The sequence below is a fragment of the Oncorhynchus nerka genome, linkage group LG7 (assembly GCF_034236695.1).
Source record: "Oncorhynchus nerka isolate Pitt River linkage group LG7, Oner_Uvic_2.0, whole genome shotgun sequence".
Taxonomy (NCBI): Eukaryota; Metazoa; Chordata; class Actinopteri; order Salmoniformes; family Salmonidae; genus Oncorhynchus; species Oncorhynchus nerka.
Genome location: NC_088402.1, coordinates 49,737,341 through 49,809,429, shown reverse-complemented (window position 1 = coordinate 49,809,429; position 72,089 = coordinate 49,737,341). Strand labels below are relative to the sequence as shown.

Genomic DNA, 72,089 nt, shown 5'->3' with positions numbered 1-72,089 from the left:
TTCCACTGGGATTCTCTGCCTCTAACCCTATTACAGGGGCTGAGTCACTGGCTTACTGGTGCTCATTCATGCCGTCCCTAGGAGGGGTGCGTCACTTGAGTGGGTTGAGTCACTGATGTGATCTTCTTGTCTGGGTTGGCGCCCCCCCTTGGGTTGTGCCTTGGCGGAGATCTTTGTGGGCTATACTCGGCCTTGTCTCAGGATGGTAAGTTGGTGGTTGAAGATATCCCTCTAGTGGTGTGGGGGCTGTGCTTTGGCAAAGTGGGTGTTTTTTTTTTCCTTCCTGTTTGGCCCTGTCCGGGGGTATCATCGGATGGGGCCACAGTGCCTCCTGACCCCTCCTGTCTCAGCCTCCAGTATTTATGCTGCAGTAGTTTATGTGTCAGGGGGCTAGGGTCAGTTTGTTATATCTGGAGTACTTCTCCTGTCTTATCCGGTGTCCTGTGTGAATTTAAGTATGCTCTCTCTAATTCTCTCTTTCTCTCTTTCTTTCTCTTTCTCGGAGGAGAGGACTACCTGGCATGATGACTCCTTGCTGTCCCCAGTCCACCTGGCCGTGCTGCTGCTCCAGTTTCAACTGTTCTGCCTGCGGCTATGGAATCCTGACCTGTTCACCGGACGTGCTACCTGTCCCAGACCTATTATTTGACCATGCTGGTCATTTATGAACATTTGAACATCTTGGCCATGTTCTGTTATAATCTCCACCCGGCACAGCCAGAAGAGGACTGGCCACCCCTCATAGCCTGGTTCCTCTCTTAGGTTTCATCCTAGGTTTTGGCCTTTCTAGGGAGTTTTTCCTAGCCAACGTGCTTCAACAACTGCATTGCTTGCTTGTTTGCGGTTTTATGCTGGGTTTCTGTACAGCACTTTGAGATATCAGCTGATGTACGAAGGGCTAAATAAATACATTTGATTTGATTTGGTGGTAGTATACACCCTGCTAACTATTTAGACTAAGAATGCATTGACGCACAAAAACCATGGGGAAAACAGAGGGTTAAATAATGAACATGTAATTGGGGAATTGAAACCAGGTGTGTCAAACAGAGACAAAACAAATGGAAAAATGAAAAGTGGAACGGCGATGGCTAGAAGGCCGGTGACGTCGACCGCCGAACGCCGCCCAAACAAGGAGAGGGACCAACTTCGATGGAAGGGACGACCCGGAGGACGAGCCGCAGGGCGATCCGGATGGAGAAGGTGGAACTCCCGCAGCAACGAAGGGTCCAAAACATCCTCCACCGGCACCCAGCATCTCTCCTCCGGACCGTACCCTTCCCACTCCACGCGGAACAGAAGGCCCATTGTCTGACGCCTCGAGTCCAGTATGGCTCGAACAGCATACGCCGGGGCCCCCTCGATGTCCAGAGGGGGCGGAGGAACCTCCCGCACCTCAGACTCCTGGAGTGGACACATGGAATGAGGGGTTAATGGGGTAATCTTGGGGATCTGTAACCTGTAGCACACCTTGTTCAGTCTCCTCAGGACTTTGAATGGCCCCACAAACCGCGGGCCCAGCTTCCTGCAGAGGAGGCGGAGGGGCAGGTTTCGGGTCGAGGCCCTGGTGCGGACACCGGGGCCTCACTGCGGTGGCGGTCGGTGCTCGCCTTCTGACGCCTCAAGGCCCGTTGCAGGTGCACACAGGACTTAGAGAACCGATCCACAACGTCCAGGATCGTGGTGTTACCCTGTGAGGGAGGAAGATCCGTGAGGAAGACCAACGATAGGTGTGACCACGGCCGGGCTGTAACTTCCCTCTGGGCAGGTGCTTAGGGGCCTTGCAATAGGTGCACACTGAGCAGGAGGAAACATAAACCCTCACATCCTTGGCCAAGGTGGACCACCGGTACTTCCCACTAAGACAGCGCACCGTCCGACTGATGCCAGGATGACCAGAGGAGGGTGACGTGTGGGCCCAATAGATCAAATGGTCGCGGACAGCAGACAGAACGTAGCCGGATACTGGAGGGTAGTGGTACGCAACATCCGCTCGATGTCCGCGTCCAGCTCCCACACCACCGGTACCACCAGGCAAGAGGCCGGAAATATGGGAGTGTGATCTATGGACCGTTCCTCTGTGTCATACATCCGGGACAATCCATCTGCCTTAGCATTCTGGGAACCTTGTCTGTAGGACAGGGTGAAAACAAAACGGGTAAATAACATGGCCCACCTTGCCTGGCAAGGATTCAGTCTCCTCGCCGCCCGGATGTACTCCAGATTGCGGTGGTCAGTCCAGATGAGAAAAGGGTGTTTAGCCCCATCAAGCCAATATCGCCACGCCTTCAGAGCCTTGACAACAGCCAACAGCTCCCGGTCCCCCACATCATAGTTTTGCTCCGCCGGGCTGAGCTTCTTCGAAAAGAAAGCACAGGGGCGGAGCTTTGGTGGCGTACCCGAGCGCGGCTCCTATCCCAGCCTAGGACGCGGCCACCTCCACTATGAACCCCAAAGAGGGATCCGGATGAGCCAGCATGGGAGCCGAGGTAAACAGAGCCCTCAGGTGACCAAAAGCCCTGTCCACCTCAGCCAACCACTGCAGTCGCACCGGTCCCCCCTTCAGCATTTGTATGGATGGGACAAATGTTAGGTTGTCTGATTACAGCTGTACAGAACCTTTAGGCAGAATTAAACTTGGTTAAAACTTCTCTAGTATCCGTGAGTTATTTACTCTGAAAAATAAGAACCTAACATAAGAAAGGGGATCATTAATGGAAGGAAATTGTGTAGTCACATGTTATAATCCTAAGGTTTTCACTATAAATTTTGAGATGACATGTAACAATTTAATAACTGATCATATTTGCCTGTAAGAAGCAAAGTCACAAACCAGCTAGACCAGGCAGGATGATTTAGTTATCAATCTGACCAAAAAGCCTAATCTTTCAAATGATCTATTATCATAAGGGTTAGGCAATACAAAGACAAAATATCTGAAGTACTGCTTGTTCACCCTCATGCTTTCACTGGTGGAGGAGAAGCAGATGATTTTATGCTGAAGACAAATTCCAGAAAAATAGGTTAGAGTTAAACAATTTATTCATTCTTCTCCTTTAACTTGTTATTGCCTGTTTACTGCTACAGCTGTACTAACATTCACCAGTTAAAAAACAATTCTCAAAGGTTGCCTGCCCTGTACACAACCTGCATCCAGCCAAACCAAGCAGACACAACAAGATAACTAGCTACAGTAGATTTAGCCTCTACGGGATGGGTGTCCCTATACCGGGACGGTTGTTGCTAAAGTGCGCTAATGTGACTTATAGTGGCATATTTTCTCTATTCCATCCAATAAATATGACCACTGCCCTGGCTAGATAGGGGCTATTTTGGACACACGTCACTGCAGGCTTTACTGCACGTCCGTAGAGATGATGGCAGTGTGTGCAAGTATGACCCCTTTTGTGTTTTACACCTCCAGCAGAGGAATGACATTTCCGAGTGCAGGTACTTCAGTTTCACTGGCATATGGTACATTCTATGCATGGCCTTAAAATGCAGTTATTTATATCTGAGATGATATGAACATGACTGGGCATTCAAGCATATCTGTATCCATTCATAATCATCAATAGCTTCTACCAGGTCTTCCTCACATTGTTGTTTTAAATGTGTTGTGTCATAGGGAAAAGCCTATATCAACACTTAATGCAGTTTGGAAGTCAACTTTAGCGGTTTGTCAGACTTCCTGTCGGCTGCGTAGGGTAGGGGGCTCACACCCCCGCTTCCCTCTCTATCATCGCTTGGGTTTGGGCTCCAAACTGACCTACTGCCGTCCTATAAAACTAAAACATGACCTGAAATGGGCCTTAGCTCCGACTAAAACCAACGTTTAAAAAAAAAGAATACTTGGGTTACCAAGTACACACTATATGGGTCAGAGGCCAGTCTGTGAGAGGGAAGCAGAGGTGTAGAGGAGGAGACGCGGGGTGAAAGGTCCACCAGCACCTGGTGGACGGGTCACCAGGTGCACAGAGCCTGTTTCAGGTCACCAGGGGCCAGAGTGAGAGGGCAGGTAGGTGAGTAAAGGGTGAGACGCAAGTTGAAGGTTCCACCAGCACATGGCAACCCATATGTGTGGACTTTCTGAGTGGAAAAGCAGTCGGGTCACCAGGTTGAAAGAGTCTGTTTCAGGTCACCAGGTGCAAAGAGCCTGTTTCAGGTCACCAGGTGCAAAGAGCCTGTTTCAGGTCACCAGGTGCACAGAGACAGTTTTGGGTAACCAGGTGCACAAAGCCTATTTCATGTTACCAGGTGCACGTTGTTCGGTGAAAGCAGGTTTATAGACATCTTAGTGTCCGGGGAGGGGTGCTTAAGTGTGCCTGGTGGGCGAGGTTATGGAGGTGAGTAAGCCCCGGCAGGGACGCATGCCCAGAGAGAGGGGTATTGACCTGGGTAGGGAGAATAGGTGTGGAGGCCTGGAGGTCAGGAAGGTCTAATTGTTTTGAAGAAAGTTATAGTCACTAGTATTGGAGATATAAACTGAGCGTTTTAAATAGTTTGTTTGGTTCAAATTGAAAGACTAATTCATTAAATATGAGAAGTGTGACTCTGTTGTTTTTCCTCCACTCTCAGGCCCAGAGAGAGGGCAAGCAGGCGGGCTGGGAGTGTAGGCCTATAGGTCTGGAGGTCAGGATGGTCAAGGCAGGAAGCTAAACACTCTCAGGCCCAGGGAGATGGCAGGCAGGCAGACTGGGAGTGTAGGCCTGGAGGCCTATAGGCCTGGAGGTCTGTAGTTCCAGGGAGTATGGTCATACCTGGTAACCCATTCAGTCACCCTGTGCACAGCTGGACTGCGATCAGAGAGAAGTGGGACTCTTATCGTTTTTCAGCCAAACTCTCTCATTGATTTACATTGGGTTCCCAGGTGCCCATGGTTAAAATGGCCTAGAACAACAAGTTGTGTCCTCCTGTGTCTGGTCCCGTATAGGGGTGTTAGGGGGTCTCCCCCAACCCGGCCATGGAGCCCTACCCCACCCCCGAGGGCCCCTGGAGACATTTCCCCCATCAACACCTAGTAACCCATCCGGCCACCCTGTGCACGGCTGGACTTAGTCTTTGGGGGCGAAAGTTAGTCGTTTTTCAGCCAAGCTCTCTCATTGATTTACATTGGGTTCCCAGATGCCACCCTTTGGCCGGTCCTGGAATAGCACCTGAGAGCTAATGATTTACAAAGGTTCCCTGGTGCCGACTTGTGGCTGGTCCTGGAATTGCGCTTGGGAACCCAATGCAAATCAATGAGTCCCACTTCTCACTCATCGATCCACAGGCTACCTAAAACTTCAGACCCTCAGGTCTCCATAACTACTCAAATGTGACCAAATGACACACACAGACACAGGTGAATTTTAAAGTAATTACACTTCATTTATTTAACAGTGGATCATGGATTACCTTGTCCCTCATTTAGTAACTGGGCCTGGCTGGTATTACGAGGCAAATTATGGTAGAGTGACACATATGGTCGGCCACGACTCGGCAATCTGTAACCGACTCTTGATTAAAGTTCATTGTAGCAACACTTCGTAGAAGTGTAACGAATGTCACTTTACTTCCAATGCCGAACTCAGAAAATATCTGAGCCACATACTCCCTGAGATGATCGTATGTTTTGCCGTAGGAAGTGAAAAATAACTACTCCGTGTCTGAGCTGAAGCCACTCAGATGATGCCTGATTTGATGGAAGCGTTTAAGCCAAGTGTTCTCCTCCGACATCACAAATCTGTCAAAGTTTAACCTTATCAGTCGAAAACCCAGTAAAAACGGCTTTTAATTGATCTGAGTTTCATTCATTTGCATGTCTAGCACTTATATTTAGCCTAACAATTACGCATTTTACTATTATTTTCAGGACAACCAATACAAAACAATTTGCATTCATGAGTTTTATTGACAAATGTCAATAAAAAAGATAAGGTCCACCAAAGCATAAACCTGATAAAAAAAAAATGTATTTACATGAACGGTATAAGTACAGAAATTGTATGCTCAACGGGATATTAATATCCAACTAATCAGTGACAACGGAGTGAAGTTTGGAATTTGGGACTGAATGCATTCAACCGAAATGTGTCTTCTGCATGTAACCCAACCCCTCTGAATCAGACACCATGTCCTTGGATGTCCTATGATTTTCTATGTAGAAGAACCCCTTTCCTTCTAACAACATTCGTGCAGCTTGTGAGAGCAAAATGTGAGATAGTTTGTTGCTCAAACCATTTGGATTCTACAGACGTTTCTGTAAAAATAACATTCAGGATCCACCCGAGTCTCACTAACACCATTCGAACCTCGGCTGTGGTTATTTATTGGTACCGACGAATGCAGAAGAAATAGACAAATCCAATGGTACAACTCAGAAGCCTGTAGCTCAAACACAGACAGATAAACATAACAGTTAAACCACTCACACATCATTTACCTGTAATCCTGCAGTACCTCAAGTATTCTCTCGACAACAGACTGACATTTTAGGCTTAGATTCATTTCCTCCCAGACCTAAAGAAAAAGGGTCTTATGATGTGATTTAAGCATTGACATGGTGTCAGAACATACCATTTTGTTGTTTCTCTATAAACAATAGTAGTTTTGAGAGTGAAAATCATATACATTTGGGGGAAAGAATCACTTTTATAGGGCTCCCATTAGAATTGTTTAAATAACGTTATTTTACAAGGTATATTGACAGAAAACATATTACACTACTTTCTCTTGTACACTAAGGACCTGGTGAAGAGTTGCAGTGGAGAGGAGACGATAATAATGTTCCTATTTGAAAGCTAGAAAAAGAATAGCTCGCATGTAGCTTCTTATATAGCTCTCATTCTAGAAAAGGTTGGAGACCCCTGGTCTACGTGCTCATGGTAATAAAACAAACCAACAATTGCATTTCAAATAATTAATCTTAGATGTACAGTGAATTCGGAAGGTATTCAGACCCCTTGGATTTTTCAAGACGTTACAGCCATATTTTTAAATTGATTAAATTGCTTTTTCCCCCTCATAAATCTACACAATAGCCCATAATGGCAAAGCAAAAACTGATTTTTTGAAATGTTAGCAAATGTATATATAATTGTTTATATATATATATATATATTTATATATATATATATATATATATATACAGTGCCTTGCGAAAGTATTCGGCCCCCTTGAACCTTGATCCTCACTGAACTTCTGGAGAGAGTTTGCTGCACTGAAAGTAAAGGGGCTGAATAATTTTGCACGCCCAATTTTTCAGTTTTTGATATGTTAAAAAAGTTTGAAATATCCAATAAATGTCGTTCCACTTCATGATTGTGTCCCACTTGTTGTTGATTCTTCACAAAAAAATACAGTTTTATATCTTTATGTTTGAAGCCTGAAATGTGGCAAAGGGTCGCAAAGTTCAAGGGGGCCGAATACTTTCGCAAGGCACTGTATATATCACCATCATACTATCTAGCTGATAACAACCTGTTGTTTTGAAAGTGCTGTAAAACCAATTCATTCACATCCTCTAAGATTTCAATCCAAAAAAGTATTTAATCTGTGATGGTGAAGTTGTTCTCTTTAGTGTTAGGAAGGAAATCAGCCCTGTTACAATGGCAACCCTAACTTACTTTGTAAGCAATGTATGTGACCCATTTTTGTCTAGATGCGTTCAGGCCTAACAAATGCCTCTCACACTAAATGGCACTGAAACAATGAGATGACACTAGGGCAGCAACTACAATTACTCAGCCATGGAATATCTCACCTTTTCTTTCCAATACTCTCACATACAAACAAGCACAAACATGGTTTAACACCAGCATATAATTGTTTGGAGTTTCTCAACATGGTCCTGATAAACATTTGTGCCTCAGAACCAACATGATGGGGGGGGGGCTAAGATTGTATTCCAGTATTTTTTGGTCTTCACTTGCCTGAATCCTTGTGGTTTCTCTGTTTTTCTCAATTGTTATTTATTTAATAGGTTTGCCTTGAATCTCATCTTTTTAGGAATAGGAGTCAGAAGGCAGGGATAATATGTTAGAATGCTACTCTGATGTTCACAGCTCAACCATGTGATGAACATGAAAGGGAGACTGTTTTGCCTCCTGTACACATTTACATAACTTATCATCATTAAGCTATGTCCTACCCAAGTCTCATTTTCAGAATATTTATCACCTGATTTACTTAACAAAATGAACATCTCAACAGGTGGTCCAGTTATCCTCACGAACATCCTCACGAACATGGCATGACATGGCATCCCTATCAGACCAACTCCTTGAATGCCCTACTCCTTGCAGTTTGTAGTTGTGTCTAAAAAAACATACTTTTTCTTTTACCCTTTAGTGTGTGTACTTTAGTGTATTTCTGCTTGGAATATTGCTTTTTTTAAAAGTTTGCTGGAGGAAGTCTTTAAATGGCCACTGCAGTTGAAAACGGGATATTTCCACTACATGAGGTCGAAATAACACTGATATTGTGAAAATGATAATACCCTTTTTGTGTAAGAGCTGTTTGAAAAAGGCTGTGGCTACGAATACAGAGTTTTCGCCCTGCCCCCTCCTACCCTACCGAAACCTCTTTTTCAAATCTAAGGATCTGGATCACCTTCTGCACATGTGTTATTTTCTGCGCATTTTGTAGCGACTGCTCACACTCCATCTTCCTTCACATTTCTCTCTTTACTCGCCCTCTTCTGAACCATGATTATGTAGCCTATCTATGTCTGATATTTCTGAACATGAAAAAATCTTTGCCGATTTCAACGAACATTCCCCAAAACATTTATTGAAGGCTATATTACCTTCTCTGTCTGTTGTAACGGATATTGCAGTTGTACAAGCAGGAGGCTGCATTAGAGCAAAAAACAATCAGCGTTTTGTGTGATAATGTAGGCTAATCTTCATAGTTTTTGCCATATCGTAGCCACTAGCCAGAGTTCCTGAAAAATCATGTAACTCCCCACTCGAGTTTTGCATTGGGGCAAAAAACTATCTGTGTTTTTAAACACTTAATGATCATGCAAGTAATCAAATCAAATCAAATCAAATTTATTTATATAGCCCTTCGTACATCAGCTGATATCTCAAAGTGCTGTACAGAAACCCAGCCTAAAACCCCAAACAGTAAGCAATGCAGGTGTAGAAGCACGGTGGCTAGGAAAAACTCCCTAGAAAGGCCAAAACCTAGGAAGAAACCTAGAGAGGAACCAGGCTATGTGGGGTGGCCAGTCCTCTTCTGGCTGTGCCGGGTGGAGATTATAACAGAACATGGCCAAGATGTTCAAATGTTCATAAATGACCAGCATGGTCGAATAATAATAAGGCAGAACAGTTGAAACTGGAGCAGCAGCACGGCCAGGTGGACTGGGGAAAGCAAGGAGTCATCATGTCAGGTAGTCCTGGGGCATGGTCCTAGGGCTCAGGTCCTCAGAGAGAGAGAAAGAAAGAGAGAAGGAGAGAATTAGAGAACGCACACTTAGATTCACACAGGACACCGAATAGGACAGGAGAAGTACTCCAGATATAACAAACTGACCCTAGCCCCCCGACACATAAACTACTGCAGCATAAATACTGGAGGCTGAGACAGGAGGGGTCAGGAGACACTGTGGCCCCATCCGAGGAAACCCCCAGACAGGGCCAAACAGGAAGGATATAACCCCACCCACTTTGCCAAAGCACAGCCCCCACACCACTAGAGGGATATCTTCAACCACCAACTTACCATCCTGAGACAAGGCTGAGTATAGCCCACAAAGATCTCCGCCATGGCACAACCCAAGGGGGGGCGCCAACCCAGACAGGATGACCACATCAGTGAATCAACCCACTCAGGTGACGCACCCCTTCCAGAGAGAGCCCCAGTAAGCCAGTGACTCAACCCCTGTAATAGGGTTAGAGGCAGAGAATCCCAGTGGAAAGAGGGGAACCGGCCAGGCAGAGACAGCAAGGGCGGTTCGTTGCTCCAGAGCCTTTCCGTTCACCTTCCCACTCCTGGGCCAGACTACACTCAATCATATTACCCACTGAAGAGATGAGTCTTCAGTAAAGACTGAAAGGTTGAGACCGAGTTTGCGTCTCTGACATGGGTAGGCAGACCATTCCATAAAAATGGAGCTCTATAGGAGAAAGCCCTGCCTCCAGCTGTTTGCTCAGAAATTCTAGGGACAATTAGGAGGCCTGCGACTTGTGACCGTAGCGTACGTGTAGGTATGTACGGCAGGACCAAATCAGAGAGATAGGTAGGAGCAAGCCCATGTAATGCTTTGTAGGTTAGCAGTAAAACCTTGAAATTAGCCCTTGCTTTGACAGGAAGCCAGTGTAGAGAGGCTAGCACTGGAGTAATATGATCAAATTTTGGGGTTCTAGTCAGGATTCTAGCAGCCGTATTTAGCACCAACTGAAGTTTATTTAGTGCTTTATCCGGGTAGCCAGAAAGTAGAGCATTGCAGTAGTCTAACCTAGAAGTAACAAAAGCATGGATTAATTTTTCTGCATAATTTTTGGACAGAAAGTTTCTGATTTTTGCAATGTTACGTAGATGGAAAAAAGCTGTCCTTGAAATGGTCTTGATATGTTCTTCAAAAGAGAGATCAGGGTCCAGAGTAACGCCGAGGTCCTTCACAGTTTTATTTGAGATGACTGTACAACCATTAAGATTAATTGTCAGATTCAACAGAAGATCTCTTTGTTTCTTGGGACCTAGAACAAGCATCTCTGTTTTGTCCGAGTTTAAAAGTAGAAAGTTTGCAGCCATCCACTTCCTTAAGTACCGCAGATGTAGGCTACCTAGCTGTTCAACCTCTGTCGAGCCAAATGCTTTAGACTGCCTACTATTTGTGATGATAATCTTCATAGTTATGCTGCCATAATATAGCGAGAGTTGCTTTATAACTCAACCCTGATCTGTACTTCTCCTCAACTTTGTCCCCAATCTGTTTGGAGAGCTCCTTGCTCTTCCTGGTGCCACTTGCTTGGTGGTGCCCCTTGCTTAGTGGTGTTGCAGACTCAGAACAGGTGTATACATACTGAGATCATGTGACACTTAAATAAAGTCCACCTGTGTGCAATCTAACTAATTATGTGACTTCTGAAGGTAATTGGTTGCACCATATCTTATTTAGGGGCTTCATAGCAAAAGGGGTGAATACATATGCATGCACCACTTTTCAGTTTTTTAATTATTATTATTTGAAGCAAATAATTTTTTTCATTTCACTTCACCAATTTGGACTATTTGGTGAATGTCCATTACATGAAATCCATTGAAATTACAGGTTGTAAACAAAACAAACAGGATAGTTTACACATGGATTATTACACAATGCAATGAAATGTCCCTAGTGGACTAACCGATTTGATAGCTTGGAAGACAATAGAAAGGGGTTGGGGACAGATAAAGAGCAGAAAAGAGAGTGGGAGAGATAGAGAGTGAGCTTATTGTACATTCGTTTGGAAAATACGCCCATCGTAAATATAGATTTGCAGCACCCTAACAACCCTCATCCGGATTTAGAAATGCAACACATATTTAAGCTTGTATGTCTTTGTTGTCTCTCTGTTGAAATCCGTCTGTGGAGAGTAGTTCATCAGAAGTCTTCACTCGAGAGTTTCCGAGTGTCTTACCATTTTCTGGTCTTGTTCATATTCAACTGGACAACTTCACACGCCGGCAGCAACCAGGCGTGTTTTGGTCTAATATGTTAATTCTTCAGCGAGTCCTTTTGTAAGCACTTGGGGAAAAAGGGCATTCCATTACATTTGGCATAATGTGTGTGCTCACGTGGGCGTGGTTACTGACTGGATAAACTTTACATGAAAAAACATTTTCTCATTTAGAAGGCTAAGATCACATTTCATCTTCTCACAAATAGTTTTGTATTTAATTCTATAAATTCCCCAACATTTGGATGTAAACCTGACTACTGGGAAAAATACACATTCAGAGATAAAGTTATGTTGTTATACCATCCTTAATGAGATCCGAAAACAACAACTGATCTGACATAATTGTTATTTAAGTACCTATGGACCCTTCCAACTTTTTGGATTGCAGCAATATTGTTTAATTATCCAATCTTGGATGTCACAGTACTACAAAATCTCTCCCTGTTGTAACGAAGGGATTTTTTACTTTCCTTTCATTGTGTGGGAGAGAGAGAGTTCCTGCTGGTATTTACAACCATCATAAAACAGCCAACTTCACCCCTGTCCCCCTCTGCGGGAGAGAGAGGGCGCTGTAGAGCAGACCCACTGTAACCTGATCCTTCAGATCTTCACAGGAGAGTCATGACACAGGCTAGGGTTGGGTTATCATTTTTTATTTATTTTTTATTTTTAGAGGGCTGATCAGTTTAATATTGCGGAAATAATGTTGCTTCCAATGTAATTGTCTGCATCATTTCCAATCCCCCATATTTTTTGGGTAAATATATATATCCATACACGCATGCATATACACATATATACATACACATACCTATATAGACATACATACTTTTTTAAAGAATATACCTTTATTATTATTCCCCGCAAATCCTTCCGCCGATCCCCCAATTGGAGTAAACTAATAAACACTTCTGCTTCTACCTTCAATCCATATCTCTTATACACACTCTACAGACACAGTCTACTTTACAATAGTTCTCTCTTGTTTGTTCTTAGTCCTTCCTCTATTTCTGATGTCCATCCAGTTTGATTTCTATTTGTAACTATACTATTTCACAAAAGCTCCGAACCTATATACATTCTACAGATCCCTTATGCCCTACATTGTTTATCTTGTTATTAGTCCCACCCTTCAGCTCCACTCAACCCCTCCCATCTGTCTCTCAAAATCATCCATTTCGGATTTCTACTTGCCATATACTTTTCAACTGTGCTGTGATGCTTCACAAAATAATTGAACTTTCCTATTCTCATAGCTTCTACAGATTGTAAATTAAAAATAAACATTTTTGCTAAAATAATTATTATATTATTGGTTGATTGACTACGGCTTTTCAAATCACCCAGTATTGCTATCTGTAGTGTTAGTTCTAGGCAAATGTTGCAATTCTTCAGCCATTCCTGGACCTGTGACCAAAAATGAGCTACATATGGACAATACCAAAATAAATGATCTAATGACTCTGCCTCCTCACAGCAGAATCTGCAGAGCTGGGAAGATTGTATCCCCCATATATATAACATTCTATTAGTTGCAATAATTTTGTATAGTAATTTATATTGAAAAATGTGAAGTTTTGAATCTGGCGTTGTTTTGCGTATCAATTCATAAACCATGTGCCATGGAATGGATACATCGAAAGTCTCTTCCCAACTATTTTGCCATTTACATGGCACAGCTGTCAGTTTTTGGTCCTTACATTAAATTTGTATATGTTTTTATTTATCACACTTTTCTTTAACCATTTATGTTCTTTAATACAGGGCCGACATACAAGTTCCTTACTTTTTTCCCCTTCTACTTGCCTCTTCTATTTTTGTGGTAATGCTGCAATTAATTGGTTGTAATTTTGGGTAGAGCAGACATTTCCATATGTCTGTGTTAGCTGCATGTGTGACATAACTCCACCAGTCCTATTTATGATATCATTCACTAAATGTATACCTTTTTTAAAAATTTCTTCGATAAATACAGTTTTTTAAATCAATTAGTATATTTGAATTGAACCACAATATTTGTTGTACTATTTGTTCCGTCCTTTCAGGTGGATTAAACTGAAATTTCAACCAACTTTCTAAGGCTTGTTTAAAAAATAAAGATATTTTGGAGATTATTTCCTTTTCAAACAACCGAAAGTGAGCAGGTGTAATCTGAATAAAGGGGAAAAGGCCCTTCCTGAATATAGGATGAGACATTCATACCAATTGACTAGAGAACCAGTTTGATTTAAGTATAACTTTTGTATGACTGATGCCTTCAGTGAGAGGTCTAATGCTTTAATATTTAATCATTTCTGCCCACCGAATTCATATTCGTTATATAAATAGGCCCTTTTAATTTGATCTGGTTTGCCATTCCAAATCAAATTGAATATTTTTTGTTCATATAATTTAAAAAGCAGGTCACTAGGTGTAGGCAAAACCATAAGCAAATAGGTAAACTGTGATATAACTAAGGAGTTAATCAGGGTGATTTTTCCACAAATAGACAGGTATTTTCCTTTCCATGGTAGCAAGATCTTATCTATTTTTGCTAACTTTCTATACAATTTATTGGAGTAAGATCATTTCTTTCCTTTGGGATTTGTATACCGAGTATGTCTACATCTCTGTCAGACCATTTAATAGGTAAACTACATGGTAATGTAAAATGTGCATTTTTTAGTGATCCAATGCGTAATATGGTACATTTATCATAATTTGGTTTTAATCCAGAGAGGATAGCAAAAGTATCTAGATCCTCTAAGAGGCTGTGGAGAGACTCCAATTGTGGTTTTAAAAGAAAACATGAATCATCAGCGTACGATGACATCTTAGTTTTTAGGCCATGGAATTCTAATCCCTTAATATTATTGTTTGATCTAATCTTTGCAGCTAACATTTCGATGGCAATAATTAACAGATATGCCGATAGTGGACAACCTTGTTTTACTCCTCTAGATAGTTCAAAACTTTCTGAGATGTAGCCTTTATTTATTATTTTACACCTAGGGTTACTATACCTAACCTTAACCCATTTTATAAGAGATTCCCCAAAATTGAAATATTCTAGGCATTTATATATAAACTCCAGTCATACTTTATCAAAAGCCTTTTCAAAATCAGCTATGAAAACCAGGACTGGTGTCCCCGATATTTCATAGTGTTCTATTGTTTCCAGTACTTGTCTTATATTATCTCCAATGTATCGTCCATGTAAAACACCTGTCTGATTAGGATGAATAATATTTGACAATACTTTTTTAATTCTGTGTGCCAAGCATTTTGCTAGGATTTTTGCATCACAACACTGAAGTGTAAGAGGTCTCCAATTTTTTAAATGGACTGGATCTTTATATATACCACTTGGGTTTTATATTATTATTAGGAAAAAAATCCATACAATTAGTTTCAGTTAGTGGAGATGGAGGAGTCTGAAATGAAAACATATTCCCAAAGTACTTTACTTCCTCCTTCAAAATATCATCCGGTGAATCATGCGTGACTCCATCATTTGTAACAAGTTTTTGTAAAAAAAAATTGGTAGCATTTCTATATTGAAGATTGAAAAAGAATTTGGTGCATTTTTCCCCATATTCCATCCAGTTCGCTTTATTTTTTATAATATATTACACTAGATCTTTCTTGAATAAGTTCCTCCATTTATTTTTGTTTTTCCTCTAACTTATTCTGTGCCTCTATAGTACCATTTTTTTATTGCTATCTAACTCTACTGTTAGTCCTTCAATTTCCTTTGTTAATATGGACTCTTTTGATCTAAATTGCTTTTGTTTTATAGATGAGTACTGTATTGCATTGCCTCTAAAGGCACATTTAAAAGTGTCCCATACAGTAAGGGGATCTGCTGTACCTATGTTATGTCTGAAAAAGTCAGTTATAAATTCTTCTGTCCTAGTTCTAAACAATTTATCATCTAGTAGGCTTTGATTAAATTTCCAATATCCTCGCCCACGTGGAAATTATGTATGAGTAATATATATGCCAATTATGTGATGATCCGACCTCATTCTGTCCCCTATCAACACTTTTTAAACTTTTGGTGCCAGAGAGAATGGTATAAGAAAGTAGTCAAGGCGACTAGCTTGATTAAGCCTCCGCCATGTATATCTCACTAGGTCAGGGTATTTAAGTCTCCATATATCCACTAATTCCAATATATCCATGACATTCATGATTTCCTTAAATGCCTGAGGGTGATAGTTTGTAGTGTGATTTCCTTTCCGGTCCATAGAGGTATTTAAGACTGTATCTCCCACCATAATAATAGAGTCTAGTGTTGCTTATAGAGTTGATAGATTCTTATATATATTTTCAAAGAAGCTTGGATCATCATTATTCGGACCGTATAGGTTAATATCTGTTTATTGTCCAATAACATATTTGAAATAATCCATCTACCTTTAGGATCTGTTTGGACAATTTGCACATTTGGATCATAATTATTGTTAATTAAAACCATCACCCCTTTTGAATTTCTTTGCCCATGGGAGAAGTATATTTCGCCCCCCCAGTTGTTTTTCCACAAAACTTTATCTAAAACTGTTGAATGGGTTTCCTGTAAACAATAAATATTATATTCCTTCTCTTTTAGCCAGGTAAATACTGATTGTCTTTTCTTATTATCTGCTAGGCCATTGCAATTGTAACTGGCTATACTTATTTCACCACTTACCATAATGAGACACAACTTTCAATTCTATTTATCAACATATATGTTTGTAAACGTACCATTAAAAAGTAACATGATGATGGAGTGTCTATATAGCTGTACCATGATCTTTGCCTTTCTACTAAGTAAACCTCCAATTGGTCCCTACTATTCCACCCGCTAAAAGCCCTCCTCATCCTGAGTTGGTTTGTCATCCCAATGCCCGGCAGACCACCCTCGACCCCCTGTATCCCATAACCCATAACCGACTGGGATCCATCCTTTGGAAAGAGCACACAGTGCCATTTACCGAATTGAAGTAGATTAACTGCCAAATGCATTTCCATCACCCTCACCTCGATTTATATCATATATAGCTGTGGATCATCCTCTATTGTCCCTAACATCTTTTACTTCTTCGCAACAGTTGTGGGATACACACATACACCCACACACACACTCAACCCATACCTCTAGACAACCATAAGCTCACTTACTAAACAATTGCACCACCCCAGAGCCCAACTCAAGACAGGTCTTGAATTACAAATGTACTCGCAGTTGCAGCTGCACGAGGAGGCCTGCAAGACCTCACAGAAATATTTGGCAAAAATTAAGAGATTTTATTTACCATTGTCACATCCTAGAATTTTTTTTATTTTACCTTTATTTAACTAGGCAAATCAGTTAAGAATAAATTCTTATTTTCAATGACGGCCTAGGAACAGTGGGTTAACTGCCTGTTCAGGGGCAGAACGACAGATTTGTACCTTGGGGGTTTGAACTTGCAACCTTCCGGTTACTAGTCCAACGCTCTAACCACTAGGCTACCCTGCCGACCCAATGATGATGATGGAGGTCAAATGTACACCTCTACCCTGAAACCCCCACAATAGTCACCCGGGTTGGGTTATAAATGACATCCTATCCCTTTGTTCTGTGGAGAATTACTGAGGACAGGGAAGAAGGAACAGCTGTCATCTACTTCCCAGCATAACAACTATGATTTGTTCTCTTTGAATAAACCTATTTTACTCCCCCTAATTTGCTTTGGGGTATGTGTTATTGAATAATAACATCAACTTCTAACAAAAGATAGGCTATATCCTATACGACTATGCAAGACATAGCAAGTCTCACTCTTATTATTCTTGCTGCCTCCAGTTCAGTAGCCATACTTGCTAAATTAGGTGCGCGTGTGGTCTCAATTAAATAGAGTAGGCTATAACCTATGCATGGGCAGAGAAGCACAGGGAAGTTATCTTTCCAAGGAAATGTTCTCCTAAATAGGCCTATGATTAGGCTTTAGTTTACTACATTGCCTAGAAATAGGCCTAAATATTGATCACCCATATTTCTCTGTCTGAAAATCTTCCCACTCCTAAAAGTTAGGCTATAAAAAAATAGCTTAAGAGAAAGTGCAAGTCTCTCCAACTCTGCTCTCTTCAAAGTACATCTAGCATAGTGGCTGATATAGCCCCGTTATACAATATAAGGGCCATGTGAGAATCTCAGGTAATTTAACATATTTCTTAAGTTATTTTTGAGCACTTGATATTGCCTATTTGTCACGACTTCCGCCGAAGTCGGCTCCTATCCTTGTTCGGGCGGCGTTCGGCGGTCGATGTCAGCGGCTTTCTAGCCATCGCCGCTCCATTTTTCCATTGTTCCATTTGTTTTGTCTTGTTCCCTGCACACCTGGTTTACATTCTCTAATCACACTGCATGTATTTATTCCTCTGTTCTCCCCCATGTCTTTGTGTGGAATTGTTTTTGTTACTTGTTTCATGTTACGCGCCAGGCTGTTTTTTTCCCTGTATTCCGTGGATTTCATGAAGGATGTTTAATTGTTAAACATTTGCTTATTTTTGTGAATGTTTAGCGCCTTGCACTTTTTACCTTTGGCTGGTGGTTTTGACGCAGTGGCGTCTGTCTGTTTTATTGCCTCTGCCTTAATAAAGTGTGCGCCTGTTCACAACTCTCTGCTCTCCTGCACCTGACTTCTCCACCAATAGCGCACAACCTTGACACTATTGGGTAGCAAAATTGCTAGGACCATGGCTGGCAAGTGAGCTGTGTCACATACGCCAAAAATAACATTGCGGGACTGTCCTACAGCCAGAAACCTTGGTGTCTTCTTAGACCCTGACCTAAACCTCAAGTTATATTTATAGAAGGTTGTCACTGTATCTCTTTGTATAGGCCTACAGAAATCACTCCCATCTTCTACAGTTAGTTCAAAATGTTGCAGCTCGACTTTTAACAGGAACCAGAAACATTTTTCCACATCACACCTATTTTAGCTTCTCTACACTGGCTACCAGTCACCTTTAGAATATATTTAAAAATTGTATTAACCACTTTTAAGGCAAGGATTGGTTTAGCCCCATCCTATACCTCTGATCTTTTATCTCCCTATGAACCAGGACGCAGCCTGAGATCCTCTGGCAAGGCACTGTTGAACATCGCAAAGTCTATATGTTGAAAACGAAAGGCGATTGGGAATTTGCCATTAGACTTTGTAGACTTTTGAATGATATGCCACAGGAGATCAACATTGCTTTGTTACAATAGTATTACCAGTTTTGATAAAACTTATTTTGTCTATTCAAAATGTCAATAACTGTATGCATTCAATTATATACTCAATCATTTTTCAGTCAGTCAGTAAGCACTGATGTCCTGCACCTGTCTGTCTGTAATCAGTGAAATAAATGAAGCTGTTATCTTCCAATTACCCCAATATTCCCCTGTCTGACGAGGACCAAAGGACAGAGAGGCTGTTATCTGATGTCATGCTTCACAGTCAGGATTAGGGTTGCACAATTCTGGGAACTTTGAATACATTTCCTGTTATTCCAGAAATCCTAGTTGGAGGTTTTCAGATGTCCTACTTATTCCCTCCTGATTCCATGAATCCAACAACCGGGATAACCAGGGAATTTATTGAAAGTTAGGTAGGCCGTCATTGTAAATAAGAGTTTGTTCTTAACTGACTTGCCTAGCTCAATAAAAAAAATAAAAAAATACATAAAAAAAAATACATGTGAAATTTTGCAACCCTAGTCAGGATATTACTAAACCATTACAGACTGAACTGAGAATGTACAACTGCCTCAGTGCATGTTGGGGAAATGGAAACTATTGAGATTTTTTTTTAAATAGGTGGCTATAGACCTGTCTATAAATAACCTCACAGAGTTAAATAGCATTAACCATAATGGAAGTCAACAAAATACAGTATCGCCTAACTCTCATGATGAAAAATGAAATTGTGGCAGCAATAGAAAAAGTTACAGTTCAATATGACAAACTGAGGTCTTCACTAGATGGCAGTATGAGAGCAAGTAGTAGGAGAGCATGTTTCTGGACCGCCCACAGCAGACCTCCACGGGTGGGTATTAGACAACCCTTTGACACTTTTAACTTCGCCAACGCTCTGATATATTGACAGAATAAAAGCCATCAAGTATTGTGCGAATTGATGCGCATTGGTCCCAATTCCCAAGACTTGAACATATTAATTATTAGGCTATTAATTATTTCCAAGGAGCTAACCTACATTAAGCTATTCAAATGTGACAATTATTGTAATTTTTGACCAAGCACATTTTCCTTAATTGTAATCTTCTTCAACATGAGAGATAGACAAATAGGGCTCCCATCAATCGAACTAACCGATTGGTCATGCGACGCGCAGCGGGGAGCGTGAGACGTGCCCAAATTCATTCAGGGATCCGGTGGGATAACCATCACACTCGCCCGAGAGACAGAGCACCAGCGGAAACAGGGGTGGTTGGATAGTTGGGCAGACTGTTTTACCCAGAGTGCACTGTAGGCTACACACTGACAACTTCACCTTCGTTCGCAATCCGAAAGGGTAGTCTGTCACATTCGTTTCGAGCCGCATGCATCTCGCTCCATCGAGACGCCCGGTCTCCACGCACAGGCGGCTTGCACTCAGTCCTGTTCTGTCCTTTCATCGTGATACAGGGAGGAGAATCCGTACAAGCTCACAGTGGACTTTAATGTGTACAAAACCTGCTTTATAACGTTTCATGGGGATACTTTAGAGGAAATCATCTTGACGACCCTGCATATTAACAGGTAAGATACGAGTTTTGAGTTATCAATTCAAACGGCCACTTCTTATTATCTGGTGATTTCTCCAACTCCAAAAACCTCTCCTGTATCTTGCTGTGTCTTCCTATTCTCAAATGCCGAACTATTTCAAATAATGATTGAAAACTCCCTTGAGGTGTACATGTATGGCATTCAAAAATAATATATGAAATCAATTATATGGGCAATATTTGGTCTCACTTTGGCAGCTCACCTAAATTGCTCATTCTTGTATTTTCTAATGTGGTCTTTGAATTAAAAAATAAATAAATGAGGCTACACATCCATGTCATTTTTCTGCATAGACACAGTAGGCCTATTCAAAGAAACCTGAAATGGATGCCATATAAAGACACTTATAACTCCACGAGAAATAGTACAATCCCGACATATGCGCTCAAAGAACAACAGCAGTAGTTTATTGGGATTGAGGACAGACGTCCTCAAAAAGACTCTTTATGATAACGAAAGATGACCCCACTGACTATAGGCCAGTTCAAGACGCACAAAGATCACGCTCAACAAGAATGGCAGTGCTGAGGCGCGCGTGTGTGTTTGTGTGTGCGCGCGCGACAGGCGCATCACTCACTGGCATGCCGGCTGAAGGGAAAGACTAATGAATTGACCAAAATGTACGTGCGCCAAGGAAAATTCTACTTGCAGATTCCACTATAATAATTTCATGTTGTATTTCTTTATACACTCTAATGCTGCCAATGGTCAAACAGCTTGGTGATAATATTTTTTTAAACACTAACTTTGTTTAAGTTAAGTTTAAAAAAAAAATATCCTTACTAGATACAACTCTAGTAACAAACAATGTTATTAAAGAACAAGTTAATAAAATACCTACCATTTTCCATTTTTTTAATACCAAGTATTTATTTTAATCAACAAATCTTATATAGTGGATTCCCCCCAAATGCACAGGATTGTATTGTTATGTGTGTGTGTGTCAGCCATCATTTGTTTGATTGGCACTGCAGGTTTACTGTTTCTCAACCTCCTTCAACCTCTTGCCATTTAGGAGAATTTTAATTCAGCAAAAGCTTTACTGTGAACAAAGGGTACACAGACAGTCAGGTATGTAAATAAAATCACTAATCAGATAGGAATATGTTATAGTGAAAATTGATCATTCACCAAAACTTATGATCTTCCTCAAAATACTGCAATGCTGCTACCAATATCAAAAATCAGCTTGATGTTGGCATTAAAGCTTTGGATCTCCAGTTTACTGAAGCTGCTCACAAACAGGATATGGTCAAAGTCCTTTTCAAAGTCCTCTAAAATGTTTATGGTTTATATTTATTTGAAATTCTGTGTTTACCAGACTTATCAAGGCATAATGAGTTAGACCAATTATAACACAAAAGGCACCATTGAATTTTAGTGGGTTGATCATCATGGACTTTCCATAACAATAAGGTCAATGAAATAGCATCCACATGTGGATGGTCTGATTGATTAGAGAAAGCTTTGTACCAACTGCAATTAAAGATGGAGAGCTTCCTATATTCTGTTTTAGTGTCTATTTTAGGCCTGGTCAATCCTATTACACTGCTGGAAACCGGTATGACGAGAGACATAAGTCATGCATATCAATGATCCTGTACGAGTCATCTTTTCTTATGTCATCTTTCTGTAAACAGAGTTTTTGATATTATTTTATTCTACGAGGAGATCTCGAGGTTATGAACCTAATTTCCGAGAGAGACCTGGCATTAGTGCATGCTTACATACAGTGTTCCTACACAGAGTATCACAATATTACCTCCTATTTAAAATAATTCTCTCTCTGGGATGATTGTGTGTTCATTGAGGAAATATAAGGATGGGATAGAATACCCCCATAGAAAGGTGATCTCTCCCTGGCAGATAGTGAGGATCAATATCAAATCAAATCAGGACAGAATGTGTGTGTGTGTGTGTGTATGTGCATATGCTTTTGTTTGTTTGTGAGTGGAAGAGAGAGACAGAGAGAGGGATAATGTTTTCCATGTCTGTCCATCTATACGTTTATTTCTGAAAGAGAGAGATAGAGTCACTACTCACTCAGAGACAGGGAGAGAGGGAGAGAGGCCATCAGGCATGGCTGATGCTGACTCTGAACCTAAATGTAATTCCTTAATGCACTCCAAGAATCAAAGATCTAATAAGGAGTGGAAGGGCCTCTTCAATAATAAAACTGAATCAGCATCTCTGCAGCAGCAGCAAGGGCTGAGGGCTCAGAGGACTCATAAATAACAGACTCTAGCACTGACACATGCTGCTCCAATGGCTGGAAACTGCCAATACCCTTCCTAATTTACAACCAGGCCTGCCTGCTCAGTCAGAGGTAAATAAGCAATGTTCTAGTCAACGAGGAGGGTCTTGGTAAGGCTGTGGAGTATAGACAGTAGCTCTGCCTAATTGGTGTAAGCTGCAAACCATGACCATCTGTATGGTGACTCTGGGTAATAGTGTTTCAGAAGAGGAGGTAAAGAGAGGTGGGGATCTTGAGGGGATTTGTTAAAGGATGCAGGCTTATTAGTTGAGAGTCATAAGAGCTGAACTGAGTCATACAGATTCAATTCAAAGATTCAATTCAACCAATTATATTGCGCTATACCTTATTATGTCCTGACTGTTGATTTGTATTCAAATGTAAAGGCTCGTCAATAATATAAAAGCAGAACAATAATATTCAGTCAGCTATGTTCTTAGTAATGTCTTGCATTTGTTGTCACAGTGGTTTTCATATTACACATATACATTTTTTCTTTATGTATTTTAGATAAATCTCTCCTTTGAGTCCATAAGCTGTGTTTGTCAGTGTGTAATGAATATATGCCTCCCACATCATCGATTGAAATAGATGTTGTGTTGCAAGTACTGCTTTCTTAATAATGATGTTTTGACAAGATGTTGTTGAACAGCTCCACTATGAATACTACCAATTTACAATGCATTGATCTGTGAACAGTTCTTCCCCACAGACCTTCATAAGGCTTGAAGAGTGCACAATACATGTAACTCAATTGTTTTACCATCTTGAAGAGTTTCTCTTGATGAAATGCAACATGATAGTCTTGCTCTCTTTCCTATCTCAGGTTTGAACCCAAATAATTGACAGCCGACGGGAGATTCCCCTTAAATAAAATACTTTACTGTATTTATTGTGGCTCCCTAACCCGCTCTGCAGTATTCACTTTTGTCAAATACTCTGGAGTAGTTCTTTGGTCAAGTAATCAGATTGTTTTACTACTGATACTACTGCTACTACTGCTGCTGCTACTACTACTACTACTACTACTACTACTACTACTACTACTACTACTGCTACTACTACTACTACTACTACTACTACTACTACTACTACTATTACTACTACTACTACTACTGCTACTACTGCTGCTGCTGCTACTACTACTACTACTACTCCTACTACTACTACTACTACTACTGCTACTACTGCTGCTACTGCTGCTGCTACTACTACTACTACTACTACTACTGCTACTACTACTAATACTACTATTACTACTACTACTATTACTACTACTACTACTACTACTACTACTGCTACTACTGCTACTACTACTGCTACTACTACTACTACTACTAATACTACTACTGCTACTGCTACTACTACTACTACTACTTCTACTACTACTACTACTAATACTACTACTGCTACTAATACTACTAATACTACTACTGCTACTACTACTACTACTGCTACTACTACTACTACTGCTACTTCTTCTTCTACTTCTTCGTCTACTGCTACTTCTTCTACTAATACTACTAGTAATAATACTACTACTGCTACCACTAACAGGTGGAATCCTGGTAGTGAATTTCAGTCTCATGAGGATGGCTTACACAGACCAGTATTTTACACTTTAATCAGTCAGCAGACATTATTATGCAGAGTGACTTACAAGCTGTGCATAGACCCACAATGAAGAGCCTGAACTGCTGCAGTATACACCACAGCACTTCAAAAGTAAGTGGTGTGAAGTAGTGTATATATATGAAGAAAATGAGCTAAGGGGCTGTCTTAGTGACAGTAATCCGCTTTGCTTTGTGGAGCCAATCTATAAGGCAGTGCATTAAATGAAGGTTTCTCTTTCAACCGGCCCTCTGCATCAGTGTGTTTTCGCAACCACACACCGCGTCTGGAGGGAGAAGTCCCCCCCCCCTCCTCAGCTGCTGAGTGCCTGAAATATTTAACAAGGACTGCACTATTTTTGGATTTGTACTCCGTTTGTTTTGGAGCTTATGTAATAACCTGTTGTGTTTCAACCCTCCACACATGGTAGTGTTTGGCGTAAGTATGCCATTCTCAGACAAAGGCTCTGTTGGTTAACTGAAGTAAAGTGTGTTTTACCAATCAGGCGTGTGCTGCCGTTTTCAATATGATGCAAGGTTACTTTGAATGACAGCAGGGGTTGGGCATGTACGGGATGTGGCGCCAAATGCCATTCCATTATATTTAACATTAAGGTATTTCAGTATTGTTTGTTCTTTTATGCAGTAATTTGGTTTCATGTAGTCTGTTTTGGGCCTCTCTGGGCAAATTTCTGTGTTAGATTTAAAACAACACTGAAAGCTACAAGCTTCTCATATCCTTAGCTTACTTTGTTCTAGAAGCTATTGATCTCCCTCTTTGTCTGTATCTGTCTCTGTCTCTGTCTCTCTCTCTCTCTCTCTCTCTCTCTCTCTCTCTCTCTCTCTCTCTCTCTCTCTCTCTCTCTCTCTCTCTCACTCGCACTCTCTCCCTCTCTGTCTCTCTTTTCTATCTTTCTCTCACCCCCCCATCTCTCTCAAATCTCTCTCTCTCTTCTCCTGACTGCTCTCCAATGAGGTGTCAGATTCTCTGACTCATGCTCTGGGTTGGAGTATGGAAGCACCCCAAAAATCTGAGGAGGCACAAAGTATGTCAAGATGGCTGGGTTTGGTCGGGAGGCGGTCCCCCACTCGCATGCAGTCCTGCAATTCTAGAGCCATAATCCTTATGCTTAATTCTATGTAAAAAAATATATGTCTAAAGCCAACTTCATAAAACGGCTAGTAGTATTTCTGAGAAAACAAAACAAAAATACTTATTTTAAACAGGACAAATCTGAGGGGGCAAGCTCCCTTATTGGGCATGACTCTGGACAGGAGGAAAGTGTGAGGAAGTAATGAAAGAGCAGATGAAGAGGGGGAAAGTAATTCTGCAGAGAGAAAGATTGACCTTCATCCTGGACTGGGATAAAAGCTTGAGTTAATACCATGCCAAAGTGTATTCAGTTTGATGCCAAAAAGTATTTTGAATTATGTATGGTGCAAATGCAAGCTCTCTAATAATAGAAGATGTGCAATTGAAAGTGAAAACAAGGTAAATTAACTAAATAAATTCTAGCTTTGTTTTTGGGTCCTGTTTTTCAAAAAATATAATCCAACTGCTATAGTCAGTGATTTTTTAAACCAGTTAAGGACTACTCTTATTTTTTTTTACATTCTCCCAAAATGAGTTCGCATTATAGCAGTACCCAAAGCATGCTAGATAATCATCTAACATAGTACATTTAAATCTGGGACACTCAAATGAGTATGATATGTTACGTTTGGCATGGTTACATAAGACAGAATGTTACTTGAGGCAAAAACAAAAGGAGGTTGGGTGTGAACGGTGGCGTATAACAGAAATGTCTGGCAATCCAAAGTTTCCGGGTTCGAATGTCATCATGGACAAGTACTTATTGATTTTTATCTACTCTGCAACTACTTAACATGTTAGCTAACTCTTCCCCTAACCCTAACCTTAAACCTTTAAGCTAACTCTTCCCCTAAACCTAACCTTAAACCTTTAACCTAACTCCTAACCTTAACCCTAACCCCTAGCCTAGCTAACGTTAGCCATCTAGCTAAATTTAGCATTAGCATTAGCCCTTCTAGCCAAAACAAATTGTAATTTGTAACATGTCATAGAAATTGTCATTTGTAACATATCATACAGAATAGATGATGTACATTTACAAATTAATACATACCATACGAAACGTAAGATATCATACTAAATGTAGTGTGCCAGATGTAAGTACCGAAGAAAACAAACTGCTCTGAGACCAGATTGGGAACTAGCAGCCACTTGGAGCTAAGGGCTGACATCACAGAAACATGGCCTCTGTAATGATCATTAGCTATCTGAATGTTTGCCTTGTACTGTTCTATTCTCTCATGCTCTACTGAGAGGAACTATAGTTTCGTTAATGATGACTTCACACATGCCATGAAAGCAAATACCTTACGAGTGGCAACATCAACTGATCAACTCAAATCAAATCAAATTGTATTAGTCACATGTGCCGAATACAACACCGAAATGCTTACTTAAAAGAAACAAGTAATTAAAAAGCAGCAGTAAAATAACAATAGTGAAACTATATTCAGGGGGGTACCGGTACAGAGTCAATGTTAGTTGAGGTAATATGTACATGTAGGTAGAGTTATTAAGTGACTATGCACAGATGATAACAACAGAGAGTAGCAGTGGTGTAATAGTCTGGGTAGACATTTGATTAGGTGTTCAGGAGTCTTATGGCTTGGGTGTAGAAGTTGTTCAGAAGCCTCTTGGACCTAGACTTGGCACTATTGTACCGCTACTGCTACCGCTTGTCGTGCGGTAGCAGAGAGAACAGTCTATGCCTAGGGTGGCTGGAGTCTTTGACAATGCTTAGGGCCTTCCTCTGACACCGCCTGGTGTAGAGGTCCTGGATGGCTGGAAGCTTGGCCCCAATGATGTACTGGGCCGTTCGCACTTCCCTCTGTAGTGCCTTGTGGTCGGAGGCTTAGCAGTTGCCATACCAGTGCAGCTGTAGAACCTTTTGAGGATCTGAGGACCCATGACAAATCTTTCCAGTCTCCTGAGGGGGAATAGGTTTTGTCGTGCCCTCTTCATGACGGTCTTGATGTGCTTGGACCATGTTAGTTTGTTGGTGATGTGGACACCAAGGAACTTAAAGCTCTCAACCTGCTCCACTGCAGCCCCAGGGAATACAGGCGGGGATTGAGCACGCACCCCTGAGGGGCCCCTGTGTTGAGGATCGGCGTGGCGGGTGTGGTTACCTGCCCTTAGTACCTGGGGGCAGGCCCGTCAGGAAGTCCAGGATCCAGTTGCAGAGGGAGGGGTTTAGTCCCAGGATCCTTAGCTTATTGATGATATTTGAGGGCACTATGGTGTTGAACGCTGAGCTGAAGTCAATTAATATTATTCTCACATAGGTGTTCCTTTTGTCCAGGTGGGAAAGGGCAGTGTGGAGTGCAATAGAGATTGCATCATCTGTGGATCTGTTGGGGCAGTATGCAAATGGGAGTGGGTCTTGGGTTCCTGGATAATGGTGTTGATGTGAGCCATGACCAGCCTTTCGAAGCACTTCATGACTACAGACATAAGCTTCCGGGTTAGAGTCCCACTCCTTGAAAGCGGTAGCTCTAGCCTTTACCTCAGTGCGGATGTTGACGGTACTCCATGGCTTATGGTTGGAGTATGTACGTACAGTCACTGTGGGGATGACGTCATCGATGCACTTATTGATGAAGCCAATTAGTGATGTGGTGTACTCCTCAAAGCTATCGGAGGATTCCCAGAACATATTCCAGTCTGTGCTAGCAAACAGTCCTGTAGCTTAGCATCTGCTTCATCTGACCACTTTTTATAGACCGAGTCACGGGTGCTTCCTGCTTTAATTTTTGCTTGTAAGCAGGAATCAGGAGGATAGAATTATGGTCAGATTTGCCAAATGGAGGGAGACGGAGAGCTTTGTATGCGTCTCTATGTGTGTAGTAAAGGTGGTCCAGAGTTTTTTCCCCTCTGGTTGCATATTTAACATGCTGATAGAAATTTGGTAAAAACGGATTTAAGTTTCCCTGCTACTAGGAACGCCGCCTCTGGGTGAGCGTTTTCTTGTTTGCTTATGGCGGAATACAGCCCATTCAATGCTGTCAGTTCCAGCCTCTGAATATGGTGGATAGTAAACAGCTACGAAAAATACAGATGAAAACTCTCTAGGTAGTGTGGTCTACAAATTACCATGAGCTGCTCTACCTCAGGCAAGAAATAGCTCGGGACTTCCTTAGATATCGTACACCAGCTGTTATTTACAAAAATACATAGTCCGCCGCCCCTTGTCTTACTAGACGCCGCTGTTCTCTCCTGCCGGTGCAGCATATAACCAGCCAGCTGTATGTTGATAGTGTCGTCATTCAGCCATGTCTCCGTGAATTATAAGATGTTACTGTTTTGAATGTCCTGTTGGTAGTTTAATCTTCCACGTAGGTCATCTATTTTATTGTCCAAAGATTGCACGTTTGCTAGCAGAATGGAAGGAAGTGGGTTTTTTTGTTGATCGCCTACGAATTCTCAGAATGCGGCCTGTCCTCCGGCCCATTTTTCTCCGCCTCCTCTTCATGCAAATCACAGGGATCTGGGCCTGTTCCCGAGAAAGCAGTATATCGATCACGTCGGCCTCGTCAGACTCATTAAAGGAAAAAAAGGATTCTGTCAGTCCATGGTGAGTAATCGCAGTCCTGCTGTCCAAAAGTTATTTTTGGTCATAAGAGACGGTAGTGGCAATACTATGTACAAAATTTGTTTAAAAAATAAGTTACAAACAACGCAAATAAACAATCAAAAAATACAATCGTTTGGGGGCATGTAAAACGTCTGCCTTCTTCTCCGTCACCATCTTACATGGAGACTTTTGATATTGTGAATGTCAACCAGAAAGAATGATCAGTTTTCTCCCCTGTTTTGCTTGTTTCCACTCAACTTGGTCTCAGAGCATTATGTATTATTCTGTGCATAAATCTGAGACACCCTATTTAGTATGATGTATGGTATACATGTTGTTTTGGAAATTCGTAACATATTGTATGTTTTTAAACTTCATTAACACATCATACCAATTGTAATTTGTAAAATATCATACACAAATGAACATACAGTACCTTGCAAAAGTATTCAGCCCCCTTGGCATTTTTCCTATTTTGTTACCTTACAAACTGTAATTAAAATGATCTTTGGGGGGGATTTGTATCATTTCATTTACACAACATGCCTACCACTTTGAAGATGCAAAATATGTTTTACTGTGAAACAAATTTCCAAAACAAAATGATTTGTTATGAATTACAATTTGTTGTGGTTAACGTTAGCTTGCTGACTAACATTAGCTCTAGCGGTTAGGGGTTAAGGTTAGGATTAAGGTTAGGATTTAGGTTAAAAGGTTAAGGTTAGGGTAAAGGTTAGCTAACATTCCAAGTAGACACAAATTAGCTAGAAGGTAGTAAATAGTTGCAAAGTTCCTAATTAGCTAAAATGCTAAAGTTGTGTGTGATGAATTTCGACCACTCAACCCTTGCGTTGTTCACATTTAATGCCCACCCAATCACCCTCCCATCGTGTTTACCTTAAGTAACCTTCTATCTTAGGTAACCATACGAAACGTAATATATCATACTCATTTGAGTGTTCTGGAGTTACGTTTACTGTGTTGCGTCTAGTCTATGAGACCAGTCTGTTTCACTTGGGTCTTGTTGTGTATTGCTTGCAAATTATGAGTCCCTTTCACAGTGCGTGAGCTAGTATGGATTGAGGGCTGACAGGACAACCAGAGACAACGGGCATTTTATGTAGTAACAGAGTGGCATACTGACTTTATGGTATCAGTTGTCAACCCCACCCACTAATAATACAAATCAAGCTCACAAACACAAGTCTCATGATAGTGTCAGAGAGGGCTGTCACTCTCTTCTTCCTATCATGATATGTTTCTACAAGTTGCCATGACACAATGCATCCCATAATATTGATTCCTTGTATAATTCTGTGAGATTTGGGTGCTGTTCAATTACATATCCCATATGCTATGTTTGCTCCGCAACATGAACACTTGTGCTCTGACTGTATTTGCCTGAGAATGAACTCAGATTACATGTGAAATATATTTCCCTTAGAAAACCACATTAGTGGGAGCACAAAGTGAGCTAAGGCTCAGATGACCAGCCAGCAGAGTACCAGGGAAGGACAAGGCTGTTTGACTCCTTTTTGAGGCAGTAAACTGGCTTACGTTCCAGATTAATACTGGATCTGAAGCAAAGGGAAGGATAGAAGAGGGAAGCCCCACCCTGTGCAGAGGTTTGACCACTCCCATTAGAAGTAACAGAGAAGGACACTGAGAGATAAATTATTGTTATTTGTTATTGTTATGTGATTGTTATTGTTGAATGTATGGTTATTTTGACACTTGGTTATTGTTGTTACTGTTGTCCCGTTGACAATTTTGATTCTCATTTTTATATTGTAAATATCCAAAATAAGTTTTGGCAATATGTACATTGTTATGTTTGAATTGAATTGGTAAAACACTGGTCTTTCATTTCAAGCCTGTCTTGTTTCTTTGCAGTTTCCATCCCAAGCCTTCTCTCTCTCTCTCTCTCTCTCTCTCTCTCTCTCTCTCTCTCTCTATCTCTCTCTCTCTCTCTCTCTCTCTCTCTCTCTCTCTCTCTATCCCTGTCTCTCTCTCTCTCTCTCTCTCTCTCTCTCTCTCTCTCTCTGTCTCTCTCTCTCTATCCCTGGCTCTCTCTTTCTCTCTTTCTCTCTCTCTCTCTCTCTCTCTCTCTCTCTCTCTCTCTCTCTCTCTCTCTCTCTCTCTCTCTCTCTGAGGGAAAGGGAGAAGCAGCCATAATCAAGGCACTGTTGCATCCTCGAGTGGAACGTCTTTAAGTTCAGAACTCGCCAAATTCTTTATTTTACAGTATAGACTTATTTTCCATTTCACTTAGAGCTAAAGAATGTGTTGTGTCTTGATTGAATTCTGCCAAAGGCAACATCAAATCATCACCATCCTCACTCTGTTCCAGTCGAAATGAACCCTTCCCCTTTATCTTTGGGATTTTGATTATCCTATTTTTCCTTCATAATTATGTTTGGAGCCTACTGCAACACAAAGACAGGCCGGGTCTCCCTCATTAGGGTGTGGAGTGGACGAGTGGTCTCCCTCTAAAACAGGGAGGCGTATACTTTTCTGCTGGTTAATGTGGTGGCGAGATCTCTCTGACTCTCGAAAATAGCGGTGCCTGTAGTACATAGTTCAATACATGAATTATGAATACCTTTGTTGCTATAACAATGCTTTTTTAAAATTAACTCACTGGTTGCGATTTTATTCAGTTTTATTTGAACAGACAGATATAGAGGGGCAATCAACCAAGTGAAGGAGTTCAGGTGAGTCCAATGAGCGCAGATGCACGTAATGATGGTGACAGGTGGGCGTAATGATGGGCAGCCTGGCGCCCTCGAGTGCCATGGATGGGAAACGGGAGCAGGCGTGACAGTATCCCCCCTCTTGGGGCTGCACCCGGTGTCCCACCTGGGCGAGCCTGACGGGCTGGCCGAGACATGGCTGTCAGACGAGCCGGCTGAGGCATGGAAGCCCGACGTGCCGGTGGATGCGTGGGAGCCCAACGAGCCAGCGGACACGTGGGAGCCTGCGAACCGGCTGAGGCATGACATGGGGTGGGAGCCTGCCAAGCCAACCAGCTAAGGCGTGGAAGCCTGACGAGCCAGCTGAGGCACCCCCGGTTCTTCACCAGCAGCACCCTTACCCGACGTCACCAACAAAAACAAAAAACAAAAACTCCCTGATGCTTCAAGTTGTGGTGTCAGCATTCTGTAAGGACCGATGCTCGGAGACAAGAAGCAAGTACGGGGAGTGAACATTTAATGGATAACAGACAGGAAACAAACAATGACAGCATCTGAACAGAGGAAAACATAATGACATCAATGCTGACACGGGGAACAAACTGAGGAACAGACAGATATAGAGGGGCAATCAATCAAGTGAAGGAGTCCAGGTGAGTCCAATGAGCGCTGATGCACGTAATGATGGTGACAGGTGTGCATAATGATTGGCAGCCTGGTGCCCTCGAGTGTCAGGGAGGAGGAGCAGGCACAGGAGCAGGAGTGACGAAAACATGAAACATAACATAATAAATAACATTAATAGACAGGAACAGCTCAAGGATAGAACCAGTGGTGTAAAGTACTTAAGTAAAAATACTTAAGTCGTTTTTGGGGGTATCTGTACTAGAGGTTGAATGATTATGATTTTTCAACGCCGATACCGATACAGATTATTGGAGGATCAGAAAAAGCCGATACTGATTAATCTGCCCATTTTTATATATATGTTTGTAATAATGACAATTACAACAATACTGAATGAACAATGAACACTTTTATTTTTACTTAATATAAACCATAAAAAATATTATATTTCGTCTCAAATAAATAATGAAACGTTCAATTTGGTTTAAATCATGCAAAAACACAGTGTTGGTAAAGAATGTAAAAGTGTAATATGTGCCATGTAAAAAATCTAACGTTTAAGTTCTTTGCTCAGAACATGAGAACATATGAAAGCTGGTGGTTCCTTTTAACAGTCTTCAATATTCCCAGTTAAGAAGTTTTAGGTTGTAGCTATTATAGAAATTATGACGCGTCAACTATTTCTCTCTATACCATTTGTGTTTCATATACATTGTTCTTATAGACACTTTAGGTTTGCCAGCCTAATCTCGGGAGTTGATAGGCTTGAAGTCATAAACAGCGCTGTGCTTCAAGCATTGCTAAATTATGTCTGAGTGTGACCCTGAAATTTGAAATGGTTTATACTTTTACTTTTAATACTTAAGTACATTTGAAAATTATGCTTACTTTTTATACTTAAGTATATTTAAAACCAAATATTTTAGACTTTTACTCAAGTAGTCTTTTACTGGGTAGACTTTCACTTTTATTTGAGTCAGTTTCCATTAAGGTATCTTTACTTATACTCAATTATGACAATTTAATACTTTTTCCACCAATTTTAAAAAGGCACACGTAGCCTACATATCAATACATACACACAAACTATATAGGTCAAACAGGGGAGAGGCGTTATGCTGTGAGGTGTTGGTTTATCTGTTTTTTAAAACCAGGTGTGCTGTTTATTTGATCAATATGAGATGAAACGGAGTTCAATGCAATAATGGCTCTATATAATACTGTACGCTTTCTTGAATATGTTTTGGATTTGGGGACTGTGAAAAACTGCTGGTGACATGTCTGGTGGGGTACAGTAAGTGTGTGTGTCAGAGCTGTGTGTAAATTGACTATGCAAACAATTTGGGATTTTCAACACACTTATAAAAAGAAGAAGTGATGCTGTCAGACTCTCCGCAACTCTCAGAAAAGAGAGACTGGCATGCATAGTATTTATTTTAGCCCTCTGATTACAATGAAAAGCAAGACATGCTGCTATGTTCTGGGCCAGCTGCAGCTTAACTAGGTCTTTCTTTGCAGCACTCGACCACATGACTGGACAATAATCAAGATAAGACTAAACTAGAGCCGGCAGGACTTGCAGTGTGGAGTGTGGTGTCAAAAATACAGAACAACTCTTTATTACAGACAGACCTCTCCCCATCTTTACAACCATTGAATCTACATGTTTTGACCATGTCAGTTTACAATCTAAGTTAACACAAGGTAATTTAGTCTTCTCAACTTGTTCAACAGCCACACCATTCATTACCAAATTCAGCTGAGATCTATAACTTTGCAAATGATTTGTACCAAACACAATGCTCTTAGTTTTAGAGATGTTCAGGACCAGTTTATTACTGGCCACCCATTTCAAAACAGTGCATCTCTTTAGTAAGGGTTTCAGTGACTTCATTAGCTGTGATTGCTGATGGTTGAATCATCAGCATACATGGACACACATGCTTTGTTTAATGCCAGTGGCAGGTCATTGGTAAAAATAGAAAAGAGTAGAGGGCCTAGAGAGCTGCCCTGTGGTACACCACACTTGTTTGATATTAGAAAAGCTTCCATTAAAGAAAACACTCTGAGTTATGTTAGCCTGTTGAGTGTAGGGGGCAGTAATTTGATGTTTGGATGAAAAACGTACCCAAATTAAACTGCCTATTTCTCAGGCCCAGAATCTAGAATATGCATATAATTGTCAGATTAGAATAGCAAACACTCTAAAGTTTCCAAAACGGTCAAAATATTGTCTGTGAGTATAACAGAACTGATATTGCAGGTGAAAACCATCAGTCATTTGTGTCAGTGTTAAGCATGCAGAAAGTCTGTTGTTCAGACTAGTAGTTATTCTTATTTTTAATTTCACCTTTATTTAACCAGGTAGGCCAGTTGAGAACAAGTTTTCATTTACAACTGCGACAGTACAAACTCTGACGATAGTTGGGGGGCAATCAATTCACATATGGTGTCCAGGGCACAACTGTGAGCTGAGGGGGGTCTATGACAAGCGGCAACAGTGAGGGACTTATTTCTGGAGAGATGGATCTTTAAAAGTAGAAGCTCGAACTGTTTGGACATAGACCTGGATAGTATGACAGAACTCTGCAGGCTATATCTACAGTAGATTGCAGTTCCTCCCCCTTTAGCAGTTCTGTCTTGATGGAAAATATTGTAATTGGGGATGGACATTTCAGAATTTTTGGTGACATTCCTAAGCCAGGATTCAGACATGGCTAGGACATCAGGGTTGGTGGAGTGTGCTAAAGCAGTGAATAAAGTAAACTTAGGGAGAAGGCTTCTGATGTTAACATGCATGAACCCAAGGTTTTTACGGTTGCAGAAGTCAACAAATGAGAGCGCCTGAGGAATGGGACTGATGCTGGGGGTTGCAGGGCCTGGGTTAACCTCTACATCACCAGAGGAACAGAGGAGGAGTAGTATGAGGGTACTGCTAAAGGCTATAAGAACTGGTCATCTAGTGCTTTGGGACCAGAGAATAAAAGGAGCAGATTTCTGGGGGTGGTAGGATAGGCATAGTGTACAGACAAGGGTATGGTAGGGTGTGAGTATAGTGGGGGTAAACCTAGGTATTGAGTGACGATGAGCGAGGTTGCATCTCTGGAGGCACCAAATAAGCTAGGTGCGGAACTCCGCGCGTGGGGGATAGGACAAGGGGGCTATCTGAGATATATTGAGCAGGACTAGGGGCTCTGCAGTAAAATTGTGTGTCATTTAGTGATTTAGTGTAATAACCAAGTGGAAAGTCAAATGTATTTTGGGGGGAGAATGTTAGAATGTTTTTCGCGTAATGACTTTAAAACTTTTTTTGTGAATATGTACCCAGGTAATTAACCTTTCTAGGGTAGGTGGGATGGTAGCGTCCCACCTGGCCAACATCCAGTGAAATTGCAGAGCACGAAATTCAAAAATACTAAATTCAGATATTTAACATTCTTGAAAATATATCTGTTATACATCAAAATAAAGCTTAACTTCTTGTTAATCCAGCTGCCGTGTCAGATTTCAAAAGGGCTTTACGGTGAAAGCAAACCATGCGATTATCTGAGGACAGCGTCCCGCATACAAACACATCAAAAACATATTTCAAACAGGCAGGTGCAACACAAAAGTCAGAAATAGCGATATAAAAAATGCCTTACCTTTGATGTTCTTCTTCTGTTGGCACTCCAAAAGGTCCCAGTTACATCACAAATGGTCCTTTTGTTCGACAATGTCCTTCTTTATATCCATAAAAACTCTGGCACATTTCAGTCAATAATCCACCCATTTTCCCTCCATCAAAATGCACACAAAATGAATCCCAAATGTTACTAATAAACTTTTCCAAACAAGTCAAGCAACGTTTATAATCAAACCTTAAATACCCTAATATGCAAATAAACAATCAAATTTAAGATGGAGAATCGTTATTGTCTTTACCGGAGAAAAATACCAAAGAACACGCTTTCTTTCACGCGCTTGGAAATACTACAGCCAAAATGGGAGCCACCTAGAAAAACCACAATTTCTGGGTCATTTGTCCAAAAACCAGCCTGAAACTCTTTCTAAAGACTGTTGACATCTAGTGGAAGCCCTAGGAACTGCAATCTGGGAGTACTTGGCCTTATAATTAAAGTAATAGCCATTGAAAATATATTAATATTGGAGGGGGGGTTTATCCTCAGGGTTTTGCGTGCCATATCAGTTCTGTTATAGCGACAGACATTATTTTAACAGTTTTAGAAACTTCTGAGTGTTTTCTATCCAGATCTACCAATTATATGCATGTCCTAGCTTCTGGGCCTGAGTAAAAGGCTGTTTACTTTGGGCATGCTTTTCATCCGGATGTCAAAATACTGCCCCCTACCCCAGAGAGGTTAATCAGAATTTAACCAATCGCAAACAGGACTTGTGTATCTGCCTTAGCTGCTCTCCACCCTGCCTCCGCCCTGTCCTCACCCTACAGTGCAGTCTGGTTCCTCGCCATTTCCCCTGCCCTTAGTTCTGAGTAGATTTGAGTTCTAATTTAGAACAGAAGGGCTCTGTTCATTCTGGAACGCTGGTGCTTGGGATTTTGGGAAAGGGTTAGTTCAGAGGCTCACCACTGTCCCCTCACCTTGCAGACACAGAGCACATGCCCTGTTACCAGTCCAGAGAGCAGCACATAATGATCCTTCCACCCATTAACTCCTAATGCAATAAAGTGCTAACATTTCCACCGTGCCCTACAGCGTAATAGCGTGCCGTTAGTTAGCGTGCCGTTACGTAAATGTATGCGCTATGATAATTACATGTATTTCGGAGCATGATCCCGAATGCACACAAAGGTAAACTTCTCTTTCAATGATAAGAGAGTGAATGATTGTTTTTCTGTTTATCTGTAGAAAGCATCCTCTGGCCACAATTTTGTGTAACAACAGATAGTTGTAAAGGACGTCACAATGCTTGCTTAGCGAGTACCACTTCCTCCCGTTTCGGCCCATACCTGGCACAAACTCGGAACCTGTGCCTTGCAAGCACGTGAACACCCTGCTGAAGCGTCTTCCCAGTCGGCGCAGGGCAAAAAGCTAGCTATTCACTGGCGCAATTGGGGACACCTCAAGCTGAGGAATAAGTTTCACACATCCCTCATGAGGCATGAATATATAGTAGTAAATTAGCTGTGGTATCCCAGGAGGTCTACCCCGGGGGATGGTAATAGATGAGAGGTACGTGAGGCGATGTTGGCTCCCTCTGCTGGGAATACGGGAGCTGGGCACCCCGACACGGACAGGAAAGTGCCAACCAGCTGTGGAGGCTAAATAAAAGGAGCACGGTGGCACACCGCGAGGGAGATTGGGGAGAGACCAACATCAAGCCACAGTAGAGAAGAAGGACCGAGCCAAACCTAAGTGATTTTGTTTGTTATGTTTATTTTCTGTCTTAGTAAAGTTGTTTTTGCGGACTAAAACCTCCCTGTCTCTGTGTTAATCTTGGGACGCTCAATCCCAACACCCCACGGTATAATTGTATCAAGTCAAGCCTGTATAATTTTATCAAGTCAATCAATCAAATGTATTTATAAAGCCCTTTTTACATCAGCAGTTATCACAAAGTGCTTATACAGAAACTGTAACGGTTGTTGTTGGTGGAAGAAGAAGTAGACCAAAACGCAGCGTGGTAAGAGTTCATGTTGTAAATTTAATCAAAACTGAACATTAAACAAAATAGCAACGAGGAATAACGAGAACGAAACAGTTCTGTCAGGTGATACACACAAAACAGAAAACAACTACCCACAACTCAAGGGCGAAACCAGGCTACCTAAGTATGGTTCTCAATCAGAGACAACAATTGACAGCTGCCTCTGATTGGGAACCATACCAGGCCAAACACATAGAAATACAAACATAGAACAAAACATAGAATGCCCACCCCAACTCACGCCCTAACCAACCTAAACTAGAGACATAAAAAAAGGATCTAAGGTCAGGGCATGACAGAAACCCAGCCTAAAACCCCAAAGTCAATCTGTCTCTTTAAAGCAGAAGTTGTTTCTAGATCTTATCACCGCCACTCTACTTTGCTCTCTGGCTGATTCTGACAGACAAGCATTGCAATGCTGTGGTCATGAACAGGACACCACAGGCTTAGGCAAGCAGTAGCCAAGCTACCATATGATAGTCAGAGAGGGATGGCATGTTAGGTTTAAGCCTCTGCATGCATAGAGTACATAAATAAACTCGCTAGTTGAGTGAAGACAATAAACCTGCCTAGAATGGATGTCTCAGGAATAGCACCTCATCAAAAAGCAGATGCCATTTGATTTAACATGACCTTCACACATATGACATACCCCAATGTGCCTGCACAAAAACAACATGAACCCATTTACATCCACATGCCGCCCTAACACAGTTCGACCAATTTATAAAGGGATATGAAGAGGCTGGCTGATAAATAAGGAGGCACCTGCTGGAAGTCAGAGGAAGCGATCGTGTTTCTCAGTGATGGCTCCAACACTAGGACAGCAGCATACTGGGGTATTGTAGGCTAGGTGGAATGCACTTGGCGGACAGTCAGCTGCGGTCCTATTAAAACAAGTGGCCTTGACCAGACAGGGAGGATGGGATACATGAGTCACTCTAGAGGGGACAAGTGCAGAACATAATCCACATGTAAGGACTCCATTGTCGGCTGGACTGCTCTGAGTATCTCAGAGAGCATCGTGCAAATTAGACGTATCATTATTAGTGTTAGTGTAGAGGGCTGGGACTAATGTGTGTGTCTGTGAGTTATTATGTGGACTGCAGTGCATATAATGTGACAGTTGGGGTCGATTCCAATTCATTTCAGGAAATGAATGCAATTTAATACATCACTTGAAAATACCCATGGTAAAAACATTGGCAATTTTCCATTTCCATTTGTATTTTTTTACTACTTCCTGACTTGGCTGGGGCTGGAATGGCATTGAGTGAATGAATCTGGAGAATAACTCGATAAACAGTGATTTATCAAAATCACCAGCATGTGATTTCACAGTTCTTCATTTGTTCTTTGGGACTTTGCACTTAGTTTGCTACTGGTGTGGCAGCCAGCTATATATATTATAACCAACCCTGTACTTCCCTAACCCTGTACTTGAATTTAGATTATTTTTCAAGCATCCTGTATTATGAGATTGAGATGTGATGGTGGCTCTGCCTTGGGAAGGCCTTGCCATGCAAACCGGATATTTTCTCCATTGACTTCCTATTGGAAAGTGACATTCTAATTCATATCACATCATTACAATGTTGAGGTAAAACAACACAACAAATCAGTAAGGGTGTTTGTATTGATATCTAGTTGTATTGATACCAAACAGGTATCAAATCTGACATATTGCATTTTCTTTACTTTGTAGGACTGGGGAGGGACAGAGAAGAGAGAGAAAGAGGAAGAGGGAGCAGCAGCCTTCGTCTGACAGCGTGACCATTGGATGAGCCTCGTTCATGCGTCTCCCTGTGTGCAACTCCCACATTACTATGAACTGTGAGCAGGACTTTGGAGACGGGGGTCTGGGTGTGACCCTCACCCTCCGACTGCTCATGCACGGCAAGGTACGTATGAGGTGACGGTTTAAGTGAATGGAAATATCTGGGAATATATAAGAATAGTTGTTGGAAGAACTGTAGCCATACAGGAATTATCTGTAAGAGATTAGTTAAAGTATTAGGATGTAATTACAGTATGTAATATGATTTTCCTATTGACTCATGTCCCTGCTCTGCTTAGTCTGTAGAATTTAAATAATACAAATGAGAGATTTGTTTAAGATATTTATGTTGATTTAGCACATAAAGAGGTCGATATGGTATGTTTAAAGGAGTCTGTGTTTAAATATTTCAATAAATCTTGTATATCTTTAATTTATGAATTTTGTATTTTTTTCTTCTTGGCTTTTCAGGAGGTTGGCAGTATCATTGGCAAGGTGAGAAGACTTATCTTTTTCTTCTATCGTTTATGTTATTTATAACTATTTTCTGAAGAGATACAGTATTCAGAAGGGCTTTTTGATCCTTGAGATATGCTGTTATCACAAAGGGATGACTATTTTCAGATCAATGAAGACTATTTCTAGAGTTGTATTAATATTGTACTATAAATTGCACTATGGGAATTATCCTGTATTAAAAATAGACACTTGAAACCATGCCATTTTGTAAGTATTCATAAGCCAATCTATGTGGATTGATTTTCCCAATCAGTCAATATCTTTCCATTCTATTGTAGAAGCAAAACAAACATAAGGCCTCCTGACACACTTTGCTAACTGTATTTCCCAGTTGCAAATGTAATTGCTTTAAACCAACCCACTTAAAACCTTCTCCATTCCCTAATGCAGTATGGTAATCCATCAAACAGAAACATTAGTGCATTGACTGCAAACCTCCGGTTGAAACGGAGCTCCAAAAGGCATATTACCGTCAGACCCTTGTGATCAGTTTATAGTGTCTTCTAGGAGGGCGTGTAGGGTGCTCTCTACCCCTTCGCTGGCTCCCACTAGCCCTGCAGCCTTGAAATAGAGCACAGGCTAAGAGAAAGAGAAAGCCGGAGGAGAGGGATAAAGAAATATGGGGGAAGAGAGAGTGAAGGAACGAGGGGGAAACCGACACAGAGGGGATGAGAGATTGAGAAAGAGAGAGGGAGAGAGAAAAGAGAGAGAAAAAAGGGGATAAATAGATATGGAGAAGAAGTGGGAAGGTGAGAAATGCTGTGTGTGGCGGTAACCAGGCTCTCCATCCACGTGTGTTAATAACTCCATTCTCCCTCCTCATCTCTATCTCTCGGCTAGGCTTCAGCCCAACATCCTCTACAGTATCCCAAATGACACACCAGCATTCTATTTAGTGTGAAATAACAGTGTGGCTGAGTACACAAAATAGTATGGGTGCGTTTTTATTAGGAAACATCCGGTTGTCAATGTCATGGGTGTAGTTGGTAGAATCGTTTAGAAGCAGGAAGAGAGAATGATGGGCTGAGGCCAATATAAAAGTGACAGATGGAGTGGCAATCTAAAGCTGGCAGAGGAGGCATGACAGAGGTGTGACTTCATTTTACTCCTGAGCCTGGGTGGAGTGACTGACTGGCTGGCTGGCTAGCTGACCGCTGGACCCACAGAAAGGATCTCACAAGGACAGGACAGACGTTAGTCGATAATAGAAGAGTAGATATAGATGTGAACAAAAAGGGGCAGTTTTTACTGTATTTACTATATTTTATACATTTAGGATGTGATGAGAATACTGTATGTCAGTGGCTTTGTGCTAAACGTCTCAGACTGAAAAAGGACTCTACTTTTCTATTCCATGACAGCTTAGGTTACTTTTCAATGGAGGGGAAATAGAGTCAACATGAAGAAAGGTATCAGTTTAATAGGGATTGGAAGTGCAGGCAGATTTCCAGCTGCAAATTGAGGACACACTGAGAGGCCAGTACTTTTTAATAAACAAACCACACACCTCACTTCAACGCTGTCTTTCATCTTCCTCTTTCCCAGAAAGGAGAGACGGTGAAAAGAATACGGGAGGAGGTATGTTACCAGCTTCCTATCTATCAACACTGTCCATCATATGTGTACGAGTGCTCGACATTACCATAATGCATCCAGTGTAAAGCCTGTCATTGATTGATTAAATAAATGTATATCATCTAGCTCCAAAGCTATCAATATCACATCTGGTATCTGCGTCAATATGCTTTATTTATCTGAAATCTTTATGTTCCAGTTATTGTGTAGTACAGAAGTGTACCATCACAAAAAAAAGGTTATCGTTCAAGGCAAAACATAATCAAACAGGAGATAGTGTCTAATATTGTTTGCGATGCGTGGTGTAGAGTTCCATTAATATTAAACCCAAAAACCCTCTGTGGATGTTTGAGAAGGTTGACTGGCGATACAGAACAGCCTCATAGTCTGACCTGCCCATTGGCCACTCTTCTCTTTCAATAAATCTCTCCCTTTTTCACACTCTCTCCTTCCATATCTTCTTCTCCATTTTTGTGGTGGCAGGTGGCCGAAGGGTTAGAGCGTTGGGCCAGTAACCGAAAGGTTGCCCGATCATATCCCAGAGCTGCCAAGGAACAAATCTGTCATTCTGCCCCTGAACAAGGCACTTAACCCACTGTTCCCCAGTAGGCTGTCATTGTAAATAAGAATTTGTTCTTAACTGACTTGCCTAGTTAAAAAAATAAAAAATATATTTAAAAAATCTGCCTCAGTGTCAAGCTCTCTTTCTCCCTGTTTCTTTTTTATTCTAAGTCTCTCTTTCCCTCTCTCCCATTTTAAGTCCAGTTTTTTTTTAAATCTCTGCCTTACCCCTCTCTCTCCCTTTATGTCTCTCTCTTATTTCTCCCTCATAAACCTCAAGGGTGCAGTTGATCCGATGGCACTTGATTCATTCTGTACAAAAAGTAATTAGATTGCCATTGTGTTGGTTCAAATTACTCTGACTCCTGATGCAAAGCTATTATATTTTACTTTATGAAGCAGAATGATAAACATAGGCAGTTAGACTGAGGGAGCATGTAGCCCTATACAGCCACTGGATTTGTCTGCCAGTGAATCAGTCATCCATGCTAGTCATCCGTCCACCCAGTCCGTCAGTCAGACAAACAGGCCTTTAATTAGTTCCCCCTATGTGAGGCTCTTTGGCTTCCTCCCCAGGCCCTCTCTGTCTCCACATTGTCAGAATGACTCAGTGGGATAACTGTAATAAACATCATAGAGGTTAAAGTACCATCATACCTCTACTACACGCGTGTCCACTCTCCATTCCCCAGGGCTCTGGAGATAAATTAAATGACATTGGATGGAGGGATCAGAGTACCAGCCTGGGGTTAAATTACAGCGAGGTCAATTCCCTGTATGATGATCCTGCTATTTATTGTTAGTTATCTGTAGGACAGGGTGTATTTACTGGTCTGGAGTTTGCTAAATTTGACCTTTTATTTTTGTCCTTCATCCATATGACTCTTTTCCCCTTACCCATATCACTTCCATTTACTTTACTTCCTTACTCATGCTAATCCCATTCTGTCCTCCTTACCTTGCATGTGGCCCTCACCCTATTCTCTCCATCCACCCAACATGTGCTCTGCTCTCATCCTTTTCCCTCTTCTAATATAATGTTAATAAAGTGGGACCCTAGTTCTTGGTCTGTCTCCCTATAGAGCAGTGCACGAGTCAACATTTCAGAGGGATCATGTCCAGAGAGGATCATCACCATCACCGGCTCTACAGACTGTGTCTTCAGGGCATTCACCATGATCACATACAAACTGGAAGAGGTAAGACAACACAATCACTGTTTCCCTAGGAGATGTTCTTAAGCGGGGCAAAGCTGCCCCTCGGCTTCAATTGATTTGATGTACAGTACCAGTCAAAGGTTTGGACACACATACTCAACTCAAGGGTTTTGCTTTATTTTGAATATTTTCTACATTGCAGAATAACAGTGAAGACATTGTTTATGAAACAGTACATATGGAATAATGTAGTAACCAAATAAGTGTTAAACAAATAAAAAATATATTTGAGATTCTTCAAAGTAGCCACCCTTTTCCTTGATGACAGCTTTGCACACTCTTGGCATTCTCTTAACCAGTTTCATGAGATAGTCACCTGGAATGTATTTCAATTAACAGGTGTGCCCTGTTAAAAGTTAATTTGTAGAATGTATATCAAGGTAGAGGTGGTATATAGAAGATAGCCCTATTTGGTAAAAGACCAAGTCCATATTATGGCAAGAACAGCTCAAATAAGCAAAGAGAAATGACAGTCCATCATTACTTTAAGATATGAAGGTCAGTCAATCCGGAAAATTCAAGAACTTTGAAAGTTTCTTCAAGTGCAGTCGCAAAAAAACATCAATCTTAATGAGAAAACTGGCTCTCATGAGGACTGCCACAGGACAGGAAGACCCAGAGTTACCTCTGCTGCAGAGTATAAGTTCATTAGATTTAACTGCTCCTCAGATAGCAGCCCAAATAAATGCTTCACTGAGTTCAAGCAAAAAAGACACATCTCAAAATCAACTGTTCAGAGCAGACTGCGTGAATCAGGTGTTCATGGTCGAATTGCTGCAAAGAAAACATTTTTAACGGACACCAATAAGAAGAAGAGACTTGCTTGGGCCAAGAAACACGACCAATGGACATTAGACCGGTGGAAATCTGACCTTTGGTCTGATGAGTCCAAATTTGAGATTTTTGGTTCCAACCGCCGTGTCTTTGTGAGACGCAGATAAGGTGAATGGATGATCTCCTTATGTGTGGTTCCTACCGTGAAACATGGAGAAGGAGGTATGATGTTGTGGGAGTGCTTTGCTGGTGACACTGTCAGTGATTTATTTTAAATTCAAGGCACACTTAAACCTCTTACAGCTACCTCCCTACTTTTTTCTATTTCCGCCTGAAGACATACCCAAATCTAACTGCCCTGTAGCTCAGGCCCAGAACCAAGGATATGCATTTTCTTGGTTTCATTTGAAAGAAAACACTCTGAAGTTTGTGAAAATGTGAATTAAATGACGGAGAATATAACACAATAGATCTGGTTTAGATAATACAATGAAAAAAAACATGTTTTTTATTTTTATTGTTGTATCATCATCTTTAAAATGAACAAGACAAAACAAACATTCAGATCGGACGATGGGGACAATTTCAGTGAAAAACAGAAGAGGGCAACAGAGTACTTGTGCAAAGTTTCAGAATGATAACTTCTAAAATGAGTGTTCCTACATGACATTTATCATGAAGTCACCCAGGTGTCCCACACAAGTAGCCCAAATGTACCCAAGTGGCCAAATTGGTGAAGTTATACATTTTGAATGGATTAACTATATACAAAATACCAAAATGGTATTATAACACAACCCCCCAGAAAATGGAGAAATAACATGGGGGAAAAAATATACATTTACAAAATAACACTTTCAATATTTGGAAGACCCTCAGTCCTCTACGCAATATTGTGCTGCTGATGCCAGGTGCCATAGCAGTCTCTTTCTGCTGTAAAGCAGAGGGTCACCAAGCATGTGGTGCAGGTGATGGGGGACTTCATTTAGCAAAGAACACAGCGACGCCTCCATGCTGTGCCCTTTTGGCCCTGAGGCACATCCATGCCTGCAGAAATAAATTAGGGCAGATGAACACCACTTGTGGCAGGAGCAGAAGGGACAGAGGTAGAGGGGCCAGAACGTGGTGCAGTGGTGCTGGGGTGCTGTAGCCAGCAAGCTCCTTGATGAGCAGCTCTCTGAAGGCTAGCTGTGAGATGGGGGCTTTCCATTTCCTTGTGTAGGATGAATGCATTCACCACAGCAATGTCGATGAAATGATAGAAGGTTTTGTACCATTTCATCGTCTTATGGAGAACATTGTAATAGCCTATCAGCGCATCTGACAGGTCCACACCTCCCATGCCCTTATTGTAGTCCTTTATTGCAATTGGAATGGGGCCATTTTTTGCGGTCCATGCCCCAGTAGTGCTGAGACAACATGTGTCCGGCTGGATGAACCAGCTTCAGTGGGGGATGGACACCTTGGAACTGGGGGCTCCCATTCGGAGTCAGTGTCACTGTGAAAGAAAATGTTCAGTTAGAATAGTTTCACATATGAGCCCTGTATCAACAGGTATAATAAACATATATATATATAGAGTACAGGGAACATAAGGTTGAATATATTATTATAGACCTGCTAGATCTACTGTCTCATTTATATTATGACAGACCAGCTGTATCTACTGTCTCCATTTAACTTTGGCCATTGTTATGGGCCTGCCCCTCCTCTCAACAGCCTCAAATAGGCTATTTCATGTGGGGGTGGGGTGGGGTGGAGCGGCAGACACACGCATCTCAGCCATGCTCCCTCTAATCCACAATATGTATATATACACACACAAACATAGGCTATGGGTCATACACATACATACAAACATAGGCTATGGGTCATACACATACATACAAACATACCCCCACCCACAATGTATAGCCAACGTGTACTTTACAAATAAATCACAAATAATATTTTATATTGTTAATTTCAAACAACGGCATTAGCATGAGAAGAATTTACCAATCCAAAACTATGTCCTCTCCGTTCAAAAAATATTCCTCCATTTGGGAATCAAAGCTATGCTAGCTAAATGAATCGTCCTCCAACAATCTCTGTCTCACTTTCCCGATCAATTTCTTCTAAAATTGTGTGTACATCTGTATATCTAGACTTAGATTTAGCTTTCCCCGACTTATTCGCCATACTGATTAATATATAAACAGCTGAAGATGCGCTTTACCAAAATATTGCTGTGCGTAACATGCCTGGCTCCTTCCAGTATGAATCTTCAATGGCGAATGACCCTCTTTACGCCGGAGTTTACTACATGGGTTGGTCTTCCAACACATAAACATTACATATTGTCGTTTACCTCAGCTCATTGGCTATCTACCCAGCTAGATTTCAAGACGATCAGTGGTCATTGGGCTAAAATACAGTCAATCAACGAAACAGAGGTTATATCATTGGTGCACAATGATGTCATTACTTGTTGTCTTCAAATCGATTTCTTTCAGTCAATACGTCCCGCGAAATGACCCATCAAGTTTGGTTGTGTTACAAACAAACCAGTTGATTGCAATGAAACCAAACATGACTGGATAAAGTCACGTTTAGTGTGTGTATTTACATCGAATGTGTTGTCGAATATGGAATGAGACGGAATTTATCAATCAAAAGACCATTCATTGTGCAGCAATGAGCATTGAGATTGCAAACAGAGGAAGATCGTCAAAGGTAAACTATTTATTTTATTGCAATATGTGATTTTGTTACGCCTGTGCTGGTTGAAATAGTTATTTTTATGGGGCTCTGTCCTCAGATAATCGCATCGTATTCTTTCGCAGTAAATCCTTTTTTAAATCTGACAACGCAGTTGGATTAGCAAGATTCTAGGCTTTTGACCCATGTGAGACACTTGTAATTTCATGAATGTTTAATATGACTATTTATGTAGCGATCACCGTATGTTGTCAAATTTAATCACGCTAACGGGTTCGGTGCGCAGAGAGGTTAATCAGCATGGCTACCACAGCATTCTGCAGTGATACTCCATCCAATCTGGTTTGTGCTTAGTGGGACTATCATTTGTTTTTCAACAGGACAATGACCCAACATACCTCCAGGCTGTGTAAGGGCTATTTGACCAAGAAGGGAAGTGATGGAGTGCTGCATCAGATGACCTGGCCTCCACAATCACCTGACCTCAGCCCAATTGAGATGGTTTGGGATGAGTTGGACTGCAGAGTGAAGGAAAAGCAGCCAACAAGTGCTCAGCATATGTGGGAACTCCTTCAAGACTGTTGGAAAAGGATTCCAGGTGAAGCTGGTTGAGAGAATGCCAAGAGTATGCAAAGCTGTCATCAAGGAAAAGAGTGGCTACTTTGAAGAATCTAAAATCTAAAATATATTTTGATTTATTTAACACTTCTTTGGTTACTGCATGATTCCATATGTGTTATTACATAGCTTTGATGTCTTCACTGTTATTCTACAATGTAGAAAATATTCAAAATAAAGAAAAACCCTTGAATGAGTAGGTGTGTCCACACTTTTGACTGGTACTGTATAATTTCCTGGTTTCCAATTCGGTAAAATGTTTTTATTTATACTGTACAGTTCATTATGCAAATTGAAGATATCGTGGAAAATCATTAGTCACATTTAATAGCAAGGTTTCCTCCCAGGTTGGCTTCTACTGCTGATTATTTTGACACTGGATACCAGTTAGACGTTTGCTGCTCTTAGTGCAAGAGCCTTTTAGTTTCTCATTATAATACTGCAGTGTGAAGTGTAACTAGCACTGGGCCTTTTATGCAGCATAGAAACTTATTCAAAAGAGCTTCACATTGGAACAGCTCAGACAACAGGAGAGGAACAGACAAGTGTCTCCATGACTTTTATAGACAGTATATTGCATTGAGGGAGAACATGCATCAGTGCTCCAGGTCCATTGATGAAAGAACAGATGATAATGTGTTAACATGCTAATTAATTAAACAGATGAGGTTTGTGTTTATATTTATCCATCAGCAAACTAATTAACATGGTAGATTCAGGAACATTTCGGTTGGTCTACCTGCAGTTACTCCCCGCATAGTCGGGCCAACGGTGTCTTAACAAATGCTGGCTGGGAGCGCGCGGAACTGCATTCATTAAAAATGTTAAGCGCTCACCTCTTTCCAACCCTACTGTCAGCCGAAACTCCCGTGTTGTCATGGCAACCTGTTGGCTGACCTACAGCGGCATGTCTCTCACCATGCCTGAGTGTTATGTGTCTGACATCTTCAATTAAAGGATCAAAAGAAGAAAAAAAAACATATCAACTCTTTTTGGCCAATGGGTAAAGAAGTTATATTGTTCTCTACTATCTACTCTCATCGTTGACTTGATCATGATGATATAATCATTAAGGCGGTCAATTAAATACATTTTATCGAGTCATTATATGAGCACAAGGAAAGAGATAGGCCGAACTTGAGTCTGGGCAGAACGGCTCTCTAATCACAAAGGACCACAGTTCAGCTCCTAAGAAAGGAAATAGAGCATTTATTTGCAGCAGGTTAGTCATTCTCCACTGATGTCTTATTGTCCTAACCACAGCATACAACGGGGGATTAAGCTCAGTGCCTCTCTGTGTGACTGCAGCGTCTTGTAACCCCCGGACTTATTTCCACCAATTTGCTTTTGAAATGTCGCTCACTGAGTATGGAAGGATCGGGCCATTCACAGTTGTTATAATATGATGCATATTTTTAGATCAAATATGGGAGATGACGCCCAGAGCTCTAATGAGACAACGACACACCAGCATTGCGGCCTTATCCATCCGCCTCACTTAATATAGACACAGAGTGTCATCACAAGTGTCATAGCCGCATTAGATAGATACATGGGTTTTAAATTGAAAAGTAGGCCCACAAGAACTGTTGGAGAAATAAATGTATTTTTTCTCAAATCCCCGCGAGGGCACCTCTGTAATGTACGTGAAGTTAATATTATTATTGCACACCGACTTGCTAATGCATTCTGTTTGATATACATGTGGCGTGTTTGCCATTCTGCCAGGGGAGGGAGGGAGGGAGGGAGGGGGAGGAGAGAGAGAGAGAGAGAGAGAGAGAGAGAGAGAGAGAGAGAGAGAGAGAGAGAGAGAGAGAGAGAGAGAGAGAGAGAGAGAGAGAGAGAGGTTAAAAAGCTAATTCAAATTGAAATACCTTTTAAAATTTGGCTAAAACTAATTGAATATGTCATTGAACCAATTGCACTTTATGGCAGCGAGGTGTGGGGTCCACTTGCAAAACAAGATTTCATCAAATGGGACAAACACCCCATTGAAACCCTGCATGCAGAGTTCTGTAAGATTATCCTACATGTCCAGGAAAACGACAAACAATGCATGCAGGGCAGAATTAGGCCAATATCCACTAATAATAAAAACTCAAAAAAAGAACAAGTTTTGGAAACATCTAAAATACAGTGACCCCTCTCATATCATTACCAAGCCCTCCAAGTTCTGAAGCCTCAGGACCAGAACATCCAATCAATCAGGATAAACCAAATTACAACACAGTCAAAACAAAACTATATTGCTTATTGGGAAACACAAGCACAAACACAAAGCAAAATGCAGTGCGATCTGGTCCTAAATCGACAGTACACTGTGGCTAAATATTTGACCATGGTTACTGATAAAAACCTTAGAAAAATCTTGACAAAGTACAGGCTCAGTGAGCACAGCCTTGCCATTGAGAAGGGTAGACACAGGAAAACCTGGCTGCCTGTAGACGAAAGGCTGTGCAACCACTGCACAACAGCAGAACCTGAGACGGAGCTGCATTTCCTGACAAAATGTCAAAAATATAAAACAATTAGAGAGTGTCATTTCCCCAAATTTGAAACCCTTTTTCAGGGTGTCTGACAGACCAATCAACCTGCACATGTACTCTACTGTATGCTTATTGTTGAATGTATGGATAATGTTGTTACTGTTGTCCCGTTGACCATTTTGATTCTCATTTTTATTTTTTATTTTGTAAATATCCAAAATAAGCTTTTGCAATATGTACATGTTATGTCATGCCAATAAAGCAAATTTAATTTAATTGAGAGAGAGAGAGAGAGAGAGAGAGAGAGAGAAAGAGAGAAAGAGAAAAAGAGAAAGACAAAGAGAAAGAGAAAGAGAAAAAGAGAGAGAGAGAGAGAAAGAGAAAGAGAGAGAGAGAGAGAGAGAGAGACAGAGAAAGAGAGAGACAGAGAGAGAGAGAGAGAATTACCAATTACCACACTTGAAGGAGAGGCTATTTACTACCTGGTCAGATGAGGGAAAATAGGAAATGGTGATGACTGAGGCCACGGCTACCTTTACAGGGCCACTTAAGGGCCCCATTCAATCAAAGTCGTAAGTGGGGTTTATCATTTCCCTATCATTTCCCCCTCTTTCTCTCCCTCTCCCCAGGACCTCACCACACTGGTGGCCAACGGCACCATCAGCAACAAGCCCCCAGTGACCCTACGACTGGTCATCCCAGCCAGCCAGTGTGGCTCCCTCATTGGCAAGGGAGGGGCAAAGATCAAGGAGATCAGAGAGGTGATAGACTAATACAGAACAGCTGCAACAGTAGGATCTTCATTTGAGCCAGTTTGCTGCAGCAGGAAAATAATCCTGCAACAACAGGAAATGTGAATTATTATGTGGATTATAATTAATGGACATTTTTGTGGGGGCTTATACCTTTTCTGTAAGGGAAAATTAAGTCTGAAATGTCAGTGGAAATGTCAAACTTCAGAAGCCTTTTTAAACTTCAAATACACTTCAAGTAAAACATTTCCTGCATTGCAACAGGGCGATCAAGGCAAGAAACAAGACCCTTAACAGTTAGAAAAAGGCAGCCATTTCACTTAACTGTAGATTGGGGAGTTAGCTAGTTCCTTCCCTGATCAGCCCTCGAGACCACTATATGCCAGTCTGTTTCATGTCTGGTTTGTGTTTATTTCAAGGGCACCAAGCTTCTATAGCAATCTTACACGATATCATGTGGTCAGGATGCATTATGTCCTCTGATTGCTATAGAGTTGCCCTGTTATTTGATTTTACTTTCTTTGCAGATCACTACAATTTGTATGCAGGTCTTTGCATCCATCCATCCATGACCACCCAATGTTTAGTGCTTAGCTTTCATATTTATTAGGTCAACAAACCACAGAGGTGGACCCATGTCAGTGTGATTATTAGAATGCCATGTCTTTCTGAATCGGTGTAATCCTTTCTTTAAACTGCTATCATTGACAGAGCACGCGAGCGCAGATACAGGTGGCAGGAGATTTGCTGCCCAACTCTACTGAGCGAGGGGTGACGATATTGGGGAGTCAGGACTCGGTAATCCAGTGTGTCAAGCTCATCTGCACTGTAATCCTGGAGGTAGGGTGACATTTATCTCCTTCTCCCTTTCCTATCCCCCTCACACACATCCATAACCAAGAGTGGAATTCAATCAAACCCACATTCCACTGCCACCGGAGTAACAATAACAATGTTTCGGTATTTTCGTAGCACAAGAGCAATGTTATATTTCTCCTGCCTTGGTATTATCCATAGTGGTGATTTGATTGAATTACTGCCCTACCAAGAATACAATTAGAAGGGGATAATAGAATTGTATTTGCTGTTATACTAACCTGAGCCTTAGGGAAATGTGGTATCCTTCCTGAAGAGCCAGCTATAGTTGACTTCTCCTAGGCATAGTAGACATTAGTCAGGTTCCTCTGGTTTTGACCTTGTTGGATCCTGAGACAAGAGGAAAGAACCCTGGCCCAAAAAAACAAACTGACCTGCAGCAAAGTGTGTTTTCCTTCAAACAACCGCTCTCTTAAGAAACAGGAGTGGTGGAAAGGGAAGAAACAACCCAAAGGATTATTTCCCTCCAATGCGCTCATGCCGTCCTTTTTGTTTTTGCATTGCAGTTGGACCGGACTGCCTAATTGCTAGTTTGATCCAGTTTTCCAGGGCTTTCTTCAAAGGCTTGCAACTTTCATTTGGATTCTCTTCCAGGGGGCCTTCAGGATTTAAATTATGCAAAGTTATACAAAGAATCGGCTTTGACTGCTCCCACAGAAAAGATGCTCCACATTTCCGGAAAACCCTGCATTCTTATGATGAATTATACAACTTCCGGTCTGATGTTTTAACAATGTTTTTGTTTCCTTTTGTAATTGGCGAGTTCATGAGTTCTCTCTGAAGGGGAGTTTTGGCCTGCCTGCCTGCCTGCCTGCCTGCCTGCCTGCCTGCCCGCCCGCCCGCCCGCCCGCCCAGTGCATGCACCCGTTTGAAATATCCAAAGGAATGTTGAACAACTTGAGCCAAAGGCTGAGATTACAAACTCAAGAACAATCCAATCAGCCCTAAAGAGCTGCCGTTTCAATGGTTGAACTGTTACAGTAAATGAATGACTAATGTCACCAGAAGAAAAACAAAGGAACAAATATCATGTAACTGTCATTAGCAGTTTAATACACCATTAATTGTCCTCGTGTTTTATGTGCTTAATAGTTCAATGCCATTTGTTCAATTTCTTTCCCTCCTACACAACATAAGTGACACAATAGCCAGACTTAAAATGAAACATCCTTCATACATGTTTTGACTTGCATCTGTCATATTTATTTTGGTGATAAATGTGTTTCGATATCTCACAACACCAGACCCCTTGACCTATGTTTGACTCCCCAGTCTCCCCCGAAGGGTGCTACCATTCCCTACCGGCCCAGCCCCTCCCAAGGAGCCCTCCTCATCTCTGGCAACCAAGTGAGAAAGCCACAAACCCATTTACACCCTTTATAGACATATCATGTGAAATATAGTCCAGTGTACTTATTGAGGGACTTTAGAGCACTATTCTATGTAAGATATGGTACATGATGCACCTCAATGCCACCCCATGACTCAACCCATGAAGATATGAGGTAGTTTTGCTACTTGGGGGTTGTACTGTGTGTGTGTGTGTGGGGGGGGGTGATGTTAGGATGGAGTGAAACATTTTAGCCACTCAGCCTAGAGACCTTTCGCGTTCGGCTCGACTGCGATGGATCCTGGCTTCTATGCCTGCCTGCGCTGGTGATCCAAAACCTGTTACAGCATATGAGCTGTCTGAGCATTTCTCTCAAATGTTTAATGTGGTGTTGTGTTGAGATAGTGCTCATAATAACATCAAATTAAAGTGCTGGGTGAATCTATGGTCAGAGGAAGAGGAAGCACTTTAATGAATCCAGAGCAGTGATAAGGAGTGTTTGTTTGTGATAAACAGGAATGGGAAAACACATGGCTGGATGGTGACTCATACCATAAGCCAGTTAGTAGGTGAGAGAGTTTGACATGGAGCTCCAAGGACCACTCGGGACCTATTTGATCTAAGGAAGGAAGAAATCATTAATATATGTTATTTTACATTTCAGTGGAACCAAAGGGGTTTTCAGTGATACATTTCAGTTGGAAAATGAATGTAGTCAGTGGGAATTTCCCATATTTGTATGGTGTATGATGTTGAAAGTGCTCTAGGAGGACACTTTAAAGGGCTAGTTCTTGTTGATTAATTACATGATTTTAGCTTATCCTAGATAAACTGAGTTTACAGTATGTAATTAATGAGCTAACTAACATTATCTGGTCAAATAAAGGTAAAGAATAGTAATAATGTGTGTTCCCTGTGTGTGTTTAGGTGTTTGAGGCATCAGACTTTTCCCCCCACCCTCTGTACTCTCTCTCCCAGGGTGGTCTTGACCTGCATCAGGTGAGTGTCAGATGATCTGATGTCACCAACACCTTTAATGGTGAATAGTTTTCATTTTCATACCTCAAAAGTGGTCTTAAAGGGCAATTTCATTACCTCCAGCACAATAGCAGTGTATATATGGAAATTGTGCATTTCTACGTTTTGTAGATAAAAATATAAAGTTAAAAAGTTCTATCCGAAAACATCATCAACAGTTAAAACATTTTAAAAACAGTGATTTTCACTATAAGATTCGCGGGTACATGGGAAGAAAGAAAATACACTCCCTCTGGCTAGAAACTCATTGCACTTTTTGAAAATTACAGTTTTTCTTACTTTTAGTCCTGTTCTGGGATGTCACAGAAGCCTTGTTTAGGATCTTTCTTTATAACTACAGAAGACACATACAGTGCCTTCAGAAAGTATTCATACCCCTTGACTTATTCCACAGCCTGAATTCAAAATGGATTAAATAGATTTTTTTTTCTTGCCCATCTACACACAATACCCCATAAGGACAAAGTGAAAACATGTTTTTTAGAATTTTTTGCAAATGTATTGAAAATGTAATACAGAAATAGTTAATTTACATGAATATTCAGACCTCTGAGTCAATGCTTTGTATAAGCACATTTGTGACTCGTCTCATGAAACTAGGCGTATGTTGCAGGTCACTACATCACAGGAGAGGCATTTGAACGTAAACTTTTTTTTATATAAAAAATGTTGTTTATTGGCCTTCTGGAAATTGTAAACTTTCATGTGCCTTAATGTGCCTTAATAACAGACTTGTATGCCATCTGTAAATACTAATAAAATTGTTAAAATTACAAGCCTAGTTGGTTTAGCCAGAGAAAAAGTTGGCGACCTTCCCGCTAGCCATGATTGGCTGAGATAATGAGTGGGCTGGGTATGCCGAGAGATGAATTCAGATTGGTCTGCCATATAGCAATCTTCTGTCTATTTGGGCAGGTCTGTATGCGTAGGTAATCCTGTCTAAAGCGGCTTTAAAAAAAACATGTATCACGTAGTAGAACTGCGTAAGGGTTGCTCTCCACTTTCTGGAGGACCGAGTTTTGAAATCAGCGGAATTAGAGTATGATAGCTAAGGAGACAGAGAAAACAACTGTGTGCGGATTGCATCTTCAAACTAAGGGCAACCATGGCATCCGCGACATGGAGAAGAATCCGCCCATGATTTACACCGGTAAATTACATTTTTGTGGCTGCTTTGTGTGATGTATTGTTGTTTCTACCTTCTTGCACTTTGTGCTGTTGTCTGTGCCCAAAAATGTTTGTACCAGGTTTTGTTCTTCTACCATGTTGTGTTGCTACCATGTTGTTGTTATGTTGTGTTTCTACCATGTTGTGTTGCTACCATGTGTTGCTGCCTTGCACTATTGTTGTCTTTAGGTCTCTCTTTATGTAGTGTTGTCTCTCTTGTCGTGAAGTGTGATTTGTCCTATATATATATATATATATATATATATATATATATATATATATTATATATTTATCCCAGCCTGTCACGCCCTAACCATAGAGAGCCATTTATTCTCTATGTTGGTTAGATCGGGGTGTGACTAGGGTGGGTAATCTAGGTTATTTTATTTCTATGTTGGCCTGGTATGGTTCCCAATCAGAGGCAGCTGTTTGTCGTTGTCTCTGATTGGGGATCATATTTAGGCAGCCATTTCCCCACTGTGAGTTGTGGGATCTTGTTTATGTGTAGTTGCCTGTGAGCACTCCATAGCTTCACGTGTCGTTTGCCTTTTATTGTTTTGTGCGTTTCACGTCAATAAATATGTGGAACCCATATCACGCTGCGCTTTGGTCTAAATGTTCTTACGACGATCGTGACATAGCCCCCATCCCCACAGGAGGCCTTTTTCCTTTTGGTAGGCTGTTATTGTAAATAAGAATGTGTTCTTACCTGACTTGCCTAGTTAAAAAAATATATATATATATATTTTTTAAATCAGATATTGCATGTTTCTAGTTTTGACAGAAAGTCATTTTTATTTTAAGGTCAATTGTACTGTTAGCTAACTAGCTACGCTAGCTGTATGATCGTATTATTTCTTTCTCAGAGCCATTTGCTTTGCTTGTTATAGCCTAAATGTAGCTAGCTAACATTGATCCTGGTTGGTTAGCTACCTGCAGATTCATGCAGGGTAGTAATGTCATGAGCTGGTATTATGGTTCATTGTTTACCTAGCTGGCTTAGCTACATATGTCTTAACAAAAGACTCCACTATGCCAGTAACCATTTCAATAGAATGTCATTGCGACAGCTGTTGATATGCATAGCTGGTAAATTCACTCTGGCTATCTACTCAGATTCCAGAGCACTCTTGTCTGCGTGTGCCAGAGCACAGAATAAATTACGAATTTACGAACGCTCAACACTCATTGAATATGGCCGGTGTCAGCATAAATTGTTTCCAGCAGCGCAGTTGTGGTCACCAGCGCTCTGGATAACATAACAGCCTAACCAGCTCTACTAGGGCGAGTAAAATGGTCAGTGAGCTGTTCTCTCATTTGTGTCTGGAAGAAGCTAGCCAACGTTAGCCAGTTAGCTTGGGTGCTTGCCTGTTGTTGTTAGGACAGAATGCTCGGATTAACCCATAAAGAGATGGGTGGGGCTAAAGCTTAAGAGCGTGTGAACGAGGAGGTTACAAGTTTATCAACTTTCAAAGTAGAATTACTTTCCCATTGTTCCTCAAATCCTGTGTATGATATACCATGTTGTATCTCTGTCTCTGCTTTTATCCAATGTAAAAAAAACACCATTTTAAATTCTGCTACATAAGACCGAATCAAGGCGGTCGGTCACATTTGGCAGCAATCACAGCTGTGTCTTTCAGGGTAAGTCTCTAAGAGTTTTCCACACCTGGATTGTGCAACATTTTCACATAATTATAATTATTTTTGAATTCTTAGGCTCTTTCAAATTGATTGTTGATCCTTGCTAGACAATCATTTTCAGGTCTTGCCATAGATTTTCAAGTAGATTTAAATCAAAACTGTAACTCTGCCACTCAGGAACATTCACTGTCTTCTTGGCAAGCAACTCCAGTGTATAATTGGTCTTGTGGTTTGGGTTATTGTCCTGATGGAAGGTGAATTCCTCTCCCGGTGTCTGGTGGAAAGCAGACTAAATCAGGTTTTCACCTAGGATTTTGTCTGTGCTTAACTCCAGTCTGTTTCTTTTTTATCCTGAAAACCTCCCCAGAACTTAACGATTACAAGCATGCTGTAATGCCCCGGGTGTCGTGGGTGTGGAGTCAAACGCAGGAGACAGAGAGTGCAATGCTGTGCTTCTTTAATAGCACCAACGCACCACAGGGTGCTCACAATAGTAACGGCCCCAAACACAGGGAATGAAAATGTACAACGGAAAAATGCACGACCAGGCACTAACACGTACCTCTACAACAGAGCCGAAGGTTACACTGAATAATCCCGCACAACAACCAGGCGGGCCGGCTGTCTAATGAAGACAAACTAATCATTCATAAACAGGTGCTACCAATAAACATACAAGGAGGGGGAGGAAAGACAATCAGTGGCAGCTAATAGGCCGGTGACGACGACCTCCGAGCGCCACCCGCCCGGGAAGGGAAACCACCCTCGGTCGGACTCGTGACAGTCCCCCCCCCCCCCCCCTGACGCGCGGCTCCCGCAGCGCGCCGACACCCGGCCTCGAGGTCGCCCGGAGGACGAGGTGCAGGGCGATCCGGATGGAGGCGATGGAAATCCCTCAACATGGATGGATCCAAGATGTCCCCCACCGGTACCCAGCACCTCTCCTCCGGGCCGTACCCCTCCCAGTCCACGAGGTACTGCAGGCCCCGGCGTCTTGAGTCCAGAATGGCCCGGATCGTATACGCCGGGGACCCCTCGATGTCCAGAGGGGGAGGAGGGACCTCCGGCACCTCACTGTCCTGCAGGGGACCAGCTACCACCGGCCTGAGGACAGACACATGAAACGAGGGGTTAATACGATAATAGGAAGGGAGTTGTAATCGATAACACACCTCGTTTATTCTCCTCAGGACTTTAAAGGGCCCTACACACTGCGGACCCAGCTTCCGGCAGGGCAAGCGGAGGGGTAGGTTTCGGGTCGAGAGCCAGACCCTGTCCCCCGGTACAAACACGGGGGCCTCACTGCGGTGGCGGTCAGCACTCCTCTTCTGCCGTCCACTCGCTTGTTGTAGAGATTCCTGGATGACCCCCCCAGGTCTCCTTGGAGCGCTGTACGCATTCCTCCACCGCAGGAGCCTCGGTCTGGCTCGGATGCCATGGTGCCAGGACCGGCTGGTACCCCAACACACACTGAAAAGGGGACACGTTAGTAGAGGAGTGGCGTAGTGAGTTCTGGGCCATTTCAGCCCAGGGAATGTATCGTGCCCACTCCCCTGGCCGATCCTGGCAATACGACCGCAGGAACCTACCCACCTCCTGGTTCACTCTCTCCACCTGCCCATTACTCTCGGGGTGATAACCAGAGGTCAGGCTGACAGAGACCCCCAAACGTTCCACGAACGCCCTCCATACCCGAGACGTGAATTGGGGGCCCCGATCAGAAATGATGTCCTCCGGCACCCCGTAGTGCCGAAAGACATGGGTGAATAACGCCTCCGCAGTCTGGGTACACATGACTCTTGGGAAGCGCAGCGTCTACCTGGAGATCTATCGCACAATCCCTTCCCGGTCGATAAGGTGGTAATTTAGTCGCTTTCACTGTACTGAAAGCGATTGCCAAATTGGCATACTCGGGGGGAATGCACACCATGGAACCCTGGTCTGGACTCTCCACCGACGTGGCACCGATGGAAACTCCCAAACACCTTCCAGAACACTCCTCTGACCACCCCTGGAGAACCCCCTGTCTCCACAAAATTTTAGGACTGTGCCGGGCCAGTCAGGGAATCCCTGATGCGCTCCCTATGATTCCCCTGCGTCACCATGTCCAGTGGGACCGTGGTCTCCCTGACCATAATGGCCGGCTATCTAGGGCATGCACGGGGAAAGGAGAATCTATCGGCACCAGCGGAACCTCTAACTTATGGGCGAGTCCGCGATCCATAAAGTTCCCAGCTGCGCCTGAATCGACTAGCGCCCTATGCTGGGAAGAGGGAGAAAAGTGAAGGAAAAAAGTTAAGACAAACATGTGACCAACAGGGGGTTCTGGGTGAGTTTGATGCTGACTCACCTGGGGTGAAGGGAAACCACCCTCGGTCGGACTCGTGACACATGCCCATAACATGATGCAGTCACTAATATGCTTGAAAATATGGAGAGTGGTACTCAGTAATGTGTTGTCACACCCTGATCTGTTTCACCTGTCTTTGTGATTGTCTCGAACCCACCTCCAGGTGTCGCCCATCTTCCCCATTGTCCCCTGTGTATTTATACCTGTGTTCTCTGTTTGTCTGTTGCCAGTTCGTCAAGCCTACCAGTGTTTTTTCCTCTGCTCCTGTCTCTCGATTGTTCCTGTTTTCTTGTTTTCCCGGTGTTGACCTCACTGTATGCCCTGATCTTGAGCTTGCCTGCCATCCTATACCTTTGCCCCACCTATCTGGATTACTGACCTCTGCCTACCCCTACCCTGAGCCTGCCTGCCATCCAGCACCTTTGCTCAACCTCTGGATTACTGACCTCTGCCTACCCCTACCCTGAGCCTGCCTGCCATCCTGTACCTTTTCCCCACCTATCTGGATTACTGACCTCTGACTGCCCTTGCCGTGTCTTTTGCCTGCCCCTGTTGAATTAATAAACTGTTGTTACTTCAACTTTGTCTGCATCTGGGTCTTACCTGAAACGTAATAGTTGTATTGGATTTGCCCCAAATATAACATTTTATTCAGGACAAAAAGTTAATTCCTTGCCACATTTTTTGCAGAATTACTTTAGTGACTTGTTGCAAACATTGTATGTACAGGCTTCCTTCTTTCACTCTGTTCATTAGGTTAGTAATTGTGAAGTAACTGCAATGTTGTAGATCCATCCTCAGTTTTCTCCTATCACAGCCATTAAACTGTATAATTGTTTTAAAGTCTTCATTGGCCTCAAGGTGAAATCCCAAGCGGTTTCCTTCCTCTCTGGCAACTGATTTAGGAAGGACACCTATATCTTTGTAGTGACTGGGTGTAATTAATAACTTCACCATGCTCAAAGGGATATTCAATGTCAGCTTATTGTTTTACCCATCTACCAATAGGTGCTCTTCTTTGCGGGGCATTGGAAAACCTCCCTGGTCTTTGTAATTGAATCTGTGTTTGAAATTCATTATTTGAGGGACCTTACAGATAATTGTATGTGTGGGGTACAGAAATGAGGTAGTCATTCAAAAATCATGTTAAACACTATTATTGCACACAGAGTGAGTCCATGCAACTTATTATGTGTCTTCTAAAGCTCGTTTTTACTCATCAACTTATTTAGGCTTGCTATTAGAAAGGGGTAGAATACTTATTGACTTTTCAGCTTTTAATTTTCCCTTAAGTCGATCATGGTTATTGATCCTGCTGTATCTCTTCTAGTGATAAAAATATGACAGTATTACCAATGATTTGACATTGTTTCCTGTGCTTAGAGTTGATTTTGTCATTTTGGTGCATAATAGGGAATTGCGTCTAACGTCTCCATGGAGTGGTAACACTAGCCAGACTGCTGCCGTCGGTCAGAATTGAGTTTAGCTAAGTGCTGTCTGGCCTGACAATGGGGATACATGGACACCACCCTGACTTATGAGGGATGAGGAGCAGCGAAAGAGAGAGGATTGGTGGGAGGAGAGGAGAGACAGGAAGGAGAGAGAGAGAGAGAGAGAGAGAGAGAAATTACAGGAGGCACGTTACAGAGTATGAAGGTTGGTTAAATGGCACTCTGCTGTGAAGATTGCAGACCCCTGATGATGTCCAATCTGGACTGAAGTGCAATCACATTAAAGATGCTGGAAACACTTTCTATTTGCAACACTTTCTATGTTGTGTAATACATTATGGATGCATTTTATGGCATTATATAGCCTGTTATAGAGCCACAAGCTATACATTCCTATACCAAGTGTATATTACTCAATAACCACTTTGCAATACACAACAAATGCATGTTTGTATTTGCTTCCACACACTTAGCCATTGTTGATGTAGTATACTGTATAAATATTACATATGTCAGTGATGCACTTATGTACACTGTGGTTATTGGCATAACAATGTGTTTTTTTACTGTCATTTGCCTAATGCAGAGTGATCTCTTCCAGGCCTACTCTGTACCAAACCAATATGGCATTCCACATACAGAGGTAAGTGGGGTTATAGTAACCTAACTATTCCACTGTCATTTTTTTATGTAGCCCTTTCATGCAGTCAAATGACCACGTGGACTTATGGGTGGAATATTATTCATATTTTTCATAATTTCATAATGAATAAACGTGTTTTTTTAACAGTTGAAAATCCGGTGTTTGATTATATTTCAGTTTTCTGTAATATACAGTATATTCAGTGTAATATTGGGATGAGAATTCAAAATGGAATACATTTCAACTCTATAACTGACATGGTACATGTGTTTCATTTTTTGTAACCCCATAACTATGTGTGTGAGGTGTATACATTTGTTTCAAAGTAGATTTGTTTAAGACTACCAAGAAACACTCTGTGTGACCCTGCCCACTGCAGTAAAAGTTGAACATATATTTTGGATACTCTTTCTTCCTGTATCTCAGTTGGCCAAGCTACATCAGCTATCCATGCAGCAGAGTCCCATTTGCCAGCCGACTACAACCGTTCTCCCTGGTATGAGCTTACTTTATTTAGCCCAAATGGCAGTCAAATACATTTAACAGTGAGTAACAATAGTCATAAAAGCTGTAGGAGAGGTAGGGATCAGAAAGCATGCAGCAAAACTGAACCTGATGTCCTCTCTTGATGGCTGATGTTAGTCCACAGCGAACATGTTCCACTAACTACACTACAGCTAGATTTTGGCTTGGCACTTACTGGTACTGTAACACTTACTGCAGCGGCAGGTAGCCTAGTGGTTAGAGCCAGTCACCGAAAGGTTGCTGGATCAAATCCCCTAGCTGACAAGCTAAAAATCTGTTGTTCTGCCCCTGAACAAGGCAGTGTTCCCCGGGAAGGCTGTCATTGTAAATAAGAATTTGTTCTTAACTGACTTGCCTAGTTAAATAAAGTTACAATTAAATACCCCCCAAAAATGGTCTTATATTCTATTAGTCATATTTTAATATCATCTGCCAAATATCAGTACCATCAACAGTTTGTCGGGGAAGGATGAGCTGCAGGGACAGAACATATCCTGTGACAACAATGCTAAGTGAAGGGATCCATGTCATCAACCCAACTGATTATGTGCTTGTGGCGGTGAAGATGAGAGGAAGCTCCCTACAGCTCTTCATATTTGGCAGTGAAAAGGGAACGTATTATAAGCAATTATGTGTTCCGCCACAGTTTCAGAGAGCCTGGAGAAAGGTGGCGTGTTAAACATAAGTCTATTCAAATGGAAATGAGCTGCTTAGCTAAATCTAGCTGTTATACCACCAAATATATATATCATTATGCTGGTTTCAGTGGAGGCTCTGCTTTGGGGAGGACGGCTCATAATACATGCTGGAACGGTGTGAATGGCGTGGCATCAAACACAAGGAAACCCTGTGTTTGATGTTGTTGATATCTTTCCACTTATTCCTCTTCAGCAATTACCACGTGCCCATCCTCTCCAATTAAGGTGCCACCAACCTCATGTGGCTGGTTTGCTTGACCTGCAAACCACATTTAATGTATGAATGTATGAAAGGGATTGTTAAGTTATATATTTTCTCTCACTAGGGATGGACTCAAACTCCCAGACATCGCAGGAGCTCCTTATTCCAAATGACGTGAGCAGTTAATTGAACACAATATTACATTCTACATTTAAATGATTTTTTTCAGATATCCTCTAGGTTAAGTCTATTCAGAAGGTGAATTGAACTTCCAATTAAATTCTAGGAAATTTGAAATATACTAATTTAAAATAATTGCCGCTTTTCAATCATTGAATGTGAATTTAAATTAATCTCCTAAATTGACTGAATTTAAATGGAATTTACCCGCAACCCAAAATGCTGTTATTCAGAACAATCTACTCTAGGCTTCATTCCAAACAACACATCAAACAGCAGCATAAGCAGAAATATCACATTTGCACGTAAACAACTCATAGAAGCAGGTGACACCAGCTAGACAGATGCTCAAGGGTTGAAAGCGGGCGAGAGACTGTAGTCTTGGGTAACTTCAAAGGAGAGATGGGGATACATCTTGGCAACATACTAATTATCCATGTCATTATAACCCCAGACGAACCCAAGGTCGTTGGGATTTTGAGCCGATATGGATCCCCTGGTGTTATTGTCTGGGTTCCAGTTGCAGTGTCTCGGAGGGACTCCCATGAATACCCACTAAATCCTCTCATGTTCCCTGACCTACTTAGACTCTCTCTCTCTGCTGTCAAAACAGCCAATAAAAAACAGCCAGCAATTCTCTCCCTCTCACACCGCATGTGATGCCTCTCCAATCAGAGCAAGACAGAGATGCTGGAATACATTCGGAAAGGAAGACTACTCGGATTGTCCTCTGTGATGATCTAGCACTGGCTGTCTGACTATTTGAATGGATCAGAGACTTCATGTACTCTACAGTCTTGAAATGAATCACACCATGACAGAATGCAATAAGCTCTCCTATTCAAGATGACATGCCAACCAGACATAACTGTTGGACAACGTTTTTCACCCCAGCAAACCCTTAAATACCAAACCTTCCAATCCATCAGTGGAATGGCTGGTGCTGTAGAGTGGGGTACATGACTGGGACAGCTGAGTCTAAGCTCTCTCTCTCTCTCAGAATCAGAGCAAAAAACTGTAGGATTGAAGATCCATTCTTAGAGGTGCAGTGGGAGTTTTAGGCTGGGTCCATCTCAATAGTCTGAAACAGCTTCCTCTCCTCATCAGCTTATCTTGATCTGCACTGATCTGAATACATAGCAGAGGTAAAAGCAATCTGTGGACATACGAGGCATTTGCTTTCCCCTGTCCTACCCTTCCATGGGACTGCAGCTGAAGAAAAGGAGATGAGGTAAATAGGTCACATATACTATTGAGATGTAGCCTTAGGGTACAGAGAGAGAGGCATTGAGGAAGAGCTTAGACATGGTCAGCAATATACTGTACTTCTGCCTAGGGAAGATTTAGGATGGATAAAAATGGTGACTCTCCCACCACATCCTTCTTCCTGTGTCATTTTCCAAATGACTACTTCAGCAGGAATTCTAAGATAATATAGGCCAGTTACACAGTAGCAGCTGAGGTGAAACAGTTGAGGTGAGGCATGCAGTGTTACTGTACTGTGTATGCCCTGCTTAGGACTGGTAATCACCAGCGTATACAATGTTCTATTTGCTGCATGGTATTTCCCTTTCTCTACACTAAATCAGGAAGCCCCTAGAGCTCCTACACATACCTCTGAAATTGGCCCTTCAGACATTCCAAATGAGCCTTCTACTCCACATTGCTTTTGGATTACAATGGTCTAAACATAACTTTGTTTTTAACAATCAATTTAAGATAAGCATCAGGATGAATTGGTTCAGTTTGCTGAGAATTCATGGATTGTTCTGAGGTACTCTCCCAGCAGGGGAGAGTACTGGTCAAATCCCTGATCCCAGGTCTGTGTTAGTGGTGCTCATTGTCTCCCAGGGCTGCTCTTTAGCCTGGCTGGGCTGTGCCAGTGCCTAGCTAGCTGCTCCCAGAATAATCTGCTGTGCCAAGAATAGCCAGAGACCAATCAGGATGCTGTGTGACCAATCAGATGCTGCGAAACAGGACTGTGACTTCTCAGGAAAGGAATGTGAAATACAGAGAGAAGGACAGAAGCAGGAGAACTGTGCGTGTGTGTGTGTGTGTCGCAGCGGCCACTATCAGTCATCCATCATTAAACTGCCAACACACACATACTGGGGATACTCCATCACTGTCAAGGCCTCTCACCGTATATCTGACAGCATTTTTTATTTATTTTTTTATTTCACCTTTATTTAACCAGGTAGGCTAGTTGAGAACAAGTTCTCATTTGCAACTGCGACCTGGCCAAGATAAAGCATAGCAGTGTGAACAGGCAACAACACAGAGTTACACATGGAGTAAACAATAAACAATAAACGTCAGTAGTAACATAGTTACTAGAAGAAGAAAAAATCTATATACATTGTGTGCAAAAGGCATGAGGAGGTAGGCAATAAATAGACCATAGGAGTGAATAATTACAATTTAGCAGATTAACACTGGAGTGATAAATGATCAGATGAACATGTGCAGGTAAAGATACTGGTGTGCAAAAGAGCAGAAAAGTAAATCAAATAAAAACAGTATGGGGATGAGGTAGTTAAATTGGGTGGGCTATATACCGATGAACTATGTACAGCTGCAGCGATCGGTTAGCTGCTCAGATGGCAGATGTTTAAAGTTGGTGAGGGAGATAAAAGTCTCCAACTTCAGAGATTTTTACAATTCGTTCCAGTCGCAGGCAGCAGAGAACTGGAAGGAAAGGCGGCCAAATGAGGTTTTGGCTTAGGGATGATCAGTGAGATACACCTGCTGGAGTGCGTGCTTCGGGTGGGTGTTACCATCGTGACCAGTGAACTGAGATAAGGCGGAGCTTTACCTAGCATAGACTTGTAGATGACCTGGAGCCAGTGGGTCTGGCGACGAACATGTAGCGAGGGCCAGCCAACTAGAGCATACAGGTCGCAGTGGTGGGTGGTATAAGGTGCTTTAGTAACAAAATGGATGGCACTGTGATAAACTGCATCCAGTTTGCTGAGTTGAGTTTTGGAAGCTATTTTGAGTCGAGGATCGGTAGGATAGTCAGCTTTACTAGGGTAAGTTTTGCGGCTTTGTTTTGCGAAATAGAAAGCCGACTCTAGATTTGATTTTGGATTGGAGATGTTTGATATGAGTCTGGAAGGAGAGTTTGCAGTCTCGCCAGACACCTAGGTAATTATAGATGTCCACATATTCTAGGTCGGAACCATCCAGGGTGGTGATGCTAGTCGGGCGTGCGGGTGCAGGCAGGGAACGGTTGAAAAGCATGCATTTGGTTTTACTAGCGTTTAAGAGCAGTTGGAGGCCACGGAAGGAGTGTTGCGTGACAGCATAACTGACAGCATAACCCTGCCTCTGTGGCCTGACACCCTGCACTCACCCTTAGACCCTTGGAATAGACTCTGATCTTTAGGCCTAGCATGATCCTCCGGCCTTGGCCATTGTTCTCTAGAAACAGAAACTGATAGAAAGAGGATAACATCTTCTAAGACCCAATATAAACACATGTCAGTATCTTGTGAACTAATGTCAGCAAAAAGACACTACACAAACCGTCCGGATTATACTGTAGATCATGTTTTGAATTATTTTCCTATTCCGTTTTCCATTAGCCAAGAGATGCTTCTCTTCTGGGTCGTGTTTGGGAAGTGATTTGTTTGGAAAGTTGCCACGGTGATGGAAATCAATAACCTTTTAGCTACTCAGATTAATAAGAGGCAAATTTGCCGACTCTCGCTACCCTGTATCTTTTACCGGGGCACGGCGCACTGCAATTAAGGAAGAGGTTGGAAAAACAGTGTATTTCACATGCGTGATAGATGACAGGGCCATAACATACAAACAATGTGATCACAATGTTTAGAGAGGAGTGCATTTCATACACAGACCATAGAAGACCAACAATAGCATGTAAGTACATTCTCAACACAAGCTTTTGCAATTATTGTTAGCATTTTTTATCATTATTAATAGTTAGCATCATCATCATCAACACCACTTTCATATAGCCTACAATAGCTTTGTTTGATGTATTGCAATATTGAGACTTGAAACAACTGTCAATGTAATAAATAACTCTTAGGCAAATCTCTGCTTAAATAGATATCCACTGGATATAGTTGTCCATCCATCCATCCACCTATTGTTCTATTTCTTGCAGCTGATAGGCTCGATCATCGGCCGACAGGGCACTAAGATCAATGAGATCAGGCAGGTGTCGGGGGCTCAGATAAAGATCGGCAGCCAGCTGGACGGAACCAATGACCGACACGTCACCATCACTGGCACACCAGTCAGCATCAACCTGGCTCAGTACCTCATCACCTCCTGGTAAGGCCATTGGCCAATGCGATCCAGGCTAACCAATCAGCAGGAGAGGGGATTTGGCAGGTAGAGGGAATTCTGTTTCCATAACAGGCTAGGTTAAAGGTTAAATAACTTGGGGATAGGCAGTGATGAGGTCATTGTGCTCTTGTTCTGGTAATAACCCCTTAGATAATTCATACACCTGTATTGCATTGTACTGTATTCTAATATATGGTATTGTAAGCCACTCTTCTCTCTCCATAGTTTAGAGACAGCTAAATCCACGGCCCAGGCAGCCTCCATGGCCACCCCCAACATGGCTGACCTTAATATGGTCTTCACACATCCCGCTTCCCGGCCTCCTCCCCCCACACCGCCTCCACTCTGGCAGCCATGGGTACCCTCTCCCCCACCCCCGTCATGGGCCACCCCTATGGCGCCCTACCCTTCTCCAGTCTGTTAGGGGTCAAGTCTGTCCCCTTCCTGACTCTCTCCAGCCCCGCCCCCCAGGTCGCTGTCACCTCCTCCCCTTCCCAAGCCTCCCTGACAGCCTACACTACCAAAATCTCCTCGGCCAACTGCATCAAGAAACCCGACAGGCAGAAGTTTGCACCCTACTGATGCTACATACTACACGTCGCTAGCCTTCTTCTGAAGGCTGAAATTAAGGACAACTGTCTCTTACGGCTACATCTCAAATGACACACTATTTGCTACATAGTTCACTCTATGGTGAATAGGGTTTCATGTGAGACTTGCCCTATGTTCTTCCAATCACGCCCTGATGTAGCCATATCTGCTGCCAGAGATTATCTTGGCTGTACTTTATAATTCACCACAAGGAAGAGACCAACAGAGATTTGGATGAAAGCTATCATAAGGTATACTATACATTACATATATAGATGATTTGTGAGTTCCCCATGAATTAATGGACCGCTTTCACCCCCACCTCATTCTACTGTTATTTATCACCCGTATAGAGCACAGTCCTAACTTGGGAAATGCACTTGGAATTTCATGTAAATCATGCAATGATGTAATGGTAAGTGTGTATCTCTCGAGTTAGGAATAGGCCCGAAAGTATTTATCCTTCAGTAAATTTGTAAATTATAATCTGATACGGATGGCTGCTCAACTGTATGATGCTTTTATACAATGTCTGTGATTGCTTCTTGAAGTTTTTAAGAAAATCTGTTTGGGAAGAAAAATATTGTGTTTTTTATGCCTTTGTGCTATAGCTAGTACTGTACTGTTCAGTGTTATGTTGTTTTGTTGGGTTTTTTGAAATGTGCAACTAGTTTTTATCGTGTTTCTTTGTATTGTTTTGTTTATTAAAAGTATTTGTTTCTTGAGGTAGCTGCAGGTATGCGTCTCCCTTTAAATTCTACCTTTGTCCATTAAAGGTGGAGTCTGCAACTTCTTTGTTGCCTGTGGTAACCAGAAGAAATGCTCAAACAGTCAATGTGCAAACAAAAACACACTCAAAAACAAAAGCCAGTCAGTGTGCTCCAAACATACTGCAAAATACATGAAACACCCAAGTAGTGGTCCTGCTTTTCTTTTTTCTTTTACAGATAATCAATATTTTTTAAACCACAGTGAAGAAGGCGCTTGTCAAACCACTTTACACACCGTATAAAAATGACATAACACCAATTCTCCTCCAGCCAGGTTATTTTTATTTCCCCCCTAATTGTCACGAGCCAGTGGGTGGCACGTCATTCCAAATGCCAGGTTTTTGGAGGGATGCTCTTCGCATCATTGTGCTCTTGTCTGCAGTGAGACAGACAGGCTCCTCAACCCCACTGGAGCAGAGGGCTCCGCCTGCATTCACAAATACCCGGCACACAGACAGGGTTACTATGTAAACACACACTGCACACACACTTGGACGGTGAACTCACACGCATGCTTGCACGCACACATATTTACGTTTTTTAGCAGAAACTCTTATCCATCCATACAGTTTGTGCATATAGTAAGCCAGCTTGGTCAGACAACCACATATCACAGTCATAGTAAGTCAAATGTTTCCCCAATGAAGTAGCTATCAGCAAATTCAGTGCTAGTAAGAAAAGACAAGGGCTAGTGTCAGCTCAAGAAAAGTGGTGCTCATTCCACCATTTGAGTGCTAGGGCAGAGAAGAGCTTTGACTGGGCTGCCCTGTATTGAAATGGCGCCGGAGGAGATGGCCGCCGTTTTACGGTCTCCTAACCAATTGTGCTATTATGTATTTTTTTTGCAATATTTGTAAATTATTTTGTACATAATGTTTCTGCAACCATATCTTACAGAAGAAAAGAGCTTCTGGATATCAGGACAGCGATCACTCACCTCGGATTAGACAAAGATTTTTTCAACAACAAGCAGGACTCACACGATATTCTCAAAACACCCCGCAGGGCAGACTTCCCAATTATTCGCATAAGGAAGCGACGCAGAGGAAGTAGAGCCGGATGCCTCGTCTGGATCCGCAGAAGGCGAGTAGGAAAGCTGCCGTTACAGTCAATATTATTAGCCAACGTGCAATCATTGGACAATAAACTAGACGAAGTACGATCACGAATATCCTACCAACGGGACATCAAAAACTGTAATATCCTATGTTTCACGGATTCGCGGCTGAATGTCGACATGGATATTCAGCTAGCGGGATACACGCTCCACCGGCAGGATAGAACAGCACACTCCGGTAAGACGAGGGGGGGCGGTCTATGCATATTTGTAAACAACAGCTGGTGCACGAAATCTAAGTGCACGAAATCTAAGGAAGATTTTGCTCGCCTGAATTAGAGTATATTGTGATAAATTGCAGGCCACACTATTTGCCTAGAGAGTTCTCAGCTATACTTTTTGTGGCTGTCTATTTACCACCACAATCAGATGCTGGCACTAAGACCACACTCAGTTAGCTGTATAAGGAAATAAGCAAACAGGAAACCACTCACCCAGAGGCGGCGCTCCTAGTGGCAGGATTCTATAATGCAGGGAAACTTAAATCACTACCAAATCTCTATCAACATGTTAAATGTGCAACCAGAGGGAAAAAACATTCTAGATCACCTGTACGCCACACACAGAGATGCGTACAAAGCTCTCTCTCGCCCCCAGTTGGTAAATCCGACCACAACTCTGTCCTCCTGATTCCTGCTTAAAAGCTAAAATTAAAGCAGGAAGCACCAGTGACTCGGTCTGTAAAAAAATGGTCAGATGAAGCAGATGCTAAACTACAGGACTGTTTTGCTATCACAGACTGGAACATGTTTCTGGGATTCTTCCGATGACATTGAGGAATAAACCACATCAGTCACTGGCTTTATCAATAAGTGCATTGAGGACGTCGTCCCCACAGTGACCAGACGTACAGTGGGGCAAAAAAGGATTTAGTCAGCCACCAATTGTGCAAGTTATCCCACTTAAAAAGATGAGAGAGGCCTGTAATTTTCATCATAGGTACACTTCAACTATGACAGACAAAATTAGGAAAAAATATCCAGAAAATCACATTGTAGGATTTTTACTGAATTTATTTGCAAATTACGGTGGAAAATAAGTATTTGGTCACCTACAAACAAGCAAGATTTCTGGCTCTCACAGACCTGTAACTTCTTCTTTAAGAGGCTCCTCTGTCCTCCACTCGTTACCTGTATTAATGGCACCTGTTTGAACTTGTTATCAGTATAAAAGACACCTGTCCGCAACCTCAAACAGTCACACTCCAAACTCCACTATGGGCAAGACCAAAGAGCTGTCAGACGACATCAGAAACAAGATTGTAGACCTGCACCAGGCTGGGAAGACTGAATCTGCAATAGGTAAGCAGCTTGGTTTGAAGAAATCAACTGTGGGAGCAATTATTAGAAATGGAAGACATACAAGACCACTGATAATCTCCCTCGATCTGGGGCTCCACGCAAGATCTCACCCCGTGGGGTCAAAATGATCACAAGAACGGTGAGCAAAAATCCCAGAACCACGCGGGGGGACCTAGTGAATGACCTGCAGAGAGCTGGGACCAAAGTAACAAAGCCTGCCATCAGTAGCACACTACGCCGCCAGGGACTCATATCCTGCAGTGCCAGACGTGTCCCCCTGCTTAAGCCAGTACATGTCCAGGCCCGTCTGAAGTTTGCTAGAGAGCATTTGGATGATCCAGAAGAAGATTGGGAGAATGTCATATGGTCAGATGAACCCAAAATATAACTTTTTGGTAAAAACTCAACTCGTCTGTGTTTGGAGGATTAAGAATGCTGAGGTGCATCCAAATAACACCATACCTACTGTGAAGCATGGGGGTGGAAACATCATGCTTTGGGGCTGTTTTTCTGCAAAGGGACCAGGACGACTGATCCGTGTAAAGAAAAGAATGAATGGGGCCATGTATCGTGAGATTTTGAGTGAAAACCTCCTTCCATCAGCAAGGGCATTGAAGATGAAACGTGGCTGGGTCTTTCAGCATGACAATGATCCCAAACACACCGCCCAGGCAACGAAGGAGTGGCTTCGTAAGAAACATTTCAAGGTCCTGGAGTGGCCTAGCCAGTCTCCAGGTCTCAACCCCATAGAAAATCTTTGGAGGGAGTTGAAAGTCCGTGTTGCCCAGCAACAGCCCCAAAACATCACTGCTCTAGAGGAGATCTGCATGGAGGAATGGGCCAAAATACCAGCAACAGTGTGTGAAAACCTTGTGAAGACTTACAGAAAAACGTTTGACCTCTGTCATTGCCGACAAAGGGTATATAACAAAGTATTGAGATAAACTTTTGTT

General features: G+C 42.0%; 1 pseudogene; it reads left to right on the top strand.

The window, feature by feature from the left end:
- The first annotated feature begins 20,055 nt into the window (after positions 1–20,055).
- LOC115131825 (poly(rC)-binding protein 4-like) lies at positions 20,056–68,677 on the top strand (annotated as a pseudogene).
- The last annotated feature ends 3,412 nt before the right edge of the window (positions 68,678–72,089 follow it).